General features: G+C 39.8%; 2 protein-coding genes across 3 annotated transcripts; one reads left to right on the forward strand and one right to left on the reverse strand.

Moving 5' to 3' along the window:
- Nucleotides 1–7,728: 7,728 nt before the first annotated feature.
- On the reverse strand, nucleotides 7,729–30,471 carry tmem176 (transmembrane protein 176). 2 transcript variants are annotated; one of them, XM_060924856.1, is made up of 8 exons: nucleotides 30,340–30,471; nucleotides 29,795–29,837; nucleotides 22,906–23,044; nucleotides 22,030–22,140; nucleotides 21,857–21,913; nucleotides 18,210–18,356; nucleotides 17,911–18,027; nucleotides 7,729–8,412 (listed from the first exon to the last, which is right to left on the reverse strand). In XM_060924856.1, the coding sequence occupies exons 3-8, from the start codon at nucleotides 23,035–23,037 to the stop codon at nucleotides 8,401–8,403; spliced, it is 576 nt and encodes a 191-aa protein (XP_060780839.1). In that variant the 5' UTR covers nucleotides 23,038–23,044; nucleotides 29,795–29,837; nucleotides 30,340–30,471; the 3' UTR covers nucleotides 7,729–8,400. The 2 variants fall into 2 exon arrangements, with proteins under 2 accessions (XP_060780839.1, XP_060780838.1); XM_060924855.1 differs by lacking the exon at nucleotides 29,795–29,837.
- Nucleotides 30,472–30,571: 100 nt separating this feature from the next.
- si:dkey-9i23.16 (uncharacterized protein LOC571915 homolog) lies at nucleotides 30,572–47,109 on the forward strand. The gene is made up of 6 exons (XM_060924857.1): nucleotides 30,572–30,654; nucleotides 41,786–41,860; nucleotides 44,641–44,751; nucleotides 45,001–45,057; nucleotides 46,516–46,668; nucleotides 46,804–47,109. The coding sequence occupies exons 2-6, from the start codon at nucleotides 41,786–41,788 to the stop codon at nucleotides 46,909–46,911; spliced, it is 504 nt and encodes a 167-aa protein (XP_060780840.1). The 5' UTR covers nucleotides 30,572–30,654; the 3' UTR covers nucleotides 46,912–47,109.
- The last annotated feature ends 10,805 nt before the right edge of the window (nucleotides 47,110–57,914 follow it).

Consider the following 57,914-nt stretch of genomic DNA (forward strand, 5'->3'; position numbering starts at 1 on the left):
TATAACTACATGGGCTCAGGATTCCTTTGGCAACCCTTTGTCAAGCACTACAATATGGAGTTACATCCACGAATGCCAGTTACTTTACTGTGCAAAAAAGAAGGCTTATGTTAACTGTGTCCAGAAGTGCTGTTGAATTTTCTGGACTTGGAGGCATCTGGGATCCATCACACAGTGGGAATGTGTATTGTGGTCAGATGAATCAGTATTACAAGTCCCTTTTGGAAGAAATGGACACCATGTGCTCTGGACCAAAGATGAAAAGGACCATCCAAACTGTTAACAGCAACAAGTCCAAAAGCCAGGGTGTGTCATGGTATGGGGTTGTATCAGTGCCCTTGGCAAAGGTAACTTACACTTCTGTGATGCAGCATTAATGCTGTGGGCCACACAGGGTGGCCTGTGGCCACCTAAAAGTTAGGGCTTTATTTTAATCCTGGGGTGAACACTGCAATATATAAAATATATAATTGATTTAATTATATATGACATTTCACCATTCACATTCACACCTACGGTCAATTTAGAGTCACCAGTTAACCTAACCTGCATGTCTTTGGACTGTGGGAGAAACTGGAGCACCCGGAGGAAACCCACGTGGACACGGGGAGAACATGCAAACTCCGCACAGAAAGGCCCTCGCCGGCCCCGGGGCTCGAACATTCATCTGAGGACATAACAGGACAATTTAGGTATTAATAGTGACAAAAACAAAAAGTCACCAAAAGGGTGGCCAAATCTAGAAAGAATGTCTCTAGGCAATACTGATTTAGGGCCTTAAGCTTAACTACTGGCAAAGTGTAGTTTCCCCTCACCATATGCACACATGAAGCAGTGGAAAAAAAAAACAGGATTAAGACATCTGCGATGACCTGGCGACTTGTCCAGGGTGTACCCCGCCTCTCGTCCATAGTCAGCTGGGATAGGCTCCAGCTTGCCTGCGACCCTGTAGAACAGGATAAGTGGCTACAGATGATGGATGGATGGATGGAAGGATTAAGACAACATATACACGCATTTGCTGAATTTTGCTTGCAATCCAGACATCTGTGTAGTCTCATTAGAGAGATCAGATGGAACACACCAGTGAAAGCTGTTTTTATTGTTTTCTTGTATGATACTGTGAAAGGTATTTGGATAGTTATTGCTTACTTTAAACAACTGTCTACTCTAGATCATCAGGTCAAACATAGGTCAAAAATCCAGAACATTGCAACACTGGTTTATTTAAACTATTTAAGTGTGGAAAAATAACTCTACACTACAGAAACTACTCATTGATGAATAAAGTGACAAATCTTCTGTGTTTATACAGCATTGTATAAATCCAATATACAGTGGTGCTTGAAAGTTTGTGAACCCTTTAGAATTTTCTATATTTCTGCATAAATATGGCCTAAAACATCATCAGATTTTCACACAAGTCCTAAAAGTAGATAAATAGAACCCAGTTAAACAGATGAGACAAAAATATTATACTTGGTCATTCATTTATTGAGGCAAATGATCCAATATTACATATCTGTGAGTGGCAAAAGCACGCGAACCTTTGCTTTCAGTATCTGGTGTGACCCCCTTGTGCAGCAATAACTGCAACTAAGCGTTTCCAGTAATTGTTGATCAGTCCTGCACACCGGCTTGGAGGAATTTTAGCCCATTCCTCCGTACAGAACAGCTTCAACTCTGGGACGTTGTTGGGTTTCCTCACATGAACTGCTTGCTTCAGGTCCTTCCACAACATTTTGATTGGATTTAGGTCAAGACTTTGACTTGGCCATTCCAAAACATTAACTTTATTCTTCTTTAACCATTCTTTGGTAGAACGACTTGTGTGCTTAGGGTCATTGTCTTGCTGCATGACCCACCTTCTCTTGAGATTCAGTTCATGGACAGATGTCTTGACATTTTCCTTTAGAATTTGCTGGTATAATTCAGAATTCATTGTTCTATCAATGATGGCAAGCCATCCTGGCCCAGATGCAGCAAAACAGGCCCAAACCATGATACTACCACCACCATGTTTCACAGATGGGATAAGGTTCTTATGCTAGAATGCGGTGTTTTCCTTTCTCCAAACATAACGCTCCTCATTTAAACCAAAAAGTTCTATTTTGGTCTCATCCATCCACAAAACATTTTTCCAATAGCCTTCTGGCTTGTCCACATGATCTTTAGCAAACTGCAGACAATGTTCTTTTTGGAGAGCAGTGGCTTTCCCCTTGCAACCCTGTCATGCACACCATTGTTATTCATTGTTCTCCTGATGGTGGAGTCATGAACATTAACATTAGCGAATATGAGAGAGGCCTTCAGTTGCTTAGATGTTACCCTGGGGTCCTTTGTGACCTCGCCGACTATTACACGCCTTGCTCTTGGAGTGATCTTTGTTGGTCGACCACTCCTGGGGAGGGTAACAATAGTCTTGAATTTCCTCCCCATATTTGTACACAATCTGTCTGACTGTGGATTGGTGGAGTCCAAACTCTTTAGAGATGGCTTTATAACCTTTTCCAGCCTGATGAGCATCAACAACGCTTTCTCTGAGGTCCTCAGAAATCTCCTTTGTTCGTGCCATGATACACTTCCACAAACATGTGTTGTGAAGATCAGACTGTGATAGATCACTGTTCTTTAAATAAAACAGGGTGCCCACTCACACCTGGTTATCATCCCATTGATTGAAAACAGCTGACTCTAATTTCACCTTCAAATTAACTGCTAATCCGAGAGGTTCACATACTTTTGCCACTCACAGATATGTAATATCGGATCATTTTCCTCAATAAATAAATGACGAAGTATAATATGTTTGTCCCATTTGTTTAACTGGGTTCTCTTTATCTACTTTTGGGACTTGTGTGAAAATCTGATGACGTTTTAGGTCATATTTATGCAGAAATATAGAAAATTCTAAAGGGTTCACAAACTTTCAAGCACCACTGTATTAGTGATGTGTTGTTCACAAACAAGTGGACTCTTGGACACCATCTGTTGGAAACTTGGAAGTTGACTCACATTTCTGAAAATAAATAGATAATAATAATAAAAAAAAATTAACATACCAAACAGGCCCTGTGATGCTTTCACTAAAATGCACTGTTTTTCTTTTTTCATGGCTTTCTAATGTCATGAATTGCAGACAGTGCAACTGTCAAAAAGATCCAGTGAAAATATCAATATTTGAGTTGTTTTGCACAAACCAACATTCTGGCAAGAATGTTAAAACATATTTCACCCTTGCTTTAACACATAAGTGAAGCAGCAGATGGCTGCTGAATATTATGATCTATGGACAAAAGTGTTTTACTGGGAAACTTGTATTTTTCATATAAACTACATCCGGGGTATGTTGAAACAAAACCATGACATATTTCTCAATGTGTCACTCATGAGGAAATCAACGAATCATTTTGATAAATTTGGGTACTTTTTGTTGGTGAATGTGTCTATATAATAAAAGAAAATCATACGTTGGCTTGAAGATATGAAGTTTATCTTCTTGTGTTAAAAAGTTCATATTTTTCATACAAAATATATCCCGGATCTGAGTGATATATTTAAATTATATTGGCTGGCATTGAGTGGTCTATCAGATATATTCCATTCAGCTAGCATGATATTGAACAAGTCGAATACAAATTCAATATCACGCTAGCTGAATGGAATATATCTGATAGACCAAGAAAAAAAACGCCAGCCAATATTATTATTATACATACACACTCTCTTCATATCAGCATTCTCGAAGGCCAATGCTAGCTTACCCGCGACTTGGTGCTGTTAGTGTGGTAGTCCAGTTACCTTCCAGCCGGTGTAGCAGTAGCATTAGTGAAGGCCAATGCTAGCTTAACTGCGACTCTTTGCTGTTAGAGCAGTAGTCCCATTACCTTCCAGCCGGTGTAGCAGTAGTGTTAGCGAAGGCCAATGCTAGCTTAACTGTGACTCGGTGCTGTTAGCGCAGTAGTCCAGTTACCTTCCAGCTGGTGTAGCAGTAGTGTTAGCGAAGGCCAATGCTAGCTTAACCGCGACTCGGTGCTGTTAGCATGGTAGTCCAGTTACCTTCCAGCTGGTGTAGCAGTGGCATTAGTGAAGGCCAATGCTAGCTTAACTGTGACTCGTTGCTGTTAGAGCAGTAGTCCCATTACCTTCCAGCCGGTGTAGCAGTAGCGTTAGTGAAGGCCAATGCTAGCTTAACCGTGACTCGGTGCTGTTAGCGCAGTAGTCCAGTTACCTTCCAGCTGGTGTAGCAGTAGTGTTAGCGAAGGCCAATGCTAGCTTAACCGCGACTTGGTGCTGTTAGCATGGTAGTCCAGTTACCTTCCAGCCGGTGTAGCAGTGGCATTAGTGAAGGCCAATGCTAGCTTAACCGTGACTCGGTGCTGTTAGCGCAGTAGTCCAGTTACCTTCCAGCTGGTGTAGCAGTAGTGTTAGTGAAGGCCAATGCTAGCTTAACCGCGACTCGGTGCTGTTAGCGCAGTAGTCCATTTACCTTCCAGCTGGTGTAGCAGTAGTGTTAGTGAAGGCCAATGCTAGCTTACCTGTGACTCGGTGCTGTTAGCGTGGCAGTGCAGTTGCCTTCCAGCCGGTGTAGTGTTAGCAAAGGCCAATGCTAGCGTAGTCGAGCCAAATATTATTATTATTATTATTATTATTAGTTTCCCTGTGTAATTTATTTAGTTACTTTTAAAATCAACATTGACAACTACACACAACGGCGCGAACTGGCAGCCAAGATTCTCTCAAAATCTGCTTTTAATGAAGTAAACCTCATGGCCATGTTTGCTTACAAACTGTCACAGTCACTCACTAGCGCAGAAGTCTTACATCTCCAATGTCTCTTTTCCAGTTTTTCGATGTCCGCTGGTATGTTTTTCTCTTGTAAATATGCTTGAAGAATATATCATAAAGTTTTGGTAGCCTGTCGGGTGTTCAGCGCATCTTCAGTTTCAGTTTTTAGTTTATTTATTTAGTGCTTATTCCTAGCAGTAGCACTGGATTAGCCTCATCTTCTCTCTTTCCCGACGGACAAAGAAATGATTCTGCGTATGCGCAGCAGAAAAATTTTGTCATTGGATATTCGCATGAGATCTGACATGTGACGTTGTGTTGTCTTGACAACATGTAATATTGTAACAATAGTGCACGCTCATTCTCCATTGGGTAGAGTGGCGTAATACATAGAGGATAAGCAATATGATAACAATATTGCATGCCATCAATAAACCCACTAGAAGGGAAGAGAATACATGTTTTATTCCATGGAAAAAGTGGCCTGCATGTATAATAATTTCTAATGTTTGACTCCAATGACGTCACTCCCAGTGTTTTCCCGCTGACTGGACACACGTTGTCAAAATGGCGAACCAGTTCAAAATTAAAATTCTTTTGATTAACTTGCATATTTTGTTGTAGATGTGTCCATATAATATAAAGAATATTACGCGGTGGTGCAAAGATATGAAGTTTATCTTCTCATGTTGAAAAATATATCACTCATTTGCTTCGCTCACTCATGAATGTGTTCACCACTCGAAGATAAACTTCATATCTTTGCACTACTCTATGTATGTAATGTAATAGGGAAATGAACATCACAATGAATAGACATGAATCATCTTCACTTTCTACTTTAATGAAAGTTAAGTACAGAAACAACTTCACATAATATCAATGCAGAAATGTTCGCTGGTTAAGTCTAATTCAAATGTGTTATATATAGTAGTTATTTACCATTCTAAGTAGATTTTATAACAAACACACTGCAATGAATAATACAAGGTAGAGTTATTACACAATTAACTCACTTGGCAAACATAATATAATTGTTGCCAGCCATGTTTGACTAAAACTGAAAGCCCAAAAACCTACCAGTAAATGTGGCAGCTGATGATTAACTCACTGAGTTGACTGGTATCACTTAACTCGTGCTGAATCTGACCAGGTGGATGAACTGGTTACTGTCATGTTCAACTTAAAATCCACTAAAAAACATTTACTTAAAAGTGGAATCAATTCCATAAACCAATGTGACATCAGGTTAATAGAACTTTATCCATCCATCCATTATCTGTAGCTGCTTATCCTGTTGAGGGTCGCAGGCAAGCTGGAGCCTATCCCAGCTGACTGTGGGCAAGAGGCGGGGAACACCCTGGACAAGTCGCCAGGTCATCGCAGGGCTGACACATAGACAAACAACCATTCACACTCACATTTACACCTAATAGAACTTTATCACTTCGGAAACTTTATCACTAATCTTAAATTTTTTATTATGGGCCAAAGCAAAAATGAACAGTAAAAATGGTAGTATTTTAAATATACTAAGCAAACATCTAAAAACATTAGGTAGAACCTATACATGCAAGAAAGCTATCAATAAAATGCTGCTCTCAAGCTTACACATATACACTTACCAGCCACTTTAATAGGAACTTGTTCCTGATTCTAAGATTCCTGTTCTTGGCTGGCAGGAGTGGACCCTAATGTGGTCTTCTGCTGTTGATGCTGAGATGCTTTTCTGCTCACCACGGTTATAAAGAGTGATTATATGAGTTACTATATCCTTCCTGGCTGCTCAAACCAATCTGGTCATTTTCCTCTGATCTCTCTTATCAGCAAGGTGTTTCCACTCACAGGACAGTCATCATCATCGTCTGCCAATCATGGGGGGACCGTGTTCCGCAAGCAGCAGCCACAATCTTCCTCCATGCTGTATGGTCCTATGCTGCTCAGTGTAGCTCACATGTTGTAAGCAGCACCTCAGAGTCTGGATGTAAGATCTTTGCAATGTACTCTGGATATAGCATTCTCTTCTCGCCTCTTGAGTGTCGACCATGTTCCGGGACCCATAGAGTGAACTTTGTACTGTCGCTCACTCAATGTTTTTTTTGTTTTTTTTGTTTTATGCACCATTCTGTGTAAACTCTAGAGACTGTTGTGTGTGAAAACCGCAGGAGATCAGCAGTTTCTGAAATATTCAAACCAGTTCATCTGGCACCAACAGCCATGTGAAAAGTCACAGAGATCACAATTTTTCCCATTCTGATGTTTGAAGTGAATATTAACTGAAGTGCTTGATTTGTATCTGCATGATTTTATGCATTGTGCTGCTGTCAAGGGATTGGCTGATTAGATAACTGCATCAAACAGTAGGTGTATGGGTGTTCCTGATAAAGTGGTCAGTGAGTGTATATAGGCTAGAATTTTATGTAGTGCAAAACTTAACATATTGAACTCCTCATCACTTCCTCGGAAAGTCTTGAGGTTTAATCATTTTTCATAACATCAGGAAGAACTTAAAGCTCTATCAAACAAGACAGCAGAGCAGTAAATATTAAAGTTTGATATATGAACATGTTTTTGCAGCCAAAGCAAGACTGTGTCCAGAAAGTTGTACAAGACATAGTTGAGACTACTATTAGACAATTGTGTTCCGTTTACACATTTATGATGGGGATACAATAACAGACTACAGTAAATTAGAGTATCCTCATTAGTTTCAGTTCTATCCTTTTGTTGGTCTTTTAGGTAAGACTTCAGTGCAAACCTGGTGAAATTAGACTTTCCTATTTCGGCATATTTTGTCAGTGAACAGTCAAAATATGACATACAGGATAAAAAGTGAAAAAAATAGAGAAAACAAACGCTTAAATTATTATAGACTTTTTCTTTTAATAAAAAGGGAACATATAACATTATAAATGAATTATATGAACTTACTAGTATTGCAACAATTAAAAAATATAATATAAATTCCTTATGACATTTTTCTGTCTGAAATTCCCATAGAAAATCACAAATCAATACATTTTAAGAAAGAAAAACAACACAAAACAAATGTGCTGTAGCTAACAACTAAATATGCACATTCATTTTTGGCATCTATAAATTTGGAGCATACAATAAATTATGGGACAATTTAACTGTATGGACATTGTAGACTGTTTCCCATCACAGAAGAAGAAGAAGAAGAAGAAGAAGAAGAAGAGCTGAGTACTTCTGTTGTTTCATGAGAGAAATACTGTAGGGACTTGAGGAAGAATTTTGGAAGGTTAAAGGCCACCAGCTGCAAGAGCCGACCCAACACAGATTGTACTGTACATTCAAGGGAACTAGCAAAACACTAGGCCAGTTCTCTGTTTTTCAGCTGAAATGTACTCTTTCACAACACAGTTTGAGTGCAACTGTAATGCAATTTAAAAGATTCTTTCTATGCAGCCTACTTTATAAAATGTTAAGAAAATTCCCAATGCATCCCAATACATATTATCCATTACACAATACTATATATCTAAGAATAAGTGAACCCATATATTATAGAAATATGTAAAAATACAGATGTATGGTGACTGGTTGATTGAAGTCCAGAGCCAGCAATGTTTTTTTCCATCTTAATTCAGCTTAATTCACAAACTTGAAGAGAAAAAAAAAGAGACAAACAGATTTAGGCACAGCATCAAAAAGAGCTGAATGTTGTACTATGTACAGATCTGATTATATGTGACAGTAGATAGTAGACAGGCAGAAGCATCGATTATAGATAAAAATGTTCATTTATTTATTGAATCATTTTATGCTACCAATGGTTAAAAGCAATTTTCTTCGTAAAGTTCAGAAACTATTTTGGAAAATTTCCTGAAACCTGTAACCCTTAGACTGCCATTAAATTGTTATTTGTCATTTGTCAAGTTCTATGTAGGTAATGTAATATAAGACAGTGATTTGGGTTTGTCTGTAATTATACCATTAACGTATCATACCATTTCAACATTTGAAAAATTTATATTTTTTAAAATAGACAATAAACAGTACTCTTTCAAAAATGCCTATTGAACTTTACTATTATTATTACAAAACAGTCTTCTTCCAGCAGGCATTTGGATGAATGAACTCATTTTTTACATTTTTTTGGATATAAATGTATTTTTATATTACTGTTAGCTATGCAATAAGGATACAAATTTTGATACATTTTATATCCTTCCATTTTTTTCATTTTTCATTGTGATATTAATAGTTACATATAATATTATATATGCATATATAGACACAATTTTAGATTTTTTAACATTTAGATATGTTTACTTTTATACTTTATTACTGCCTATATTTAGTAAGTTGTTCTAATTGTTGGGCAAATTTGAAAACCATATAATTGAATTTGCATGGTATAAATAATTATTATACATACAGACCACTTTTTCCATGGAATAAAACCATGTATTTTATTCCCTTCTAGTGGGTTTATTGATGGCATGCAATATTGTTATCATATCGCTTATCCTCCATGTATTACGCCACTCTCCCCAATGGAAAATGAGCATACAATATTGTTATAATATTGCACATTGTCAAGACAACATGATGTCACATATCTCAGCTCATGCGAATATATTTGACAAAACTTTTCTGCTGCGCATGCACAGAATCATTTCTTTATTGGCCAGGAAAGAGAGAAGATGAGGCTAATTCAGTGCTCAGATTAAGCACTAAATAAATAAATAAACTGAAAACTGAAACTAAAGACGTGCTGAACATCTGAAAGGCTACCAAAACTTCATTATATATTCTTCTCGCATATTTACAAGAGAAAAACATACCAACAGACATAAAAAAATGGAGAAGAGACACATCGGTGATGTAAAACTTCCATGCTAGTGAGTGACTGTGACAGTTTGTACACAAACACAGCTGCGAGGTTTGCTTCAGTAAAAGTGAAAGCTTTAGAGAGAATTTTGAAAGAGAAAGACGCACTGGATAGCCAAAAGGCTATCAAAACTTCACTGGATATTCTTCACGCATATTTACAAGAGAAAAACATATCAACGGACATCGAAAAACTGGAAAAGAGAGCAACAGCGGAAATATTGTCAAAGTTGTACTTGGAGGTGAGGAAAAGTGATGGAGACTTTTACAAGAGGACTTCATTCAGCAAAGCCCTTTTGTTTTGAACAACTGCAATGTAACAATTAATTACGACCAAAAGTAACTTTGAACTTGAACTGTCAACCTGTATATAGCTTGTATATAAGTTGGGTTGTTGTTCAGGCTTTTTGGACTTGTACCATTTTTATTGTTAGAACTTTGACTTTGTACATTGGATGGACAGAACATTGAATTACATTCAATCAGAATCAGCATTCAATATTGGTAAGTTACACCCCTGTTCTTAACTTTTTGTAAAATCTATAATTGTTCCATCAAATGTGTATGTATAATAATAATAATAATAATAATAATAATAATAATAATGGCTTTTTTCGTGGTATATCAGATATAGTCCATTCAGCTACTTGTCTTCGATTTGTTCAATATCATGCTAGCTGAATGGAAGATACTGTATCTGATATACCACGAAAAAAGCCAACCAATATTGTTTAAATATAATAAATAAATAAATAAACATAATAACAACAACAATAATAATAATAATACATTATTATTATTATTATTATTATTACTACTACACATGCAGCTGTAATAAACTCTCCTGTGACTGGAGTACTCTGCAGGGAATAGCTGGAAACCACCAAGGCAGCAACACAGTCAAAGAACAATGCAATCAGAGGAAACTGATCATGCAGACATATTTGCTTATGCCTCATATTCAAACATTTTTCAAAATCTCTTTAATTTTTCCAGATGTTTGTTGAAGTTGGTTATACTCTCTCATCTTGTATAACCAGCAACTGTGATGTGAGCGATAGATGTTTCAAATACATGACAATTGCTAACATGCTCAAAAATTTGCTTGATTTGTTGCTGGGCTTTTGTGTTTTTAAATAAACTTGCTAAAATGGGCCAAAAGCCACCAAATTGAGTAACAAATCACTTTCTTTCACGAGGTTATACAACCCCGATTCCAAAAAAGTTGGGACAAAGTACAAATTGTAAATAAAAACGGAATGCAATGATGTGGAAGTTTCAAAATTCCATATTTTATTCAGAATAGATCATAGATGACATATCAAATGTTTAAACTGAGAAAATGTATCATTTACAGAGAAAAATTAGGTGATTTTAAATTTCATGACAACAACACATCTCAAAAAAGTTGGGACAAGTGTTAGGGTTTTGCTGGGATTCGAACCTGGTTCGTTGGTGTGATAATCCAGCAAACCCCCACTAGGCCACCAGGGGGATGACTCAAATGCAGAGGCGTGAGGCGGAAGTAGAAAAAGAATCAAAAGGTTTATTTAAACTATATACACTATATACAGGGCAAAACAAAAGACAACAAAAAAACCAAAGAGTATAATCCAAAAGAAAAGCAAAGTGCAAAAATACAAAAGCTAGGAAGATCAAAAAACACAGTACAAAGGAAACTGGAGATAAACATAACAGCACAAAGACTCCGTGACAAGAGGACTGAACTCAGGGGTATAAATAGACAAACTAATTAAGGACACAGGTGAAGATAATTAGGCAATTAACACAAACACAAAACACAGGAACAGTGGCGGCCTCTAGAGGCCAAAATAAACACGACATGAAAAGGAAATAACAGCGGCCTCTAGAGGCCAAAACAGTCCTAGTCCTAACAGGACCCCCCCCTCTAGGAGCGTCTCCTGACGTTCCCAGGGCGATCCGGATGGGCCGAATGGAAGTCCCGACATAGTTCTTTATCAAGGACATCCCGAGCAGGAACCCAGCAGCGCTCCTCAGGACCATAGCCCTCCCAGTCCACCAGATATTGCAACCCGCCGCGGACCCGGCGGGAGTCAAGCAGGCGATTCACAGTGAACACAGTCTGCCCCTGGAAGATGCGGGGGGGTGGGGGGTTCCTAGGGGCAGGGGCATACGTAGATGTCAGTACGGGCCGTAACAGGGAAACATGGAAAGTGGGGTTGATCCTCAGAGTCCGGGGCAACTGGAGCCGGTAGGAGACAGGGTTCACCCTGCGCACCACCTTGAAGGGGCCAATGTAGCGAGGAGCAAGCTTGCGGTTCTCCACCCGCAGTGGAAGGTCCTTAGTGGACAGCCAAACACGCTGCCCAGGGCGGAAAGCGTGTGCAGGTCTTCTATGGCGGTTGGCCTGAGTCTGGTTGGTTCTGGAGGTCTGTATGAGGGTCTTCCTGACCTTGCTCCAGGTCTTGCGACACCGTCTCACATATTGGTTGACCGAGGGCACCCCCGCGTCCTCCTCCTGGTCCGGGAACAGAGGTGGCTGGAACCCGAATTGGCACTGGAATGGCGACAGCTTGGTGGCCGATGACTGCAGGGTGTTGTGGGCGTACTCCGCCCATGGCAGCCAGGTGCTCCACGATGTCGGGTTATCCATAGCCAGGCCTCGCAGGGTGGTTTCCAGGTCCTGGTTGAGCCTCTCCGTCTGACCATTGGACTGTGGGTGAAACCCAGAGGAGAGGCTGGCAGTGGCTCCGATGACCTTGCAGAACCCGTGCCACACTCGGGAGGAGAACTGGGGCCCTCGGTCTGAGACGATGTCCTGTGGAAGACCAAAGACTCGGAAGACATGATTAAACAAAAGTTTCGCAGTTTCAAGAGCAGAGGGGAGTTTGCACAGTGGTATGAAGCGGCAGGCCTTGGAGAATCTGTCAACTAAGACCAAAATGACCGTGTTACCTTGTGACTCAGGGAGACCCGTGATAAAGTCGACTGCCACGTGGGACCAGGGACGCCGGGGAATGGTCAGAGGATGCAGGAGACCCTGGGGACGCTGTCGTGGGTTCTTGGTTCTGGTGCAAACCTCACAGGACAGGACAAATGACCTTACTTCCTTCTCCATGTTAGGCCACCAGAAGCGTCTTTTCAGGAAGTCCAGGGTCCTCCGAGCTCCCGGGTGGGCGGTGAGAGGGGAAGAGTGACCCCACTGGAGAACCTTGGCCCGGGCTTGATGTGGGACGTACAAGAGGCCTGGTGGCCCCGTCCCAGGACCGGGGTCCTGGCGTTGGGCTCGTCGGACAGCCTCCTCAATACCCCAGCGGACAGGGGCCACAATCCGGGACACAGGGATAATAGGCCCGACTTCATTCTCCCTGTTAGTGGCAGAGAACAGTCTGGACAGTGCGTCAGGTTTGGTGTTCTTGGAGCCGGGGCGGTATGAGAGGGTGAAGTCAAACCGACTGAAAAACAGGGCCCACCTAGCCTGTCGAGGGTTCAGTCTCTTGGCTTGCTGGAGGTACTCCAGGTTCTTGTGGTCAGTCCAAACCAGGAATGGATGTTGTGCTCCCTCCAGCCAGTGCCTCCACTCCTCAAGGGCCAGTTTGACCGCTAGCAGTTCTCGATCCCCCACATCGTACCGGGACTCAGCAGGACTCAGGCGGTGGGAGAAGTAAGCGCAGGGGTGCAGCTTTCCTTCCGAACGTTGAGAGAGCACCGCGCCGACACCACTGTCCGAGGCGTCCACCTCCACGATGAATGGTTGGGAGGTGTCCGGGAGAACCAGAATGGGTGCCGTGCAGAAGCGGTCCTTGAGGTCTTTGAACGCCTTTTCTGCCTGAGGAGACCAGCCATAAGATCCACCTGTCCCTTTGGTGAGGTCAGACATGGGTGCTGCCACAGAACTGAAGTTCCTGATGAACTTGCGGTAGAAGTTAGCGAATCCTAAGAACCGCTGAACCTCCTTAACGGACTTGGGAGTAGGCCAATCCCGGACGGCCAGGGTCTTGGCAGGGTCCATTTGGAGTTGGCCTGTCCGTACAATAAATCCCAGAAAGGAGACCTCGGGAACATGAAATTCGCATTTCTGGGCCTTGGCGAACAGATTGTTCTGTAGCAGCCTCTGGAGAACCTGGCGGACATGGTGGCGGTGCTCCTGCACGGTCTTGGAAAAGATAAGGATGTCGTCGAGGTAGACAAAAACGTATAGGTTAATCATGTCCCTTAAGACGTCGTTGATTAGGGCCTGAAAAACAGCTGGTGCGTTGGTGAGTCCGAAGGGCATCACCTGGTATTCGTAGTGCCCAGACGGGGTGTTAAAGGCAGTCTTCCACTCGTCTCCCTGTCGGATACGGATGAGGTGGTATGCGTTCCGTAGGTCCAACTTGGTGAAGACGGTGGCGCCTTGGAGCAGGTCGAAAGCTGTGGACATCAGCGGAAGGGGATATCGGTTGCGCACAGTGATCTTATTCAGGCCCCTGTAATCAATACATGGTCGGAGCCCCCCATCCTTCTTGCCGACAAAGAAGAAGCCGGCTCCAGCAGGTGAAGTGGAGGGTCGAATAAACCCAGAGACCAGGGCATCTTTGAGGTATTCCTCCATGGCCTTGCGTTCTGGCTGAGAGAGTGAAAACAGTCTGCCACGAGGAGGGGTAGTCCCAGGGAGCAAGTCGATGGCACAGTCGTAGGCCCGGTGCGGAGGAAGAACGGCGGCCCTGCTCTTGCTGAATACCTCCTTGAGATCCCAGTACTCTGTGGGAACTTGAGATAACTCGGTGAGATCAGGGGGCTCGGCAGGAGACACAGGAGAGCTAGAGAGCAGACAAGAGGCATGGCATGCAGGGCCCCATTCCACAACCTGGCTTGTTACCCAGTCTATGCGAGGGTTGTGGCGAGTAAGCCAAGGAAGGCCTAGAATAACTGGGAACTCAGGTGAAGGAATCAGGTGCAGGGATATTTCTTCCTTGTGACCTTGAGACTGGAGGAAAACAGGAGAAGTAACTTGGGTGACTCTTCCATCACCTAACGCTTGGCCATCGAGGGCAGACACAGACAGTGGGACTTCAAGAGGTGCAGTCGGAATATTGATGCTTTGGGCGAAGTGAATATCCATAAAGTTCCCAGCCGCCCCTGAGTCTATCAAAGCTTGACAAGAGTGGACAGACTCACCCCAGGAGATGGAGACCGGGATGTAGATTCCTTGGCCAGGGAGTCCGGGAGAGAGGGTAGGCCCCGTCACAACCCTCCCTCGGCTGGACGGGGCGGTCCTTTTCCCAAGAGTTCGGGACATGATGCTCGGAAGTGACCAGGCTTGCCACAGTAGATGCAGCACTTGTCCCTCCTTCTGCGCTCCCTCTCAGATGCGGAGAGGCGAGTACGACCCACTTGCATGGGTTCTGGACAGTCACTGAAGGAGGTAGACGGTCTCCAGGTAGAGGTAGGGAGGCTGGGGGGGCTCAAGGCTTGGTGGCGTTCTCTCATCCTGTTGTCCAGACGAATAGCATGTGAGATGAGGGTTTCGAGGTCACTTGGGCATCCAATAGAGGCCAGACCGTCCTTGATGGGGTCAGACAGACCATGGTGGAAGGCTGACACCAGGGCAGTCTCGTTCCATCCACTTACTGCTGCGAGTGTTCGGAACGAGATGGCGTAATCTGCGACGCTTCCTCCTTGCCGGATGGACATGAGCTTTCGGGCTGCGTCGGTACTGATGTCTGCCTGATCGAAGACCCGAAGCATCTCTTCAGAAAACAGCTGGAAATCAAAGCACTCAGGTCCCTGTCTTTGCCAGATAGCAGTAGCCCAGGCTCGCGCCTTACCAGCTAATAAGGTGATCACAAAGGCAATCTTGCGGCGATCCGTAGTGTAGGTGGTAGGCTGAAGCTCAAAGGTGAGTTGACACTGGGTAAGGAACTCTCGGCACTCACTGTGCTTGCCGTCATACCTCTGTGGTGCAGGAAGGCTGGGTTCGCGAGGTGAAGAAGGCAGCATTGCAGGAGGCACTGGAGCAGGAGTGGGAGCTGGATCAGGAGCAGGAACTGGATCAGGAGCAGGAACTGGATCAGGAGCAGGAGATGCAGGCAGAGATGTCAGCTGTGCCAGGGTTTTCCCAATTTGCTGAAGCAGTTCCTCGTGGCGAGCGAGGGCCTCACGTTGGCTGGTGAGCGTACGTCCATGAGCGTCCATGGTCGCTCCGAAGCGTGTCAAAGCTGCCATAATTCCCTGAAGGTTGGCCGGGTAGACAGTTGAAGCAGCCTCTGCTGAGTCGGTCATGACGGAGTCTTTCTGTTAGGGTTTTGCTGGGATTCGAACCTGGTTCGTTGGTGTGATAATCCAGCAAACCCCCACTAGGCCACCAGGGGGATGACTCAAATGCAGAGGCGTGAGGCGGAAGTAGAAAAAGAATCAAAAGGTTTATTTAAACTATATACACTATATACAGGGCAAAACAAAAGACAACAAAAAAACCAAAGAGTATAATCCAAAAGAAAAGCAAAGTGCAAAAATACAAAAGCTAGGAAGATCAAAAAACACAGTACAAAGGAAACTGGAGATAAACATAACAGCACAAAGACTCCGTGACAAGAGGACTGAACTCAGGGGTATAAATAGACAAACTAATTAAGGACACAGGTGAAGATAATTAGGCAATTAACACAAACACAAAACACAGGAACAGTGGCGGCCTCTAGAGGCCAAAATAAACACGACATGAAAAGGAAATAACAGCGGCCTCTAGAGGCCAAAACAGTCCTAGTCCTAACAGGAAGGCCATGTTTACCACTGTGAGACATCCCCTTTTCTCTTTACAACAGTCTGTAAACGTCTGGGGACTGAGGAGACAAGTTGCTCAAGTTTAGGGATAGGAATGTTAACCCATTCTTGTCTAATGTAGGATTCTAGTTGCTCAACTGTCTTAGGTCTTTTTTGTCGTATCTTCCGTTTTATGATGCGCCAAATGTTTTCTATGGGTGAAAGATCTGGACTGCAGGCTGGCCACTTCAGTACCCAGACCCTTCTTCTACGCAGCCATGATGCTGTAATTGATGCAGTATGTGGTTTGGCATTGTCATGTTGGAAAATGCAAGGTCTTCCCTGAAAGAGACGTCGTCTGGATGGGAGCATATGTTGCTCTAGAACCTGGATATACCTTTCAGCATTGATGGTGTCTTTCCAGATGTGTAAGCTGCCCATGCCACACGCACTAATGCAACCCCGTACCATCAGAGATGCAGGCTTCTGAACTGAGCACTGATAACAACTTGGGTCGTCCTTCTCCTCTTTAGTCCGAATGACACGGCGTCCCTGATTTCCATAAAGAACTTCAAATTTTGATTCGTCTGACCACAGAACAGTTTTCCACTTTGCCACAGTCCATTTTAAATGAGCCTTGGCCCAGAGAAGACGTCTGCGCTTCTGGATCATGTTTAGATACGGCTTCTTCTTTGAACTATAGAGTTTTAGCTGGTAACGGTGGATGGCACGGTGAATTGTGTTCACAGATAATGTTCTCTGGAAATATTCCTGAGCCCATTTTGTGATTTCCAATACAGAAGCATGCCTGTATGTGATGCAGTGCCGTCTAAGGGCCCGAAGATCACGGGCACCCGGTATGGTTTTCCGGCCTTGACCCTTATGCACAGAGATTCTTCCAGATTCTCTGAATCTTTTGATGATATTATGCACTGTAGATGATGATATGTTCAAAATCTTTGCAATTTTACACTGTCAAACTCCTTTCTGATATTGCTCCAGTATTTGTTGGCGCAGAATTAGGGGGATTGGTGATCCTCTTCCCATCTTTACTTCTGAGAGCCGCTGCCACTCCAAGATGCTCTTTTTATACCCAGTCATGTTAATGACCTATTGCCAATTGACCTAATGAGTTGCAATTTGGTCCTCCAGCTGTTCCTTTTTTGTACCTTTAACTTTTCCAGCCTCTTATTGCCCCTGTCCCAACTTTTTTGAGATGTGTTGCTGTCATGAAATTTCAAATGAGCCAATATTTGGCATGAAATTTCAAAATGTCTCACTTTCGACATTTGATATGTTGTCTATGTTCTATTGTGAATACAATATCAGTTTTTGAGATTTGTAAATTATTGCATTCCGTTTTTATTTACAATTTGTACTTTGTCCCAACTTTTTTGGAATCGGGGTTGTAGATTGACTAGTGCATGAACCTTTGAACAAGTTGCACCAGCAGTGTAGCAATACTGATTTAACCCTTTATGATAAGAATAATGCAGCTGAACAGGGTTAGACATATTTTTTTTAATGTAATGCTCTTACCAGGTAGTTGTTATAATTTTGCCTTTCTTTGTACAGAACAAATGCGAAAGCAGAGGAAATAGCAGTCTGCACCATGCTGAGGGACAGGAGAATTGACTTCACTTCTACACTGAGTCTCTAAGAAAAAGAAAGGGGAAAAAAAATCTAAATTAAAATCAATTTTTTTTTCTCAGTGTAACTTGTACTATGTGAAAATAAACAAAACATGCTGCCGGGTTTTGACATGATTACATTACAATCTTAAAGAAACTGAGATGTTCAACAGAAAGGTTCAGGACGACACAACAGTCTCTCCATACCATGGCATAATACATGTCATCACATCTATGTGTTGAGCTCATCTTGCAAGTAGTCTGTGGGTGCTTAATAATATCAATGATGTAGAAGATTACTGCAATGACTGAGATGACTGCAGCCAACACTGTGATCACCATGCATGTAAACACCTAGATATAGGAAACAAACAAATATAATAGGAATGAATGAGTGGAAATGATGTGGGGATGGGGTGAGCTTTTGTTGCATCATAACAACCATGACAAATGTCCTACTTTAAATCTGTCCTACTTTAACATCAATATTTACTTTCTCTTCTTTCAGCTTGTTGTATCAGAGACTGCAACATACATTGGACCTGAAGGGGTATGATGACCCTCCATTACTGCAACTTGCAATTTTTTTCTGGTCAGTTGGTGGAAACTTTACAACAACAAAGTGTTCGATTTATTATTTTTTTTTTGCCTCATTTTAAGACCACTTTGTATAAGTAAGGAATAAAACATAATGGAGTATGTTGTTATAGGGAAATAATCAAGGAAAGGTTGCTGTGATATGGCCCAATGCGTTGCATGTCCTGAATACCTCTTATACCACAACTGATAATTAAATTTTAATAATGTCATATTTTTATCATTTTATACACATTTATTTGCATCTAATCTGGTGGGATGTCTATGAATCAAGTTAGTTCTGGTTATTACTTATGTTATAGCAGATGGAACCATCTTTCCCTCACCAATCTCTCTCTTTTTTCTCTTTCTTGAAGGTAATAACTGTCAGTTGAGTAAAATATTTAATCGCAATTAATCACATTATTGTCCATAGTTAACTCACAATTAATTGCACATTTTTTAATCTGTTCTAAATGTATCTTAAAGGGATATTTTTCAAGTTTTTGTGGAGTGGGAGTGGACAAATATACTTGCTTTATGCAAATGTATGTGGCCAGAACAGGAAGGATAAGGCTGGACACAGCAAAAATTATTTTTGTGGGTATTTTATTCCCCCACTGCATTAAAAAAAATAATACATCAGTGTTAATGTTAGAATTTTGAGGGTTTAGCACAATTCAGTGTGAACAAAACAATATAGTATTTTTCTCCAGTTCTGTCCTTAACTTCCAGCCTCAAACTACACAATAAACTAAACTAAACAAACACGGTGATGTGGACTCTGGACAACAGTATTGCCTATCTTTAAATAAAAAAAATAAAAATACAAAACTCAAATAAATACATTTGTTAAGCCACACAGCTCATAAAAATGTTTTCCAGTAAAATGCAACAACTCAGTGATTAAGTATACAGTAGAGCGGCGGCTACAATTATCGACAGTCCATAATTATCGACACCTTTTCAGATTTAACAATAAAAAACAATTTTACAAAGGTGAGTTTCAGTTACAACAGTTATTATTGGTTAATTAATCAAGCGGAAGACCCCCCTCGCCCTTTGATCTTGTTGTCTGATGACACAGCCCCGTTACCTGAGATGGAATTTTTTTTAGCACGATCAGCAATTTGAGGAAAACCCAGACGTTATCATCGCAGGTAAACATGGTGGAAAGATCATGGACATGTTTTTACTTATCAAATTCACCGATATTTCATGATCTCCTTGTTGAAACCTACTTTGTTTCTTACTCTTTTGTTTGACAGTCGCCATTTTGTATCTAAAAACGTGTTTGAGAAGTCATGTGAGGTGTTGATAATAGTGATCACTTTCACCAGTGTCCACCATTATCGACACCCTGTGGAATTAAGTGAAATTTACAACTGTTATTTGTCTATAACCTAACTGTCTTTGTGTAACATTGTTGAAGTAGATAAAGTACTTAAAAAAATAAAAGTGCTGTGATTTATAATAATTTTTTTTCTGATTCATAACAGAATGGAATGTTCATAGAGTATTTGGAATCCTACTGTAATAAATAGAATTAGACCAGAATTAAATTCCTAGCATATAAAAAAAATTACATGCTTGAAATATTCACATTTTTCTATTCCGTTCAGAATTTTTTTTTTTTTTGCAGTTTGTTGTAAATATCTACCACATATTACAATATCAGTAGACATTTTATATTTTGGTTCGAGGAATGACATGCGACCTTTGACCTGGATTTCCATGTGGTTACAATATCAACTGCCTGTTGACATTTATTGGTAAACTACAAAACTAGAAATTAATACAAACAGCAATGAATGATTAACAAAATGTGATCTATGAAAATACTTAGAAAGTGGGTAGAAAGTGGAACAAAAAGATTTTCTGACTGGTTAAACATTATCAGTTCATTTGTTCATAAACATTAGAATTACTTCCTTATTTACGTAAACACCGACATCAATATATTTCTATAAAAGATATTTTATACTAAATATATAAGTCTATGTAAAACAAATTTGAAATGAAAATTATATTTTATTAACTTAATACTACATACCGATTATTGTTTTAAATAAGCAATCATCTGGTGCCGATAACTGTGGAACGGTGTCGATAACTGTGGACAAAGGTGTCGATAATTGTGGAGTGGTACAAAGGTGTCGATAATTGTGGAATGGTGTCGATAACTGTGGACAAAGGTGTTGATACTTGTAGAATGGTGTCGATAACTGTGGACAAAGGTGTCAATACTTGTGGAATGGTGTCGATAACTGTGGACAAAGGTGTCGATAATTGTGGAATGGTGTCGATAACTGTGGGCAAAGGTGTCAATAATTGTGGAACGGTGTCACGTGATCTGATAAGTAATTGGGAATCAACTCATTTTTTTCCAGTGGAAGTTTGAGTAATTATTCATACACAATTTATGTATTGAAAGTCTTTTCTACTTTTTCAATGGCCAAAAGATCGTTAAGGTGTCGATAATTGTAGCCACCGCTCTAGTATTCATGAAGAAAAACTGCATTTATAAACACTTTCATATAACTCACAAATTTCTCAGAATAAAACAAACTCTCTCTCTAACTCCAGTGTGCAGCCTGCACACACACACACACACACACACACACCTGGACTTTAACATGTCTTTTTTCTCCCCTCTGGACCATCAAAAGCATATAAAAATACACACCTTTCATGTAAACAGAACGCAACAATATCAGTTGATTTTGTACATAAATGCATTTTATCACGACTTACGCCGACCAGCTATTCGCTACATCGCTTGCTTGTGCTACGTCACTTCCTGATTTCCCAAACTATGCGGGAGGGGCACAGAACGTGCAAGCGTTAATCATGCGTCAAAAAAAAATTAGTGGTGTTAAAAGGAATTTGCGTTAATGTGTTATTATCGCATTAACTTCGACAGCCCTAGTACTGTAATAACACAAAAACCGCAGTTTCTTGCAAAGCACAAACTCTGTCCCATGTTGGAAAACTTATGGACTCATACCATTAAAAAAAATCTATTTACATATTTTATTTGCTAAAAGAAGCATGCTTTAATCAGCTTATTATTAAACTTAATTTATGTGGCGTATATACCATATAAGCCCCTGTCAATTAACTGTTACTGTAAAAAAACAAACCAAAAAAACCCAAACCTTATTTTGTTAAAATAGCAGCATGCCAGGTCTTCACACAGTGATGATAAGTACTTATACAATTTACAATTTTGAAAAGAAGAATTAGATTTTTGGGTGTTTCTATCAACTGTAACTCACCAAAGAAATGCTGTTCTGTTTTTCCATTACAAGAGCAACAGCACCTGCAATGACAAACTGAAAAAAAAAAAACACATAAGGTAGTGATTTTAAGGTACATCAAGTTTTAAGGACTGATAACAGAACAGCATGCTGTAATGCTCTTGGTAGTGGAAAAAAAAATGATATCTTACGGATATGCCGCTCCACCATGGTACACCATACAAGATGACCTCTGTGAGTTTGGCAGAGAGCAGTGGCACAGAGTAAGAGATGATCAGAAATCCAAGCATAACCTGGGAAATCTAGATGGAGATTCTTTGTTTAAGTAAGATGGGACACATCTTCTGTGATATTAGGTAAGGCTTGTAATGAGAACACTTTAGCATCAGAGAGATCATGAAACATTAATACACCTTTTCCTGACTTGTATTTCACACTTTAAGCTTGTTAACAACTTTATATTATACAGGGTGTTTAAAAAAAATGTGATATTTCACAATCTAATAACTTTGCCAATTCTCGTTCAATTGACCTCAAATTTTAACAGCATGTGTGGAAACAGGTCAAAATTTTATGTTTAATGTTTTTTGTTTTTATCTTTTTAGGTATAGAAATGCCACGCACTGGAAAAGAAAAGGTGTTTTGTGTGTTAGAGTACGCCCGAACACAGTCGAACACGATTGTGCAGCATGCATTTATGAGAGAATTCTCTAAAAATGCATGAACTGCAACGCAGTTTTGGACACGGCACAAAAAGTTCAAAGAGGAAGGCTGTCTATGCAGCAGGGCAAAAGGATCTGGACGAGCACCAGCATTGGAAGAGACGGTCGAGCAGGTTCACGAATAGTGAAAATGTGTGAAATTGTTCATGGAATCCACATACCTTTGAATTTCTCATTCAAATTTTGAGTAATAAATCTTATATTGCTCAACATTAAGCCTGTTCAGTTTCATTTGCCTAGACTATGTAGTTTCTGGGATATTTACATAAATTTTTTTGAAACACCCTGTATGTAACAGTGAATACTGAACTCCACATCTGGGCTCCATTTGACACAGTGACTTACCCCTATTGATCTGGGTTCTCCTTTCTGTATGCTCTTTTTCAGTGCATCCTGTTTGTCTGTTAATTTATTAACATTCTCGTCTGTGTTTACAGTGACGGACAAGTCACTCGACACTGTCAATGCCATTTTCATTCAGTGCCTAGACATTCAAGAAAAAGATAAGCATTTAACAATGTATCCTCTCTCTCTTTATATATATATATATATATATATATATATATATAAAATCTCATTATCTCTAGCCGCTTTATCCTGTTCTATAGGGTCGCAGGCAAGCTGGAGCCTATCCCAGCTGACTATGGGCAAAAGGCGGGGTACACCCTGGACAAGTCACCAGGTCATCACAGGGCTGACACATAGACACAGACAACCATTCACACTCACGGTCAATTTAGAGTCACCAGTTAACCTAACCTGCATGTCTTTGGACTGTGGGGGAAACCAGAGCACCCAGAGGAAACCCACGCGGACACAGGGAGAACATGCAAACTCTGCACAGAAAGGCCCTCGCCGACCACGGGGCTTGAACCCGGACCTTCGTGCTGTGAGGCGATAGCGCTAACCACTACACCACCGTGCCGAGATATATGTGTGTGTGTGTGTGTGTGTGTTTCAACTTTAGCAAAGCTTATTTATTGAGCTTATTTGCTTATTTGATTACATAAATAAGACACTTCTGAGGAAGAAGTTTTTTTCTTTGCCTGAAAACTTTTATCATACATTTTAAGGATGAAATTAACTTGAGGGCTGTTTCACAATCAGGGTAAACGTATTGGGTCCACAATAGTCCAAAAATCAAACCTCAGATTTTTGTTTCTCTGCTGCCAAAAATGACCTTTTGAGGTGGAAATTAACTACGCAGAATTTCAGAGCTGCAGGTCGTATACTGTTTATGTTAGCTGTGTTGAGAAGACGGCATGTACTGTAGTGTATTTCTAAAACTGACCACCTTTCTTACAGTTCACAAGAGTAAGATATACAAAGTGAAAAACTGTTGAAATGGATGTGATTTTAAGTACAAATTTTCAAGTACTGTGCAGCAATGTGTGTACATGGTGGTAACTGTAATAAATACTGAAGTGGGGACGATACTTATGATTTTCCAGAGAGGACACTTTTTGACGGATTCACATTTCAGCCACATGTGAAGCTCTGCTGCAAATGTGTTTCACATCTGTTTCAAGTCCTGTTTTATTTACTGTGCAACAACAGTCTTCTGCTTCAAAAGAGACAAATATTTTCTTAAATAATCATTTATAACCTCATCATATGGTGAGTGTTTTCCAGAAAGGACATTTTTGACAGACAAAGGATCCTATCAGAGGCACTCAGTTTACAAAAAAATGTAACTTCTACTTAAATATCTTTCTATTGTGAATGAAAGAACTGTACACATCCCAAAGTAAAACCTAGTTAGTGCTAAAAAATGCAATTCTGAATTTAACCAGTAAAATCTAAGTGTAATAATTAAAGTAGAATTAAATGAAATGACCACAAGGTCAAAACTGAGCCTGCATATTTATAAGAACTTTTAAGGTAAGGTAAGGCAAGGCAAATTTATTTATATAGCACATTTCATACACAGTGGCAGTTCAATGTGCTTTACAGAAGTAAAAGCAGAACAGTAAACAATAGAAAATAAAATTACATAAAATAATTGGGGAAGAAAAATAATAAGAATTAAACAATAGTAGAAATTAAATTAATAAAATGAAATAATTAATTATTATTATGGGTTTAACTCATAAAGCGCGCTCTTCCCGTGGCTCTTCCACGAGGATCACCAAAAATCGTCCCGCAGACAAAATCTACGAGGATAAAGCGCGCTCTTCCTGTGGCTCTTCCACGAGGATCACCAAAAATCGTCCCGCAGACACAATCTACGAGGATCACCAAATAAAATCGTCCCGCAGACAAAATCTACGAGGATCACCAAAAATCATCCCGCAGACAAAATCTACAAGGATCACAGTAACAAAGAATTAAAGTAAAAGTAAAATCATTAAAATCCAAAATTAAAAAGAAATTAAAATAAAGAAAGTAAAATCATTAAAATCAAAATTAAAAGAAATTATGCTAAAGGAAATTAATTACTTAGGTAAAAATTAATCAAGTGAAAGCATCTGAAAACAGCTTTGTCTTGAGCCTGGATTTAAAACTAACAACAGTAGGAGCATTTTTGATATCATCTGGAAGTTGGTTCCAAAGCTTAGCAGCATAGCAACTAAAGGCTGCTTCACCACACTTCGTTTTGACAGCTGGTATTACTAGCAAGTTTTGATCTTGTGATCTTAGAGACCTAGTTGGTGCATTGAAACATATCCAGTAGGTAGCTGGGTCCCATCCCATTTAATGTTTTAAATAGAAGTAGTAATGCTTTAAAGTCAATTCTATAGCTCACTGGAAGCCAGTGCAGAGACCTTAGGATTGGAGTGATATGAACTACCCTTTTTGTTCTTGTAAGAACCCTTGCTGCTGCATTTTGGATTAGTTGAAGCTCTTTGATGGTCTTTTTTGGAAGACCTGTGAAAAGGCTATTGCAGTAATCAACCCTACTGGAGATGAAAGCATGAATAAGTTTTTCTAGATCATGTTTTGACATGAGACCCCTGAGTTTAGAAATGTTTTTAGGTGATAGAATGCAGACTTTTTTACCACTTTCATATGACTGTTGAAGTTAAGTTCGCTGTCAATAAGGACACCAAGGTTTTTGACAGTATCCTTTGCTTTAAGCCCCTTAGTTTCAAGAACAGTGGCAATCCTAAGCCTTTCCTCCTTTTTGCCAAATATAATTGCTTCAGTTTTATCTGCGTTCAGCTGAAGAAAATTGTGAGACATCCATTTGTTAATTTGGTCAATGCATCTATGAAGAGACTCAAGAGGGGCATAGTCATTAGGTGACATAGCTAAGTAAAGCTGAGTGTCATCTGCATAGCTATGGAAGTTTATTGAGTTATTCTAAGTTTTAAGAGACATTAGTGGTGTAGGTAGGGCTGGTGTGTGTGTCCCTGTAAAATAAGGTATAAGAAAGTCCAGCATATGTATACTGGACCTAGTTGCAAGAGTTAGTTGGTGTTATTCAAAAAGACAACCATGATTGTGAAACAGCCCTTAAATTCAGTTTTGTTTATACTGAATGCTTGTAGAGGGTAGGGTGTTCTTCCTGTGCTGGCTCACATATTGTTGCTGTGTCCACATATGTTTTCACTGAGTTCTCTGGTTTCCGTTCATCTCCAGAAAAAAAAAATGCCGGTAGGTGAACTGGCTACTCTAAATTACTCCTAAGTATGAATGAGTATATGAATATGTTTGTGCATCATGCCCTGTGATGAACTGGTATCTTATCCAAGGTGCATTCCTATCTGTCACCCAGTACTCCCAGAATAGGCTCTGGATCCAATGAGACCCTAACCACGATAAACCACATGACTGAAGATGAATGAATGAATGAATGAATGAATTAGTCAAAGTTTATCACTGCTTTACATCACACACATCACAACTGGGTACTAAATTGTAATTTCCTTAAAAAAAAACTTCCTCTGAACAACCTCAGGAACAAATATGAAAATATTTTATAGATTTATAAACAATACAGTTTTATAGCTAATAAAAAAGCAGCACTGGTTGATTGGGGTCTTTCTGTGTAGAGTTTGTGTGTTCTCCTCATGCCTGTGTGGGTTTCCTCTGGGTGCTCCAGTTTCCTCCCACAGTCCAAAAACATGCAGATGTCAACTGGCTTCTCTAATTTGCCCATAGGTGTGAATATGTATGTAAATGGCTGGCTGTCTCTCTGTGTTAGCCCCACGATAAACCGGCAACCTGTCCAGGGTGTCCATGTCTCTCATCCAAAGTCAGCTGGGATTGGTTCCTGCTTACCCTGCAATCCGCAGTGGATAAGCGGTGTAAAAAATGAATGAATGAATATAACAGTAACATAACAGGGGGAATGGGGTTGGTTGTCATGTTATTTATATTTGTTTCACCATTTGGTGCTGTTAAAAATGCTGATAATAAAATGTTAAGCTATCAAAACAGATTCATCGTCTTTAAATCTGGCTGCAAGAGATTTAATATGAGGTAAGTTTTCCTGTTTTTCATATATTAAAGTAAAATGCTGGGGCCTGATGACTAAAAAGTGAGCAAAGTGAACAAAAAGTTCACTAAAAAGTAAGCAAAGGGTATATGAACATTTTTTTTATTCATTCTCCAAGGGTGGAAGTCGTTAACATGCGTGTAATCATCCTTGTAAGGATGAGTGACACATTCATGACAGAAACAGATGTCACATGTACCAACCAACTGTGCATACAGATATATAAGATGATAAAGAAGAAGATGAAGAAGTAGAAGATGATGAGGATGATGAGGATAATGATGAAGAAGAAGAAGAAGAAGAAGAAGAAGAAGAAGATGATGATGATGATGATGATGAAGAACAAGAAGAAGGAGAAGAGCATGGTGATGAAAAGAAGATGAAAAACAAGAACATGAGGATGATGATGATGAAGATGAAGATGATGATAATGAAGATGAAGTACAAGAAGAAGAAGAGCATGATGATGAAAAGAAGATGAAGATGAAAAACAAGAAGGAGAACATGAGGATGATGATGATGATAATGAAGATGAAGAACAACAAGAAGGAGAAGAACATGATGATGAAAAGAAGATGAAGATGAAAAACAAGAAGAAGGATAACATGAAGATGATGATGATGATGATGATGAAGAGGAAGATGATGATAATGAAGATGAAGAACAAGAAGAAGGAGAAGAACATGATGAAGATGATGAAGAAAAGATGATGAAAAATTGGTGAAGAAGAAGATGATGAAGAAAAGAAGAAGATGGTGACAAAGAAGAAGATGAAGAGGAATTAGAAGAAGATGATGAGGATGAAGAAGAAGATGAAGATGATGATGTAGAACAAGAAGAGGAGAAGAACATGATGAAAAGAAGATGAAGATGAAAAACAAGAAGAAGGAGAACATGATGATGAAGATGAATAACAAAAAAGAAGAACATGAAGAAGAAGAAATGATGAAGATGAAGAAGAACAAGAATAAGAAAAAGGAGAACATGATGAAAAGATGATGATGATGATGATGATGATGATGATGATGAAAAGAAGATGAAGATGAAAAACAAGAAGAAGGAGAACATGATGATGATGAATAACAAGAAGAAGGAGAAGAACATGAAGAAGAAGAAGATGAAAAAGAAGATGATGAGGAAAAGATGATGAAAAGAAGATGATGAAGAAGAAATGATGAAGATGATGAAGAAAAGAAGAAGATGGTGAAAAAGAAGATGAAGAAGAAGTAGAAGATGATTTGGATCATGAGGATGATGATGAAGAAGAAGATGATGAAGAAGAACAAGAAGAAGGGGAAGAACATGATGAAAAGAAGATGAAAAACAAGAAGAAGGAGAACATGATGATGATGATGATGATGATGAATAACAAAAAAGGAGAAGAACATGAAGAAGAAGAAATGATGAAGATGAAGAACAAGAATAAGAAAAAGGAGAACATGATGAAAAGAAGATGATGATAATGATGAAAAGAAGATGAAGATGAAAAACAAGAAGAAGAACATGATGATGATGAATAACAAGAAGAAGGAGAAGAACATGAAGAAGAAGATGATGAAAAAGAAGATGATGAAGAAAAGATGATGAAAAGAAGATGAAGAAGAAGAAATGATGAAGATGACGAAGAAAAGAAGAAGATGGTGAAAAAGAAGATGAAGAAGAAGTAGAAGATGATTTGGATCATGAGGATAATGATGAAGAAGAAGAAGATGATGAAAAAGAAGATGATGAAGAAAAGATGATGAAAAGAAGATGAAGAAGAAATGATGAAGATGACGAAGAAAAGAAGATGATGAAAAAGATGATGAAGAAATGATGAAGATGATGAAGAAAAGAAGAAGATGGTGAAAAAGAAGATGAAGAAGTAGAAGATGATTTGGATCACGAGGATAATGATGAGGAAGAAGAAGATGACGAAGAACAAGAAGAAGGAGAAGAACATGATGAAAAGAAGATGAAGATGAAAAACAAGAAGAAGGAGCCCTTACGAAAATCTACCATGGTTTACTATGGTTTTACCATGGTTTTTATGTAGTAACCATGATTCTACCATGGTATCTCATGGTTATTCTAAGTACTATGAACCAACCATAGTATTACTATGGTTCATCCATGGTAGTAACCATGGTTCTACTATGGTATTTCATGGTGATTCTAAGTACTATGAACCAACCATAGTATTACTGTGGTTTATCCATGGTAGTAACCATGGATCTACTATGGTATTTCATGGTGATTCTAAGTACTATGAACCAACCCTAGCATTACTGTGGTTTATCCATAGTACTGCAGTAGCTGTGGTAGCATCATAGTTGTATGTGTAATAGGTCATAGTAACTACGAAATTAGTTTAAAAAGGGATAGTATGGTTTTTAAAAGGATGCGCTAACTGTAGTATTACCATGCTTTCGTCCAACAGTCAGTGCTGTAGAGAAGGATCTCGATTAACAGCCCAGATACATTAACATTTACTTAGAACCTAAAAATTTAAGTGAACATTGAGGTAAAATGCACCATGGTTTTCATGGTTACCCCAAAAAAACCATGAAAACCATGAATAACTATAAACCATGGTAAAACCATGGTTAGTTTTCATAGTAAAACCATGGTTAATTTTCGTAAGGGAGAACATGATGATGATGAAGACGAATAACAAAAAAGAAGGAGAAAACATGAAGAAGAAGAAATGAAGAAGAAGAAGAACAACAACAACAACAAGAATAAGAAAAAGGAGAACATGATGAAAAGAAGATGATGATGATGAAGAAGAAGAAGTAAGTAAACATAGCCTACCTTGAATTTATTTGAAGGAACAAGCAAATACCAGTGAGGAAAGCTGTCATTAAAAGCGTTATACAAATGAAATTAAACTTAATTTGATTTAAAACTCAGATTAAACTTTATATAAACGTTATATGGTAGATATTTCTCGTTTTCACCATCCTTATCATTATTTTTTATAATATAATAATAATAATATGAAATTGTTATTTTGAATGAGTAATTTTGGGCTTGTATAGCAGGAACAGCAGAATTAGCTCATACAAAATTACTCAGGTCAGATAAAATCAGCTGAAGTTAAGAGTAAAGTTAAGATCACCCCAAGTCCGTGTCCAAAGCCCCACTCCAGCCTTAGTGGTGCACTACTCTTACCTCCTGTTTAGTGCGTTAGTGTGGTGTTTGGGGCGCAGCCGATGTAAACAGGGTCACTGCTCAGGCATCATTCGGACACGACGACACGTTTACTATTTCACATTTACTATTTCACATTAATAAACAGCGATTTGGGGCATTTGTAGATACATGTTATTATTACCAATGCGACCCTAATAACCTACCTGAAGTGTTGTAATCTTCAGACAGCTCCACACTTTCCGCTTCAGTTACACTGTCGAGACAGCAACAACAACAAAAATGAAGCCGAGAGAGACTTGATGAAGTACATACACATAACTAATGTCCCGCCCGTTTCTCCTCGTTTCCCAGAAAGCTATGTGGTCCCTGCAGAAGGCCCCCTCCCTCCCTCCCTTCCCCAGTGCACTAATACATGCGCACTTTATTTTTCTGTGCTCCTCGATATCACTACTCCTCCAGCGCTCAGTTTTCTCCTGCTGAATAAAGTGATCACTGAGTCAAGAGCTCTTGCTGTCAAAGTAAGTCCATCTTGTTGATTAGACCTTATTAGACCAATCACATCAGACTGATCAGACTTTTAATTTCAAGTCACATGTTACAAGTGTAGTCTGTAGTGTATGTACTAGTGTGGGAGAGAATTTTCTAATAGTAGGGTCTGTGCAGTGATTTCAGTCATTTTATAATAAACTACTAATGTAATGGTTTTATCAAGAGACATCATGTTCTTCAGCAATAAAGGGTGGTGGTGGTGGTGGTTATGGGGGTGTTACTAGACCCAGGACAACTGGGGACAGTGTTGCCAGATTGTTAAAAAATGGCACTTAATGCATAGGTTGCAGTAATGCACTGCTGTATGGAACACTGTTTAACAATCTACATCATTTGTATCTGGTTAATTATAATGCAATTTATTATGCTTGGTTTGGTAAAAGAAGGAAACACATCTCTATGTTAGACTCTACTTCTGCAGAACTACAATTTGGACGTAAAGCCAAAACCTGTCACCTCACAGCAAGCAGGTTCTAGGTTCAAACCTGCTAGCGGATTGGGGCCTTTCTGTTGTGGAGTTTGAATGTTCTCCCCGTGCCTGTGTGGGTTTCCTCTACGTGCTCCAGTTTCCACCCAAAGACATGCGGATTAAGTCAACCTAATATAGATTAGGTAGATAGAATTACTTTATTGAGCCCAAGCTGGGCAATTGTTTTGTTGCAGCAGCAAGTTATTAGACATGCAAAAAGAAAAACATACACTGTACAACATAAAATAGAATTTTAAAAAATCCTAAGAACAAACCGACTATACAATATACAGATAAAAATTTAACGATAAAAAAGATATCTATTGTTAGGACAAGAATTGTGATAAATGATAAAAACTGCAAAAGTGGCAGTATTGAATGGAAGATAGATAGATAGATAGATAGATAGATAGATAGATAGATAGATAGATAGATAGATAGATAGATAGATAGATAAAAACAAACTCTAATGGTACAAGTGACTAATGACAGCAAACAAATACACTCTGGCAGTGCAAAAGTTAGCATTCAGCTCAAAAGTTAATATTCAACTGTAAATTTCCCATACAGGGCGGCACGGTGGTGTAGTGGTTAGCGCTGTCGCCTCACAGCAAGAAGGTCCTGGGTTCGAGCCCCGGGGCCGGCGAGGGCCTTTCTGTGTGGAGTTTGCATGTTCTCCCCGTGTCCGCGTGGGTTTCCTCTGGGTGCTCCGGTTTCCCCCACAGTCCAAAGACATGCAGGTTAGGTTAACTGGTGACTCTAAATTGACCGTAGGTGTGAATGTGAGTGTGAATGGTTGTCTGTGTCTATGTGTCAGCCCTGTGATGACCTGGCGACTTGTCCAGGGTGTAACCCGCCTTTCGCCCGTAGTCAGCTGGGATAGGCTCCAGCTTGCCTGTGACCCTGTAGAAGGATAAAGCGGCTAGAGATAATGAGATGAGAATGAAATTTCCCATACAGTGGTGCTTGAAAGTTTATGAACCCTTTAGAATTTTCTATATTTCTACATAAATATGACATAAAACATCATCAGATTTTCACACAAGTCCTAAAAGTAAAGAGAACCCAGTTAAACAAATGAGACAAAAATATTGTAATTGGTCATTTATTTATTGAGGAAAATGATCCAATATTACATATCTGTGAGTGGCAAAAGTATGTGAACCTCTATGATCAGCAGTTAATTTGAAGGTGAAATTAGAGTCAGGTGTTTTCAATCAATGGGATGACAATCAGGTGTGAGTGGGCACCCTGTTTTATTTAAAGAACAGGGATCTATCAAAGTCTGATCTTCACAACACATGTTTGTGGAAGTGTATCATGGCACAAAAAAAGGAGATTTCTGAGGACCTCAGAAAAAGCATTGTTGATGCCCATCAGGCTGGAAAAGGTTACAAAATCATCTCTAAAGAGTTTGGAGTCCACCAATCCATAGTCAGACAGATTGTGTACAAATAGAGGAAATTCAAGACCATTGTTACCCTCCCCAGGAGTGGTCGACCAACAAAGATCACTCCAAAAGCAAGGCGTGCAATAGTCGGCGAGGTCACAAAGGACCCCAGGGTAACTTCTAAGCAACTGAAGGCCTCTCTCACATTGGCTAATGTGAATGTTCATGAGTCCACCATCAGGAGAACACTGAACAACAATGGTGTGCATGGCAGGGTTGCAAGGAGAAAGCCACTGCTCTCCAAAAAGAACATTGCTGCTTGTCTGCAGTTTGCTAAGATCACGTGGACAAGCCAGAAGGCTATTGGAAAAATGTTTTGTGGACGGATGAGACCAAAATAGAACTTTTTGGTTTAAATGAGAAGCGTTATGTTTGGAGAAAGGAAAACACTGCATTCCAGCATAAGAACCTTATCCCATCTGTGAAACATGGTGGTGGTAGTATCATGGTTTGGGCCTGTTTTGCTGCATCTGGGCCAGGACGGCTTGCCATCATTGATGGAACAATGAATTCTGAATTATACCAGCAAATTCTAAAGGAAAATGTCAGGGCATTTGTCCATGAACTGAATCTCAAAATAAGTTGGGTCATGCAGCAAGACAACGACCCTAACCACACAAGTCATTCTACCAAAGAATGGTTAGAAAAGAATAAAGTTAATGTTTTGGAATGGAGCGAGCAGTTCATGTGAGGAAACCCACCAACATCCCAGAGTTGAAGCTGTTCTGTATGGAGGAATGGGCTAAAATTCCTCCAAGCCGTTGTGCAGGACTGATCAACAGTTACCGGAAACGTTTAGTTGCAGTTATTCCTGCACAAGGGGGTCACACCAGATACTGAAAGCAAAGGTTCACATATTTTTGCCACTCACAGATATGTAATATTGGATCATTTTCCTCAATAAATAAATGACCAAGTATAATATTTTTGTCCCATTTGTTAACTGGGTTCTCTTTGTCTACTTTTAGGACTTGTGTGAAAATCTGATGTTGTTTTAGGTCATATTTATACAGAAATATAGAAAATTCTAAAGGGTTCACAAACTTTCAAGCACCACTGTAACAATATTGCATGCTATCAAACTAAATGAATGAAACCTGCTAGAAGGGAATAGAATACATGTTTTTATTCCATCGAAAAAGTGTCCTGTATGTATAATAATAGTGAATAATCTCATCTCATTATCTGTAGCCGCTTTATCCTTCTACAGGGTCGCAGGCAAGCTGGAGCCTATCCCAGCTGATTACGGGCGAAAGGAAGGGTACACCCTGGACAAGTCGCCAGATCATCGCAGGGCCGACACATAGACACAGACAACCATTCACACTCACGGTCAATTTAGAGTCACCAGTTAACCTAACCTGCATGTCTTTGGACTGTGGGGGAAACCGGAGCACCCAGAGGAAACCCACGCGGACACGGGGAGAACATGCAAACTCCACACAGAAAGGCCCTCGCCGGCCACGGGGCTCGAACCCAGACCTTCTTGCTGTGAGGCGACAGCGCTAACCACTACACCACCGTGCCGCCCCATAGTGAATAATGCACATAATAAAACACTTCTGGCAGCACAGGCCTTGACAGTTACTATTGTATCCTCCTCCACCTATTGTCACATTATTATAAACAGATGTGAGAAGAGAAGTGCTTCTTATGATATTAAATCTAAGTGAAATCATTTATCACCTTATTCTTCAACAATACTGTCCATTATTTAAAACTGACACAAAGCAGTTTTATAATTTTTGGAGAAATAATCTTATCAAATTGAAATTAAATTTATTTTGACATTTTTTTCATTTGCATCATTTCTTTCAACTTGTAACATGATACATGGCAAGAGTTATACAAACACAAAATGGTAATTGATGTTGTAATTTTATGACTAACTCTTCATATTCACTCAGTTTGTACAGCCATGCATGTGTTATGTGTTGTCCTTACTGCTGCTTTCAGTAAGATACAATCTTTTTATTTACATCCTTGGTATAATTTTATTTACTCAAAATAACACTTGAGTGTGAAATAACACTAGGTTATTTTTTTAATGTATTCAGAATGAATCCTGACTACTCTATTTTAAGACAATGTGTTATTTGATGTGTAAACTGAAAGAGTCAAACTTGAAGAAAGCTTGGAAGGAAATGAATATTAGGACATAATTTACAAAGCAAACTGAAGGCGGCTCACAGCAGTCCTAATATATTTAGTGTGTATTCACTGCTATTTCATCTGTATGGCATGTAGAATAGAATGCTTTTATTGTCACTGCACAACAAAATTTAGTTCATCATAGGAGACCAAAACCACTGTGTACATGCACACTGCCACTCTTGGGCACTTCTGCTCACAGCCATCCCATGTTAACTTAACTGCATGTCTTTAGACTGTGGGGGAAACCAGAGCACCCAGAGGAAACCCATACAGACACAGGGAGAACATGCAAACTCCACACAGAAAGGCCCCCCATCAGCTACTGGGCTCAAACCCAGAACCTTCTTGCTGTGAGGCAACAGTGCTAACCACTTACACCACCGTGCCACCACACATGTACATGAGCTTTTAACAATCTGGTATTTAAGCAAACTTTCGATAGTTTCCATCAACTCCTCATTGCATTGTTTTTCTCTGTTTGTATCGTTACCCTTATTTTAATTTTTTTCCTCTCATGTATTCATTCTTGATCTTATATTTTGTTGGTTGAAGTGCACATGCACACATTCATGATAATTGTTTTTCTTTCTTTTTTCCTATTTTTAAAAAATGTGTTAAATATTCACAAGTTTATTGTTTTTCTTTCTCTTCCATCTTTCCGTCTCTTTATTTCTATCCCTCTCTTACGTGTGGCTTTAAAAGTCCATCAATTTTTAACTTTATACATTGCTAACAAATTTCTTATTGTCCTCTGAAGAGGGTTAATGATGACAGGTTAAAAATAATGAAAAAGATCATTTACGTCACCTTTCTGCATAGTTATGTGTATATATTTAAAATATCTACTTGTCATCTTTCTATACTAATGAACACAAGCATTCACACTCACTGAGAAAAAAACCCCTCACCATCTCATGCTGTCAAAATAGCCAGATAAGTGGCAGGAATGCATTTATAGATTTTGTGTGTTTATGATAATGCATATATGTTATAAGACACCATGAGAGAAGCACTGCTTACTGTACTTCAAAACTACTGGAGGTGGTGGTGAAAAATGTTCTTCATTTTTTGAATGTTGGACAATCTGGCAACACTAACTCAGGCTTCCACCCCTTCTTTTGGTGTTGATGCACTGGAGTTCAATGTACACCAATTTCAGTGTCCATTTTGATTTTGTCATCCATGAGCCAGAAACACACAACACTTGAGAACATGGTTATGCACTTTTTCTTGTCTGATAATATGAAGCTATATACAGTGCATCTCAAAAAATTTGAATACCATGAAAAAGTTCCTTTTTTTTCATAATTTAATTCAAAAAGGTAAACTTTCATATATTCTATATTCATTACATGTAAAGTGAAATATTTAAAGCCTTTTTTGTTTTAATTTTGATGATTATGGCTTATAGCTCATGAAAATCAGAAATCTAGTATCTCAAATTATTAGAATATTCCCTAAGATCAATCAAAAAAAGGATTTACAATACAGAAATGTCCAACTTCTGAAAAGTATATTCATTTATACACTCAATACTTGGTTGGGACTCCTTTACCATGAATTACTGTATCAATGCGGTGTGGCATGGAGGTGATCAGTCTGTGGCACTGCTGAGGTGTTACTGAAGCCCAGGTTGCTTTGATAGTGGCCTTCAGCATATCTGTATTTTTGGGTCGAGTGTTTATCATCTTCCTCTTGACAATACCCCATAGATTCTCTATGGGGTTCAGTGGACCAACACCAGCAGATGACATGGCACCCCAAATCATCACAGACTGTGGAAACTTCACACTGGGCTTCAAACACCTTGGATTCTGTGGCTCTCCAGTCTTCCTCCAGACTCTAGAACCGTGATTTCCAAAGTAAATGCAAAATGTACTTTCATCTGAAAAGAGGACTTTGGACCACTGAGCAACAGTCCATTTCTTTCTCTCCTTAGCCCAGATAAGACACTTCTGACATTGTCTTTGGCTCAGGAGTAGCTTGATATTAGGAATGCGAAAGTTGTATCCCCTTTCTTGAAGATGTCTGTTCGTGATGGGTCTTGATACACTGACACCAGCCTCAGTCCACTCCTTGTGAAGCTCTCCCAAGCTCTTGAATCAACTTTTCTTGACAATCCTCTCAAGACTGCGGTTATCCCTGTTGCTTGTGCACCTTTTCCAGCCACCCTTTTCAGCAATGACCTTTTGTGGCTTACCCTCCTTGTGGAGGGCATCAGTGATCATCTTCTGGACAACAGTCAAGTCAGCAGTCTTCCCCATGATTGTGGTTGTGTGTACTGAACTAGCTCGAGAGATACACTGTGTTCATACTGTTTTACTCAAACTCGAAATGAAATATTCTAAAATTTTGAGATGGTTTTTTTTATGTTTTTGTACTGTATGCCATACTGATTAAAATTAAAATAGAAAAATGCTTGAAACATTTTAGTTTATGTGTAATGAGTCTATAATATATAACATTTTCACTTTCTTAAATAACTGATGGAAAATATTGAACTTTTTCACAATATTCTAATTTTTTGAGATGCACTAGTATGTTTTGAAGAGTATTGGGCCTGTGTCTCTCTCCAAACATGCTTTCAGTTTGCATTCCACAACGCTGAAACCAGAACATGTGGTTTTCATCAAAGCTCTCTCTCTCTCTCTCTCTCTCTCTCTCTCTCTCTCTCTCTCTCTCTCAGTGTATCTTTTTCTCTTTGGATTGGTTCCAGTATCCACTCACTTCCTGTGCAGAAATCTCCTGTGAAAGAATAAATACACTTCAGTTGCTTCATAAAACAGTAGTTAATATTCTTGCCATTCTTCCTGAAGTTCATTGCAGAACTTGTACTTGTAGGCCAAAAGGCTTAAGTTGGAGAATTTTTAAGAAGCTGCATCATTATAAATGTCAGTTGTGGTCCCTGGAGTATGCATTTCACCACTAAAAAATAATTTGTTCCATTATCCCCTCCCTTCACAAACCATTCATGCACAAATCCATTTTAATAGTTACATTCATTTTGACTGACAAAGAAGACAGTGTACTGTATTATGTAAGAGAGCCTGTCATTATTGCGAAATAAACCTCAACAGGAAGATGCAGGACCCTGATGCAAAGCAGAGGGTTCTTGAATCACACTGAAGGAGTTTATTTTGCCATTTCCGGCTTACTGTGCATTATCTCGCTTATTACTAAAAAAAACTCAAAAATTTGACACAAAATATTGATACAAAAATTATTTTATTAATTTAAAAACTAGCCTATTTTATTGCTTCTGCTAAAAAAAGTCTGTTAGATTCTACCGTTGGAACTTCATCCATTGCAACGTAAACTCTGTAGCCTTGTTAAAATTAGCTTGCTTCATTCACTTTACACTGAACATTAGAATTAATATTAGAAAAATCTTCCATGGTGTTTTCTAATGCAGCTTTTTTTTTGCCATAGGGTGTCGTGAATGAGCTGACATTGTTAATTTGATTATTAAAGCAACAAAATTTACAGGACTTGTTTCTGTATATTGATATGATTGGATGTGGTCCTCCAGAATCTATGATCAGAACTGTTTCCATAGCAACGGTCTGTTATTCATAGCCACTATCTTCTATTAACCAATCATAATCGAGTATTCAACAAATCTGTGCAATAAATAATAAGGAATAACACACAACAGATGGTGCAGTTATAAGTAAATAATGCATTCTGGGGTAGGTGATGCGATACAGTACAAAACAGAGTACCATTATCACCTAAGTGCATTATTTTTGTATAACTACACAGTCTGGAGTATTATTCCTCTTAAATCACAGCAGTTTACCAGCGATTACAATGTTTAATTTATTAATGAATGGCCTGTGGCACATTATAATGGTTTATAGGAATGACTTATTAACTGAGCGCGAGGTCTTTATGGGAAAATATCAGACCGAGGTCTTGACAGTAAGGTCCGTACAAAAAGACAGAGGTCTGATATTTTCCTGTAAAAACTGAGCAAGCGAGGTTAATACAGAGTTTATTATCTTTTTTATTTCTAAGATTAAAATAGATGGTCATTGTAATGAGGCGTGACACTGCTTTCAGTCGCGTCATATTTATAACGTAGTTGAGTCACGCATGCAGAATAAACAGCTAGCGGTTTCAAAACTGAATTTTTGTTAGCGGTTTCTGAATGCTCTTCGTTGCTCATTTCTTGAATAACTCGGTGACTCTTGTTTGTCTTGTGTGTTTTGGCTGTTTTTGATTCCATTTTGATTTCCAATTCATCTTTTTTTGTCATTTTATTTTATTTTATTTTATTTATTTATTTTTTGCAACAGTGAAAGCCGGCGCCTTGGAAAGAAAATCTGTAATCGCCCACAGGCATTATGAGAAAATACTGCCTGTCAAGGAACCAATCAGAGTGCACGATTTTACCGGACGTAGTTTGTGCCATACAATAATTAGATTTAATGTTGTGGAACATTCGAGAGATAAGTTAGTTTCTGTTATCACTTATATTATAGTTACAATAAACAGTCATTCACTCACCTAACTCTCTAGCATAAAATCTCTGTCCTGAAGACATTCCTGTGCTTGGAAACATTGCAAAGCTCAGTAACTTAAATAAATTTCTCAATACAAAAAAATCAACGATTGTACATTTTACCCTGTTAACACTTTAAAAATAATCTGTTTATTATTCATCTTAGATCATGTGGACCATCTGCCATGCAACTGCCTGTGTATGAACTGTAATTATAGAAATAATAATATTAGAGCAAGCACATGAATATAAACCAGTAAGTCATGTTCCAGCCAGAACTACTGTATGCTGTTATAAAACCCCAAATCAGGAAATGTTAGGACGGTATGGAAAATGCAAATTTAAAAAAAAAGAAAGCAGTGATTTTTAAGTTTACTTTGACTTGTATTTCATTGCACACAGAATGAACCCAAAATATTTTGTGTTTTGTCTGATCAACTTCATTTCATTTGTTAATATACATCCATTCCTGCATTTCAGGCCTATAACATGTTCCAAAAAAAGTTGGGACAAGAGAAATTTAGGGCTAGTAATGAGGCAAAAAATAATTAAATAATGATGTGATTTGAAACAGGTGATGTCAACAGGTCATTGTAATCATGATTTGGTACAAAATCAGTATCTAGGAAAGGTCTAGCCTTTGAGGAGCAAAGATGGGATGAGGATCACCAGTTTGTTAACAAATGCATGAGAAAATTATTGAAATGTTTAAAAAACAATGTTCCTAAAAGACAGTAGGAAGGAATTTGGATATTTCACCCTCAATAGTGTGTAATATCATTAAATGATTCAAGAAATCTGGACGAATTTTGATGGGTAAAGGGCAAGGGCTCAAGCCCAAGCTGAACAGCTCTGATCTCCAATCCCTCAGATGGCACTGCATCAAGAACCGCCATTCATCTATAGCTGATATAACCACATAAGCTCGGGATTACTTTGGCAAACCTTTGTCAAACACTACAATACGGAGTTACATCCATAAATGCCAGTTAAAACTTTACTGTGCAAAAAAGGAAGTCTTATGTTAACTGTGTCCAGAAGCGCTGTTGATTTCTCTAGGCTCAGAGGCATCTGGGATCCATCACACAGTGGAAACATGTATTGTGGTCAGACGAATCAGTATTCCAGGTTGTTGTTTTTTTTTTGTAAGAAATGGACACCATGTGTTCCGGACAAAAGACGAAAAGGACCATCCAAACTGTTACCAGGAACAAGTCCAAAAGTCAGTGTATGTCATGGTATGGGGTTGTGTCAGTGCCCTTAGCAAAGGTAACTTACACTTCTGTGATGGCAGCATTAATGCAGAAAAGTACATTGAGATTTTGGAGCAACATACGCTGCCTTCAAGACGACATCTTTTCCAGGGATATTTCAACAAGACAATGCAAAACCACATTCTGCACACATTACAAAGGTATGGCTGTGGAAGAAGAGGGTGCCTGTCCCCTCTATCCCTAATAGAGAATGTGTGGTGAATTTTGAAACAAAAATATGACAATGATAACCCTGTAGTGTTGCATACATTAAGACCTGTTTGCAGGAAGAATGGGACAAAATAAATAACACCTGAAACGCTTCATCACTTGGTGTCTTCAGTCCCTAAACACATTTTAAGTGTTGTGAGAAGGAATGGCAACATTATAAAGTGGTAAATGATTTACCATCCCAACTTTTTTATTTAAAATGTGTTGCAAGAATCAGAACTGAGATAAATGTTTGTTTTGGAAAAAAACCAACAATAAAATTTATGAGTTAAGACATCTAATAATGTTTCCATATGATCGTCATAGTAATAAAATTAACACGAAACAACTTTTTAAAGACATATCAGCATTTCTTATGCCATCTTCAGTTTAATGAAGAATGACTAGTCGTGTAACACATGACAGTCAGCCAATTACAACACCAAGTAACCAATTAAGATAAATCATTGGGTGAGGAAAGTATTAAGGTGTTGAACTTGTTTATTCAATTCAGGATTAATCTGTCTAATATAAAAATTCTCTTTAAGTTTGAACTCAACACACACGCACAGAGAGAGAGAGAGAGAGAGAGAGATTGATGATACTGCTCAAGTTGGATTTTTTTTTCTGGCCCATCTTTTTTAATTTATAAAGAGAAACACAGTCCAGAAGGTGGTGCTAGTGAACAAGTGTATTATCCAGCCATGTAAATCTCTGTTTAAAACAAACAAACAAACAAACAAATAATTTTTTACATAATTTGCTGGTAGGTATACAGTGTATTATTGAATAAATTATTGTAGAGGCACAATAATTGTCACAACATCTACTGACTGGAGTTCATTTTCACCAAATTCTATCATGTTGCCTAATTTGTAACATTTATTTTTGCCCAATTTACATTTGTTATTGCCCTATTGAATTTGCCGACAGAACCAATAAAATATTTTGTACAAGCACATAAAGATAAAGAGTTGGACTGCATTCTGCATTATTTCAATGTTCTAGTGTACTTCTATTCTAATGTAAATATTCATGTTCATATTCCTTTTCTTTTAAGATGGCAGAGTCACAGATTGTACCCCCGTGCAAATTGCATCGTCCATTCAGGTTTTACGATCCTGAGGTTGTAGCGGTGAGTGATTTGCGTTCATAGCCAGAAAAAAACATCAGGATGAGATGCAGATCTTGAAGCTTCACATCTCATTGCACAAGAAACTTTCAAAACAATTTTTTTTACCCTTGCCCCTTTAGAGGCTTTGTACCATAGGATCTGTTGGTTAAGCTTTTATTTTTTATTCCAATCTGCAAAAAAGGAGACATCCCACAAAATCTGTTGTGGGTTTTTAAATTATTAATTAATTAATTAATTAATTAATTAATTAATTAATTAATTAATTAATTATTGCTTATTGCTGTTTGTACTAGTGAACAGTGACTTTAAAGTACTAATCACATTTCCAGAAAAGTTGTGATATTTTCCAAAATGCAATAAAAACAAAAATCTGTGATTTGTTAATTCATGTGAACCTTTATTTAACTGACAAAAGTACAAAGAAAAGATTTTCAGTAGTTTCACTGACCAACTTAATTGTATTTTGTAAATATAAATGAAGTTAGAATTTGATGCCTGTAACACACTCAAAAAAAAGTTGCACTGTTAAAAATTTACTGTAAAATTTACAGTAAATTACTGGCAGCAGAGTAGCCAGTGTTTTACTGTAAAATTTACAGCAACAAAAAACCCTACTGTAAATTGTGGAACAGTATGTTACTGTAATTTTTACACTACTGCAAGATGTTACTGTAAATTTTACAGTAAATTTTTAACAGTGTAGGCACAGACAACCATTCACACCTATGGTCAATTTAGAGTCACCAGTTAACCTAACCTACATGTCTTTGGGGGAAGCTGGAGCACCTGGAGGAAACCCATGTGGACATGGGGAGAACATGCAAACTCCACACAGAAAGGCCCTCGCCAGCCACGGGGCTCGAACCCAGACCTTCTTGCTGTGAGGTGACAGCACTAATCACTACACCACCATGCTGCCCTGAGGCTAATGTTTAGGCCTAAAAACCAACGTTAGATTGTGTCCATATACTTGTAGAATTGATACAGATATTGCCGACTTATGCACACATTGAAAAATACCAGTCATAAAAACAAATAATCAGTATGAGTTCAACATCCAGTAAAGCTTATTATATTTAGAGGCAACTTGCAAAAGAGCTTGCTTCCTGCTCCCTTACCAGATTCACGGCAGTGGGTGAGTGGGTTGCATCAGCATCCGTCCACTCGCTTTGTGCTTAGCGCCAAAAAATTCCCAGAAACCTTTGCGCGTTACGGTAGCAGTACACTGTACTGTATAAACGTAGCCATCTACAGTTATTTACTGTATAAGCATCACACAGTATCTTACTGTAAAATAATACAATGCTATACTGTAAGTTTTACAGCAATTGTTTACAGTGTGGGACAGAGGCAAAATAAGACTGAAAAGTTTATAGGATATTCAAGTAACACCATTTTGCAAGATTCCACAATAAGCAGGTTAACCAGTTGGGTATACAGTAAAAGGAGCAGCACCAAAGACTCAGTCTTTGCAGGCAAGGATGGGTCATGACTCACTCATTTGTGCCAAAATTTGTGAGAGAATTGTTAGAAAATTCAAAAAGACATCTCAGTGCGTAAAGGGTAAGGTATTACTGTTACTGTAACTACTGTTGAATGTGCGTGACCTTCGAGCTCTCAGCCAGCACTGTCTGAGAAACTGTCATGCTAATGTGACAAATACAGCCGCGTTGGCTTGGGAGTACTTCGGAAAACTGTTGTCACTTTACACAGTCTGGCGCTGCATCCAGAAATGCAACATGAAACTGTATTATGCAAGGAGGAAGCCATTCATCAATTCTATGTAGAAACGCCACCTATTTTTCTGGGCCCAAACTCATCTTGGATGGACTGAAAAACAGTGGAAACATGTGCTGTGGTCAGATGAGTCCACATTTCAGCTTGTTTTTGGGACATCGTGTTCTCAGTGCCAAAGGTGAACATGACAATCCACTTTGTTATCAGAGAAAGGTGCAAAGACAGCATCTGTGATGGTATGGGGGGGTACCAGTGCCCACGGCATGTGTGTGAAGGTACCATTGATATACTGGGGCATATACTGGGATTTTAGAGAGACATATTCATCAAGGCAACATATATTCCCGGGAAATCCATGCTTATTTGAGCAGGACAATGCCAGGCCTCATTCTGCACGGTGGATGCAGCAGTGTGGCTTCGTAGACACAGAGCATGTGTGCTTGACTGGCCTGCTGCCAGTCCAGATCTGTCTCCTGTTGAGAATGTATGGTGCATCATGAAGAGGAGAATCAGACAATGGCGACTACGGACTATTGAGCAGCTGAAGTCTTGTATCAAGCAAGAATGGACAAAAATTCCAATTGCAAAACTACAACAATTAGTATCCTCAGTTCCCATACGATTAAAAAGTGTTATTAAAGGAAAGGTGATGTAATACAATGGTAATAATGCCTCTGTCACACTTTTTTGAGCGTGTTACAGGCATCAAATTCTACTTTCGTTTATATTTACAAAATACAATTAAGTTGCTCAGTAAAACTATTGAAAATCTTTTCTTTTGTACTTTTGTCAGTTAAATAAAGGTTCATGTGAATTAATAAATCACAGATTTTTGTTTTTATTGCATTATTACTTATTGCAAATATCCCAACTTTTCTGGAAATGTGGTTAGTAAACCAAATTGATACCAATGCCCCAAGGATGATGGTGTTACTTTCCTGCATTTATGAGATGTAAACTTGTTGCTACTCCTGATTATCATTTCATTAATATTTAACTGTGTCAAATCACTCCATTGAAATATGGTACTTTGTCTCTTATAGGTTATGACAATATTACTTGGACTGTTCCAGGTGTTTCTGGGACTTCCGACTTACTACATGAGCATCAACATAAAACTACTATATGTGTGCCCACTTTTCGTCGGAGTAGTTGTATGTTTTTTTTTTTTGTTTGTTTTTTTGTTTTTTTTAAGATACTGGTCATTGACACTATTTGTAAAATAGTTCCATATTTAATGCCTGCAAATTAATCACTCAAAGAAATTAATTTCTTGTTTGTTAATCATAAATCGTATTTTAAAATTGTTAATCTACCTTAAACATTAAACAAACATAACAGAGCACAAGTCAATTAAATGTATAAACTTTCTATAATGACTCTGTAATGTCATCTCTGTGCAGTATGTGACCGGAGGATCATTTGCAATGGCATGTGAAAGATTTCCTAGCAGGAAGCTGGCAAGTTGTGGTTTTTTATTATTATTTTTTTTCACCTGAAGTGTTATGTTTAAAATCAAAATTAGTTGATTGTGAGTGTGTGTGTGTGTGTGTGTATGTGTGTGCGCGCGCATATTTAGGCACTGCCTAAAAGCGGAGCTCCAGATGAGTGTAAAATGTGTTAGTAAATAATCCCACGTTATTTTTTTTTAAATGCAAATTAAAAATAAGTGTGGAATAAAAGCCCATCTATCTTATGTAAATGAAGATACAAATTTCATTGTCTGGTGGTCAAGTGTTTATAAGATATGTTGCCTTGCACTTGTGATCGGATGCCCTGTGGTGGCACACGTTCATTGTTCATATGGACGTTCTACGGTTCCAAAATCCATTAATAATAAGGTTGATGCATTATCATATACTCTTAAAGGAAAACAAAACCCCAAAATAAATGCATTTTGCCGATCATGGCAAGCGCCCTGATGTGCCCCACCGTATGTTTAAATTAAAAATAAAATTTTCTAACAAGAATTTATCCATTTTAAAAGTTATGATATTCTTAAAAATAGGCTTACCTGGATGCAGTCATTTACACTGAAACTGGATATCTGCTTGTGACGTAAACGATTCACTAGTACACCATTTCCCTGAGTAACACAGAGCCATGACATAAAGGCTTCTAATTCTAAAAATCTAATCAGAAATTTTCTGTAATCATGTTGTTTTTGCTGTCAACAAAATACGTGAATCAACACACTTCACTTTTATGAAGTTTAAATCTTACTCAGCTAGATACCGTATACGCAGTACTGACACAGATACTAGTAAACAATGCTGTTGTCATAGCAAAGTGATTCCTGACATCTCAAAAGATCACTTTTCTCAGTGAATAAAACCAAACAAAAGCATGTCACATAAAAATATGATTGGAGTTATGTTTTTTTTTTACAGCCAAACACTTGACATTCTGGCATCTTTAGGGTTGTTTCCAACAATTTAGAAGTGATGTATCCACTAGGTCTTAGCTTCAGTGAGTCATGTAAGTGACATCACAATCTTGGATTCTTTCGCGTAATTTGTACTCGGAGCATGATATGTGAACCTTGGAGAGAGTAAGATGGCAGCATCCAGGGACATTTTATTTTCTTTTAAAATAAAATCTGCCTTGTATGGATACTATCTGTTAGTATAAAGGAGTTTATTTTTTGGGTTTTGTTTGATTTTAAGTATGTAGCTTCACTCCTAGCGCTTTGCACGTGGGGAGCTCCACTATTATAGTTAGAAGCTATTAAGCAATGCCTTAAGCAGCTAGCCTCAGGCAACTTCTACCAAAATTTCTGACTTTAAATCAAGGTGTAGCTAACTGCAAATTAAAAGTAGAAAACTAACAATATTAAAAAGTACAAACGGCAAATAACTCGTCTTTTTGATGCTACACTGATTGTAATTGTTTGTGTGTTTTTTTCTCTTTTTTTCTAGGTGAAAAACTGTCTGTATTCCAGTGTCTTTGGGCTGTTGGTGGGTTTGAGTGCTGTTGTCGTTTATAGCTACGCAGTCAATGACATAAAGTCTGTTGAAGGCTGCAAATCAGAAGGGCTTTCAAAATTGAATTGTCCAGAAGATTCCATCATTGTGAGTTTCAGTGGCTATAATCCTCCAGTAACTGCTATTTCAATTAGCCCTTAATTAATTTACTACATTAAGTGTATAATATTGGAATGTTTCTAAAATCTGCAAAAGCTTTGACCTGTTTTTGTTTCCTTACAGAATTATTTCAATGCAATCTCAGCACTGCTTTTGATTTATGACATGGGAGGGCTCACTCTTCAAGGCTTCCTTTTATTTTCAGCGATGAAAGGTTTGAAAACAAACTGAAAATAATAATAGTAATAATAATAATAACAATAAAACCCACAAGCCTATAATACACCAATATAATAACATATGTATACTTGTATAACTGAGAAACTGTAAAATGTGATGTATAACTCAGAAATTGTACTTTTTGTTTATATAAAGTGTATACTTTTTAATTTCATTTTTTAAAAATAAATACTAAGTTTTGAAAAGTAAGCATGGTGCTGTGTGTGCGCAAAAACATTCTGCATCTGCATTCTGTGTTAACCCTTTCTGTCAGTACACTGTCGTTTCATTCTGACAACAACATGGAAATCAACATCTCATCTCATCTCATTATCTCTAGCCACTTTATCCTGTTCTACAGGGTCGCAGGCAAGCTGGAGCCTATCCCAGCTGACTACGGGTGAAAGGCGGGGTACACCCTGGACAAGTCGCCAGGTCATCACAGGGCTGACACATAGACACAAACAACCATTCACACTCACATTCACACCTACGGTCAATTTAGAGTCACCAGTTTACCTAACCTGCGTGTCTTTGGACTGTGGGGGAAACCGGAGCACCCGGAGGAAACCCACGCGGACATGGGAAGAACATGCAAACTCCGCACAGAAAGGCTCTCGCCGGCCACATGGCTCAAACCCGGACCTTCTTGCTGTGAGGCGACAGCGCTAACCACTACACCACCGTGCTGCCCGGAAATCAACATATCAGACATTTTCAATCAGTATAAACAAAGGAATTATTTTATCACTACAAGTCTGTTATAATATTAGTTAGGACACTGTTAAATTTCTGTGTGTGAGGTATTGTGACTCTGTAGCTCTTTTTGCACAGATATTCTGCAATGTTACTGAAAAGAAGATTCCTCATTATTCCGGCTTCGGTTGTTTATAGTGAACCAAATAAAGCTGGCATGAAGCCTCGCCAGCTTGTGTTTTTATACAGCATGCTGGCGTTCTGCAACCAGAGGTGTGACGTATAACACAACAGAGCATCGGTGTCTAGGGTGACGTATAACTCGCTATGCATCGGAAATACGAATACCATGAGCATACTGGCATTTCTTTCAAAACCAAATGAGTGTTGAGGTGCTTTTGTTAGCTGTGCACATTTATACCACTCTTCCAATGACAGCAAAGTTGCTGTGGGATCAAAAATATGTTGGAGAAGAAAGTAAAGAAAAGTAGGAAGTGATTTGAGGCAGAAAAGCACAGGGACCATAGATGGCATAGACGGAGGTGTTCGAATTCTCTCTGGTCTTGGAAAGAAGAATGTCAAAAATGAATGTCAAGGTCAAAAACATCACACCCCTTTTCCACCATTCCAACTGTCCCTTTTACACAAACACCAATTCCGCATCTGTTATCATTTGTTCTGGCTCAGAGGTGGAACAGCACAGACCCCCCGGTTCTGTATTTAAATGTTTTATACAGACATAATGTGGAATAAAGGTGTAAGATTCCTGGCTTGAAGAGGAGTGTAAAAGGGGCTTGTATTTGTGAGCAGGGTGATGGGAAAGGGAAGGGGTGTGAGCCTCCTGCTGGTCAACCAATTCACACCTCTCCACAAAAACATTAGTTCAGAGATAAAAGACAGCATAACTGAAGCTTTTTTTGATAGTAAAACACCGTATACTGCCACAATAAAATCATACAATTTAAACCTAGTAGGCTAAGTAAAATAAGAAATACTTATGAAAAACTGTGCATTCTTAAAGTCTTGAGTGTTTACTTTCATTTAAGGCATTAACCACTACTGTAGAGCGTGACATCAAATAACTAAATAATCCATCCATCCATCCATTATCTATAGCCGCTTATCCTGTCCTACAGGGTTGCAGGCAAGCTGGAGCCTATTCGAGCTGACTATGGGCGAGAGGCGGGGTACACCCTGGACAAGTCATCGCAGGGCTAACACGAGACACACAACCATTCACACTCACACCTACGGTCAATTTAGAGCCACCAATTAACCTATCCTGCATGTCTTTGGACTGTGAGGGAAACCGGAGCACCCAGAGGAAATCCATGCAGACACGGGGAGAACATGCAAACTCCACACAGAAAGGCCCTTGCTGGCCGCTGGGCTCAAACCCAGAACCTTCTTTCTGTGAGTCGACAGTGCTAACACCACCGTGCCATCCATAACTAAGTAATAATAATAATAATAATAATAATAATAATAATAATAATAATGTTGAATATGGGCACCCCAAAACAGACAGAAATTTAATTTTTTGGTCTCTGTTAAAAAGAGTTAAGCAGAGACGACATATGAAAGTTACCTGCCAATTTTTAGACATACTTCACATATATTTGTATGTCATTACTTCCACCATTACGCATATTTGTATGCCATAATTATATAATTAGGGAAGCCATGGCCAATGGTTAAAGAAGCAGCTTTGGGGCCAAAAGGTCGCTAGTTCAATTCCCTGGACCAGCAGGAATGGCTGAAGTACTCTTGAGCAAGGCACTGAACCCGCAACTGCTCCCAAGACTGCTCTGGGTATGTTGTACATTGCTCTGGATAAGAACATCTGTAAATGCCATTAATGTAATTTAATATAGGCTTTATGAGTGCCGACTGCCTTACCACACTTCATTCTCTTCATAGCTCTCCTTACTTCCTCCTTGCTAATCTGCTGTACTTCCTGATTCACTATCTCCACCTTGGCCAACCTCTCTCATTTTCTTCTTTCATGAGCTTCTCAAAGTACTCCGTCCATCTTCTCAACATACACTCTTCACTTGTCAGCACACTTCCATTTGCATCCTTTATCAGCCTAACCTGCTGCACATCCTTCCCAGCTTGATCTTGTTGTCTTGCTAATTGGCACAGGCCCTTTTCTCCATCCTTAATGTCCAACCTTTCTATGAAGAAGATTTTATACTGAAGAAGAAAAAAAACCCTAATAATAATAATAATAAACCGGGAGAGGTGGCACAGTGGTGTAGTGGTTAGCACTGTCGCCTCACAGCGAGAAGGTCCTGGGTTCGAGCCCAGCGGCCGATGGGGCCCTTTCTGTGTGGAGTTTGCATGTTCTCCCCATGTCTGCGTGGGCTTCCTCTGGGTGTTCCGGTTTCCCCTAACATGCAGGTTAGGCTAATCGGTGGCTCTAAAGTGAGTGTGAATGGTTGTTTGTCTCTATGTGTCAGCCCTGTGATGACCTGGTGATTTGTACAGGGTTTACCCTGCCTCTCACCCATAGTCAGCTGGGATAGACTCCAGCTTGCCTGTGACCCTGTATAGGATAAGCGGCTACAGATAATACACAGCAAATTCCTCAGTGTTGAATTAAAACTTTCAGAGTTAATTTGTGTCCAATTGGACCTATATAAACACAGTAGGGTGTTAAATCAACACTCTGGGTGTTAATTCAACACTGGGGATTTTGCTGTGTAGATGGATGGATAAACCGGGAGACTGACAAATGTAGATTGTGTGGTAAGCAAGTTGAATCTATCACCAATGTGATAAGCTCATGCACAATGCTTGCACAGAAAGATTATAAGTGCTGACATGATAAAGTATGCCAACATTTACATTGGTGTCTGAGCAAAAAATATGGATTTGAGAAATGGTATTAACATGTCCCAGAGAAAGCCATCAAAAACGAGGAGGTTAAAAATGCTGTGGGACTTTACCATCCAGACTGATAGGGTGCTAGAGCACACAAGACCAGACATTACTCTAGTAAAGAAAAGAGAAAACAAATGCTTCATCTTCGATGTGACTGTACCTGCTGACCATTACATTGAACAGAAAGAAGTTGAGAAGATCAACAGTTACTCCCAACTGAGACTAGAGACAGCAAGACTGTGGAATAAAGAGACAACTATAGTTCTGGTGGTAACTAGAGCCTTAGGGTCCATACCAAAGAAGGTAGATTACTACCTGGAAGAGATAGAAATAACACCAGACATCATCACCTTACTAAAAGGTTGCTCTTCTAGGATCAGCTAACGTCATCAGAAAGGTGCTGTCTGCCTAAGCTTGTGAAGACTTGATGGACACGCATAAGAACGACTTACAGTTTAGGAAGACCTTAACTATGGAAAAACAAGCTTTCAGTAATAATAATAAGAAGAAGTATTTTTATAACAGGTTTTCTTAGTTAAACAATAAAGAACTATTTCAACAAATTTTCCTTTTAAAGGTCTTTATCTTGAGAGCATCTTTACACGGAAATTAATATTTTATTTTAAATAAGCCTTTATTTATCACACATACAGACTTAAGCACAGTGAAATGTCTCCTCTGCATTTAACCCACCTGAAGCAGTGAACACACACAAGTGAGCAATGAGCACACTCACATACCCAGAGCAGTGGGCAGCTATGCTACAGCACCCAGGGAGCAGTTGGGGTTCAGTGCCTTGCTCAATGGCATTTCAGCCCAAGGGAAAACCAAAGCACACCAGAAAAAACCCACGCAGACACAGGGAGAACATGCAAACTCCACACGGAAAGGCCCCCATCGCCCACTGGGCTCAACCCAGAACCTTCTTGCTGTGAGGTGACAGTGCTAACCACTACACCACCATGTCTAACATCATTCAAAGAGTAGATTTTTAAAACAAGAAAATCAATCCATCCATCATCTGGGCAGCACAGTGGTGTAGTAGTTAGTATGGTCGCCTCACAGCAAGAAGGTTCTGGGTTCGATTCCAGCGGCCGGCGAGGGCCTTTCTGTGTGGAGTTTGCATGTTCTCCCCATGTCTGTGTGGGTGTGCTGGGGTTTCCCCCACAATCCAAAGACATGCAGTTAGGTTGACGTGGGGCGGCCTTGGGCTGAGGTGCCCTTGAGCAAGGTATCCGACCCCTAACTGCTCCCCGGGCACTCTGGTGTGGCTGCCCACTGCTCTGGGTGTGTGTGCGTATGTTCACTGCTTCAGATGGGTTAAATGCAGAGGATGAGTTTCACTGTGCTTGAAGTGTGCATGTGACAACAACATGCCCAGGACTGTCTGCAGTTTGCGTACCAGGCAGGTGTTGGTGTGGAAGACGCCATCCTCTACCTGCTACACCGAGCCCACTTGCATCTGGATAAGGGAAATGGCACAGTGAGGATCCTCTTCTTGGACTTCTCGAGTGCCTTCAACACCATCCAGCCCCTTTTGCTTCAGGACAAACTGAACAGGATGCGAGTGGACCCCTGCCTGGCCACCTGGATCTCCAGCTACCTCACTGACAGGCCGCAGTATGTCAGGCTGAAGGACATCACATCTGACACTGTGATTAGCAGCACCGGAGCACCCCAGGGCACGGTGCTGGCCCCTCTTCTCTTCACCCTGTACACCGTGGACTTCTGCTACAACTCGGAGCTGTGTCACATTCAGAAGTTTGCCAATGACACAGCCATCATTGGGTGTACCAGTGACGACAGAGAGGAGGAGTATAGGAGCCTGGTGAGGGACTTTGCTGTGTGGTGCAACAGGAACCATCTGCAGCTCAACACCTAGAAGACCAAGGAGCTGGTCATTGACTTTGGGAGGTCCAGACCAAGGTCACAACCAATTCTGATCGAGGGAGTCGAGGTGGAGGCTGTGGATTCCTACAAGTACCTCGGGCTGTGGCTGGACAGCAAGCTGGACTGGACTTGCAACACCAATCACTTATACAGGAAGGGACAGAGCAGGCTATACTTCCTTAGGAGGCTGCGGTCCTTTAACATCTGCAGGAAACTCTTGTGGATGTTCTATCAGTCTGTGGTCTCCAGTGTCCTGTTTTACACCGTGGTGTGCTGGGGGGGGGGGGGGGGGTAGCACATCCAAGAAGGACACATCCAGGCTGGACAAACTGATCAGGCAGGCCAGCTCTGTGGTCAGCATGAAGCTGGACTCTATGGTGATGGTGGCAGAGAAGAGGTCTATGGACAAACTATTGATCATCATGGACAATGCCAGTCACCCTCTGCACACCATCATCAGCAACCAGAGGAGCCTGTTCAGTGACAGAATGCTCCTTCCCAAGTGCAGGACGAACAGACTCAAAAACTCCTTTGTCCCTCACACCATCAGACTGTACAACTCCTCTCTGGGGGGGGGTAACAGGAGGACAGAGGACGAGAAGGAGCAGTAGCCTAGCCTAACAATAAGCAATACTGGATAATGTGCAATATAATGTGCAGTATAAAATGCAATATCTCTCCTGCTGCCCCCCTTTTCCCTTTTTCCCCCTCCTCTTTCTCCCCCTTCCTCTCTTCCCCATATCTTATTCTCTTTATATTTGTATATGTAAATACTTAATGTATTTTAATTTAGGCGGCACGGTGGTGTAGTGGTTAGCGCTGTCGCCTCACAGCAAGAAGGTCCGGGTTCGAGCCCCGTGGCCGGCGAGGGCCTTTCTGTGCGGAGTTTGCATGTTCTCCCCGTGTCCGCGTGGGTTTCCTCCGGGTGCTCCGGTTTCCCCCACAGTCCAAAGACATGCAGGTTAGGTTAACTGGTGACTCTAAATTGACCGTAGGTGTGAGTGTGAGTGTGAATGGTTGTCTGTGTCTATGTGTCAGCCCTGTGATGACCTGGCGACTTATCCAGGGTGTACCCCGCCTTTCGCCCATAGTCAGCTGGGATAGGCTCCAGCTTGCCTGCGACCTTGTAGAAGGATAAAGCGGCTAGAGATAATGAGATGAGATGAGATTTTAATTTATCTATAAGTTTTTCTCAATTTCTTTTTTCTATTTATCTGTAATGATGCTGCTGGAATCTTAATTTCCCTGAGGGAACCCTCCCAAAGGGTAAAGTTTTATCTAATCTAATCTAATCTAATCTAATCTAATCTAATCTAATCTAATCTAATCTAATCTAAAGGTTTCTTCTTCTTCATCTGTAGCCGCTTATCCTGTTCTACAGGGTCGCAGGCAAGCTGGATTCTATCCCAGCTGACTATGGGTGAGAGCCGGGGTACACCCTGGACAAGTCGCCAGGTTATGACACAGAGACAAACAACCATTCACACTCACGGTCCATTTAGAGCCACCAATTAACCTAACCTGCATGTCTTTGGACTGCAGGGAAAACCAGAGCACCCAGAGAAAACCCATGCAGACATGGGGAGAACATGCAAACTCCAAACTCCCCCATCGGCCACTGGGCTTGAACCCAGAACCTTCTTGCTGTGAGGTGACAGTGCTAACCACTACACCACCGTGTCTAACATCATCCAAAGAGTACTTTTTTGGCTTTATAAAATAAGAAAATTGACACGCTTAATTAGACAAGGCCTCATCTCATCATCTCTAGCCACTTTATCCTGTTCTACAGGGTCGCAGGCAAGCTGGAGCCTATCCCAGCTGACTACGGGCGAAAGGCAGGGTACACCCTGGACAAGTTGCCAGGTCATCACAGGGCTGACACATAGACACAGACAACAATTCACACTCACATTCACACCTACGGTCAATTTAGAGTCACCAGTTAACCTAACCTGCATGTCTTTGGACTGTGGGGGAAACCGGAGCACCCGGAGGAAACCCACGCGGACAACATGCAAACTCCACACAGAAAGGCCCTCGCCGGCCACGGGGCTCGAACCCGGACCTTCTTACATACCCCTTTTCCACCAAATCAGTTCCAGGGCTGGTTCGAGGCCAGTGCTGGCTGGTGCTGGTTCACAACTCGTTCAACTTGTGAGCCAGCTGAGAACCAGTTTGCTTTTCCATAGCTCGGGGTGCTAAGGGAAGCCACGTCATTACGTCACTGTATACATCAGTTACGTCACTGCGTTTGCATAAACCTTGGCGTGAACATCGAAGCAACAACAACACGGAGAAGAAGAAGCAGCAACAACAACAATAATGGATGACTGCTGCTTTACTGCATCCATGATATCTCGTCGCTTATTTAAAAATGGCGACCTTTCGCGGTCTTACTATTGTTGGTCTTAACAACTCCGCCCCCCCCCGCTGACGTAAGCGGTTCTTTTCTTCTGGCCCAGCAAAGAGCTGGTGCTACCCTGGAACGGGTTTTTCTGGCCCGAGAGCCAGTTCTTTGTCAGTGAAAACAGAAAACCCGGTTCCAAACTAAGCACTGGCCCCAAACCAGCCCCATACATGTCAAGTTATACAGTTTCCCCATATTTTGTACGGGAATTTTTTTTTTTTGGCTAATACGGCGTACACTGATTTTCATACGGGAAAATTATGTTTTGTATCAGAGATTTTTTTTCCGTTACTCCGAGAAAATTTCCTTAGCATCCACCATTTATTTTTTCAAACACGCATGCCCAATGAAACGGAACTATTTTCGATTTATGTGGTTTTACAGTTGCACGTGGTTTTCTCGGTCATTTAAGTACATCGACTCGGACAGCCCAGACTTCTGTGACGGCTGCAGAAGTTAAGTTCTGCCAATTTATTGTGCAACACAACATCCCCCTGACTGTGGCAGACCATTTTTCGCAAATCGCGAAAAAAAATGTTTCCTGATTCAAAGACTGCACAGGTAAGCATTTAAAAAAAAAAAAAAGTTTTTACTCTTTGCATGTAGGAAAGCTTCCTCCATTATGATGATAATTTAGGGAGGCAATACTGGGAGTCACTGTTTATACAACGGCAACTGTAGTTACCCGGCGATTTCTGTTTTTGCTTCCCTAAACATTTTAATTGCTGATATATGTAGACACAGATGACCAACACTTGTTACTACCATCAGTCGTCAGTAAACTGGAAAAGTATTGAATGAAGAGTAACGGTGGTAACGACCGTTGGTAACCTGCCTCTAAAATGTGTAGTAGGGGATGGAAGCAATTTAACAACATCTACGTGTTTGCCGTGCTCTGATTTTCTTTTATTGACCAGGAAAATAATAGATGTATATTGGGGAAAGGTCTTCGATGTAAAAACTGCTTTGGGTGTTGCCAGGTTTCCAATGCTGAAACAACTTTTTACTGCTTTGCTGTGCCTCCCACATAGCAATGCAGATAGTGAGAGGGCTTTTTCATTGGTTAAGAAAATTCATACTGAGTACAGAAAAAATATGGCTGTAGACACATTAACTGCATATCTGCAAATTAAAATGAACTGTGATGAGGAGCTACAACTGCTACCCAAGCAGTGATATTATAGCTATTGCCAAATCTGCAACATTTGTACAACAAAGAACACTCCAAAAAGGAATAAGATTTAAATTCTTGTTATAAATTACTGGGAAGATTTTCATTTTAACTTCATAATTTATTAATATTTTCACTTATCCTTGTTTACATAATATACTTGATGTGGTTCAGTCATCTTTAGTTGGCTCTAACACTGCTTGTGGTGTCAACACTTTTTTTCTCAAATGGAACTTTTTATTAACTTTCATTTACTGTTTGACATGATTATATATAATTTATTACATGTAACCTACTATTTTAATTAACATACTTACTTAGTACTGCTGTTATATTTCAAGTAATTTTCTTTGGTGGAATATAATAATGTAGGTGATGTCAACATTTGTCAAATAGAACTTTGTGTAATTTTTATGAACTATTGAATATTAATAAATTTTATTTGCAAAATTTACATCAATAATTCTGGTATTACTGATACAATGTATATTAAATAAATTTTATAGTTCAGTCATTCTCTCATCTCATCATCTCTAGCCGCTTTATCCTTCTACAGGGTCGCAGGCAAGCTGGAGCCTATCCCAGCTGACTATGGGCGAAAGGCGGGGTACACCCTGGACAAGTCTCCAGGTCATCGCAGGGCTGACACATAGACACAGACAACCATTCACACTCACATTCACACCTACGGTCAATTTAGAGTCACCAGTTAACCTAACCTGCATGTCTTTGGACTGTGGGGGAAACCGGAGCACCCGGAGGAAACCCACGCGGACACGGGGAGAACATGCAAACTCCACACAGAAAGGCCCTCGCCGGCCCCGGGGCTCGAACCCAGGACCTTCTTGCTGTGAGGCGACAGCGCTAACCACTACACCACCGTGCCGCCCCTTCAGTCATTCTCTTCAGTAGATAATTGTTTACTTGACTGTACATGTAGTCCTTTTTAATTCAGTTGTTTCCTCTGGGATCTAAAATTTATTTTTATTCAGTACATGCTTATTTGATCCCTTTAACTTGATGCAGTGTGATAAATATGCCTATTACAATAGGAGTGTATAATGTGGAATAAAACAATCGGTGCTTTAGATTATGCAGTGTGATAAATATGCCTATTACAATAGGAGTGTATAATGTGGAATAAAACAATCGGTGCTTTAGATTATATATTGGAACTTTTTCTCATGTATAAGGGCTCATGGGTGTCTCATCTCATTATCTCTAGCCGCTTTATCCTTCTACAGGGTCACAGGCAAGCTGGAGCCTATCCCAGCTGACTTCGGGCGAAAGGCGGGGTACACCCTGGACAAGTCACCAGGTCATCACAGGGCTGACACATAGACACAGACAACCATTCACACCTACGGTCAATTTAGAGTTAACCTAACCTGCAGGTCTTTGGACTGTGGGGGAAACCGGAGCACCCAGAGGAAACCCACGCGGACACGGGGAGAACATGCAAACTCCAGACAGAAAGGCCCTCGCCAGCCATGGGGTTCGAACCCAGACCTTCTTGCTGTGAGGCGACAGCGCTAACCACTACACCACTGTGCCGCCCCGCTCATGGGTGAATGTAAGGGAAAAGTACAGATTTTGTAAGGGCATGGGTAACTAAAGGTTGACATGTATGCAGCCCTGGAACTGATTTGGTGGAAAAGGGGCAACTGTGAGGTGACAGCGCTAACTACTACACCATTAGACAAGGCCTAATTCGCAGAAATAAATGTAACTTTTTGGGGAAAAAAAACGTCAAACACAGAATATCAGCAATGAGGTGGCAAAGACTGATAGTGATATTTAGTTTATTAATTTTTTTTCTTCACAAAAAAATCTTCCATCTACTGTTTTTTTATGTAGACGTACTTTTTTTTTTTTTTTTACAGTTATACTCAGTCTACATTTCCCATCATAAGCAGCAGTATAAAGAGTTTACTGAAGGTTAGATGTGTATGTATAAAAACA

Source organism: Neoarius graeffei, chromosome 7 (genome assembly GCF_027579695.1).
Source record: "Neoarius graeffei isolate fNeoGra1 chromosome 7, fNeoGra1.pri, whole genome shotgun sequence".
In the NCBI taxonomy this organism is placed as follows: Eukaryota; Metazoa; Chordata; class Actinopteri; order Siluriformes; family Ariidae; genus Neoarius; species Neoarius graeffei.

Bases quoted from the DNA above. Each gene is read 5' to 3' on its own strand.
- tmem176 (XM_060924855.1), bottom strand. From the start codon at position 23,037: ATGAAAATGGCATTGACAGTGTCGAGTGACTTGTCCGTCACTGTAAAC. The intron at 21,914-22,029 runs GTAAGATATCAT...TTTTTTTTTCAG, and splicing joins CATGGTGGAGCGGCATATCC to TTTGTCATTGCAGGTGCTGT. The intron at 18,357-21,856 runs GTGAGTTACAGT...TCCTATATCTAG, and splicing joins AACAGAACAGCATTTCTTTG to GTGTTTACATGCATGGTGAT.
- si:dkey-9i23.16 (XM_060924857.1), top strand. From the start codon at position 41,786: ATGGCAGAGTCACAGATTGTACCCCCGTGCAAATTGCATCGTCCATTC. The intron at 44,752-45,000 runs GTATGTTTTTTT...ATCTCTGTGCAG, and splicing joins CACTTTTCGTCGGAGTAGTT to TATGTGACCGGAGGATCATT. The intron at 46,669-46,803 runs GTGAGTTTCAGT...GTTTCCTTACAG, and splicing joins GTCCAGAAGATTCCATCATT to AATTATTTCAATGCAATCTC.